Source organism: Oxyura jamaicensis, chromosome 5 (genome assembly GCF_011077185.1).
Source record: "Oxyura jamaicensis isolate SHBP4307 breed ruddy duck chromosome 5, BPBGC_Ojam_1.0, whole genome shotgun sequence".
Classification (NCBI taxonomy): domain Eukaryota; kingdom Metazoa; phylum Chordata; class Aves; order Anseriformes; family Anatidae; genus Oxyura; species Oxyura jamaicensis.
In genome coordinates, this window is record NC_048897.1 from 38263085 (window position 1) to 38324032 (window position 60948).

A 60948-nucleotide genomic window follows, 5' to 3' on the forward strand; every position below is an offset into this window, starting at 1 on the left:
TTGCAGGAGGAACTGGTGGTATAAGGTGGTGCTGTATGTGCTATACCTTAATTTTTACTTACAGGCTTGCAGTGTCCAGTGTATCTCACTGGGTGACAGGTTGTCCAGGCAGTGTGGCTTTTTTTGAAAACTGATCTGCATTCAAACAGATGAATGCTACCTTCCTTTTTTTTTATTGAAGTGGCTGTGAGCAGTTTTTTATCGTTCAAAGGTCTGAACAAAGTTAAAATGCTTCATGTACAGCAGGAGAGAGAAGACTAGTCTCAGAGACCCTGCATACTGAGACCATTCCTTAGTACTTCTACATGATCTTGGTTTATACTTTCCTTGTCTCTGATCATGCCTGTCTCTTCTGTAGTCCATATGTCAGCCAGCCATTTCATCTGTACATTGGTAAACTCATCTCTGCTCAATCCTGCTGGTAGGAGACAAGGATGCTGGATTCTTAGGAGTTAATCCTTCCTTTTCCAGACTTCACGTAGGATGTCTTCATTCCAGAGCTGTTTATAGGCTACTTGGATGCTTATCTTTCTAGGGACATAATCTTCTTTTTGGTATTTTGGGTTTCTGATTCATTATTTTTGTCCACAGCAATGATATCATAACCAAAGCAATGAAAGTTAACTAAAGACAAAGCTCTTTTTTTGTTGTTATTTTTGTTGTTGTTGTTGATTTTCTGGTTCAGTTGCAGTTTTACCCCTCGCTAATTCTTTTTTTTTTTTTTTTTTTTTTTTTTTTTTTTATCTATGGGAATGACTGCTGTCACTTACACTGTTGTAACTCACACTGAATGCTAGAGCTTGCTGCAGGTAGTATGCATGTGGTTGGCCACAGCTTGGGAATGTCACTTAAAATTTTCTGTATACATATAAACACAATGAGAAATTTTATACATGTTATTAGGTAAATCTCCATTTGGCATCATTAAGAAGTCAATGAAGATATCTCTCCTCCAGCTAAGGACTGATGTTTACCAGTTTTTTGCCTCTTTACTGACCTGGGGTGCCAGCTAGGGCTGGCAGCTCTTTCCGCTTGCTGTAGGAGTCCCAGGATCTCTGTAGAGCAGCTCCTTCTTTAGGAAGCAGATGGTTTTTCTGTCCCACTTCCCTACCTGGATGACATCAGATGTCTAAGTCCAAAGGAATCTTTTAAAATTATTAACTAGATGCAGGTTTGGGGATACTGATTTGAATAACAAATCTGTGTAATCTTGGCGTGCCTTCTACCTCTTTGTTTGTATTTCAAATAATCTACAGAATGAATTTATTGGGCGAAATTTTTCTTAAGAACAATGATTTATTATGCATACTGGAGAACTCTGGTGCTGGGCTTTTGAATTGCAATTGTATTATGCAGAGGCAGACAGGAAAAACTCCCACCACCATATGTTTTGAGGATTTTGACAAAACTAACTTTTGTAGCTATGATTTCACTTGTTGAATACAGAGCATTTGCAGCAAGTTGTGGATGAACAGTCTCCAGACTGAGGTTTCCGTCTTGAAAAACACATGTGCACGCACCACGAACAGAGACTTGAGGAAGTCAGTGTGATCCCTTGCAAACTACAGAGATAACTCAAGGAAAATTTTCTATGAACAAGGTATGAGTCATGACTCTGCAAAGGCTTGCATGTAGATTGATAGTTTGATAGTTTGAAAATGTGTAGAGTTGAGTGTCTGGGTTGGCCTTTGACAACTAGGGGTGGGGAATCATTCATGGAAACATATCAGTGTGTGGCCTGAAATACCAGAGAGAATCTTCAAGTGCCAAAGGTTGTCTCAGAAAATCTTGAAGTACCCAAAGATAGTTCCCACAGAGAAAGAGATAGTGCAGTCATACTACTATTTATTTACTAGAAACCATCTTTCAACTCTACTGTCAAAATAATACATATCTGTTTACATTTATACCACTGACACTGCGATTCAAGACTTGAAATAAAACTCGGCTAGATCCAGACCTGAGGTAAGGTGCTTAGCAATCACTGACTTCAGCACAGTCATGACCACATTGCACTCTCTCTGTCTGGGCCAATTGCTCCTTGGAAACAGGGAAAACCCCATCCAGAGTGTGACGATCCTAAGGATGTATTGAATAAATATGGCCTTATCAGGCTGTCAAGACAGCATGACGCAGACCCAATTTCAGGAGAAAAGTGATTCATCGGGACCTAAGAGAGCATCTGGTACCTTCAGAGTGGGAGGGGAGCGTTGTTTATTTTTAAATCCTCTTCATGAAACCGGGCTCTGGCAGCAGGCTGGGCAATCCTTTCAACCATCAGGCCAAGTGCTTTGCTGTAAGGGTGCCCGGTGACGTTGCAGAGAGAGGGGTACAGAAGCAGCGGGTGGGCCACCATGGTGCCTGCGTTTCTAGCAAAACACTCAAAGAACTTTTTGGTGGGTGCAGAGAAACATTGCAGGGAAATAAAGGGTTTGCCTTGGCTATGAGAAAAGCAAGAGAGGTCAGTCAGAGACAAAGAGAGACACGTAACCTACAAATGGTCTCCAAAAAGCAAAGTGAAAAATGTTAGGTAGTGCTAGAGAAGAGGTGGGGTGCACACAGCATGTGGTTGCAGTGCGTGACCATAATGAGATCACTTGTCCAGGACAAACTCAAAAGGGAGAGTGAGTGGTACTGGGACCCTGTAGGGAGTTGAAAGAGATTGAATATTTGGGGAGTTTTTGGTTGGTGAAGTGTTTTCTAAAGATCCTTTTTCTACCCAGCTACATTCCTCAGTTCTCACATCAAGGTTACTGCATCGTTACTCACTTAGCAGTGTAAGTGTGTCTGCCTGGTACCCAAACGCTCCCTCATGTGATTTCACTGATACTCCTTGAGTACACAGGGATCAGTTTGGCCAGTGGAAATCACTACAGGGATCTCAGAAGCTTGGACTAATAAAATCTGCAGTGGGTCAGATGTCCACACCTGATGGGCACACTTATAAACAACAGATGCACTCTGCACTGGAACAGGTGAGGAAAAGAACGGCAGGGTCAGAGACAGCCCCGCACAAGCACCTCTGGACCATTATACTCCCTACTGTACTGCCTCTTCATCACAGGTCGCCCTTCTGGGCAGGTTTTCTGCAGAAGGTCTAATGATAACCATCAGCTTCAATTTTCATGCATGGCACCTGCTTTTGGGTTGAGGTGGTCAGAATTGGTTCAAAGACCTAAAACAACAGAATGTGACTGGTTTAAATCACTTATGAGTGCTCCTGTCAGATGAAAACACACAACTTTCTTGTGTCACGTCACCTTAAAACTCTTTAACTTCCAAATGCAGACCAAATTACCACTAGTTTTAGCTTACGTCAATTCTTCTGGTATACAGAAACATCCACAGTGCTTTACACGCACATGGGGCAGAGCCTCAGTATACTTTTTATCCTTCCATTGAAAAGCAGCAGTCATGCAAATTAACACCAGCTGAGGGTTTTTCCATCCAGATTTATTTCAACAATGGTACCTTTCAGGCTTAAATAACATTAGGGCATACTTTTATTTCTTTTTTATTCTTGAAACAACTTTGTGCTATGGAATTTTCATGAGGTTATAATACAGCTACATGCTACAGAAAAGATTCAGTAGCAAATTTTGTGAATAAGCCAGATTGGAAAACTCGAATGACCACAGGCTGTATTGATCCTCTTGCTCTGCTGGTTCTAGATAGAGAGAAATGAATACATAAGTTGTGCTGATGTAAATACCACATTTCTGAGCCAATGAAAGCTGACTCTTGTAAAGGTTGGGCCAACAGAAGGCAAATATGGCTGCAGGCTCCCCAGCTGAAAATGACAGCCCTACAGGAGTGGCAATGAATGCTACCTCGGTGACAGTGGGTGACCAGGCACTCCCAGAAGCTTAGCTATTCACACCAAAATTATTGCTATCAGAGAAGCACAAGTTGAAAGGTGATTCTGTGGGATCCAGCAAACTCTTAAAATAATAAACTCTGAAATAATATTCTGTTGTCTGTATTAAAAAATAGCCAGTCCCCTAGAAATATTCAAAGACAAATATGCTAGGTAGGACCCATCCAACTCTACAGCACTGGATCATTTGTCTATTGCCATTCTTCTCCCCCTGGCACCTAGCCCAAATAGCATGAATCACTTGGCTCCTTTCTTGGAATATGTTCTCCCTCCCAGTCGCTGTGATCTGCATCAAGGATTTCTGTCATTTCTGCTCTTATTTACTTTTATTCCAATTATTGTGTTGGCAATAGGTGCTGTACAAACACGTACCGAGAGGCAATCCCTTTGCTGAGAACTGTGTTTACACAGATGTGATGGCCAAGAGGCAGGCGAGGAAGAAAGCCATCCCTCCCCAGCTCTGCCATGGCCCCGTCACCCTGAGCTGCTCGTACCCAGGCCCAGGTCAGTGCCCTCATCTGGTGTTGGCCAGAACACTGTGTGTTAACCATATGGTGACATGCCTCATGTTAGAAAATCCTCTAATGGGAATAAATACCCAGATAAAATCCCAGACCTGGAGCTGGGATTCTATCTATTTTTAGGGTGGCCCAGCCTCCAAGGAGAACATGTACGTATACAGCAGTTGCAAGCTTGCATTTTTAACTTTAATCCCATAAAAACCTTACATGCATATTCCTCTTTTATTTTTATTTTTTATTTTTTTATTTGGTGAGAATTGCAGTAATATATGAGCCTGTGATGGTCTATTGAAAACAGACCCTTGAATAGGAAACGGAGAGTTTAGATGTTATAAGCTGCTAGTAATTTATTATTCTGAGATTGGCATATATTTTGGCGAAGTTAAAGTTGGCTGGAGTGATAGTGAGTGATGAAAGATGTTATGGCGGTTGAAAAGTGGCTGAATTCCTTTGTTTCCAGACTTTTCACTTTTTTTTAAGCGCAGAATGTTTATATAGAAAGTGTAATATTGTTTTATGAGCATTTGCTGGACCCTGCTGAAACCAGGCATTCAAGCTTTACTCTTTTAACAAAGTGTTTTGTTATAGAATTCCTCTGTATTTTTTTTAAATGTTTCTAAATTAGGGTTAAACCAGCTTGGTATGTGGGGGCCATGGGAGAAGAGCCCAGAAGTGAGGAACTGTCTGATATCTAAGGGAGTGCACTTCATCTCCAGGAGGTGATGTGATGGCAGGAGAGAGGACTCCTCCACTGGGCAAAAAGAAGAGATAACAAAGTGGCACAATGCAGGAGAAGAAAGGCTTTTAAGCACTGGGAAAACCCTCAGCACACTGAGAGTTTAATGCCCCTAGTTTAAGATCCTGCCTGCCCCACGTCTGCTTTCTGAGCCACCAGAGCCCACTTGTTTCCCATGTATCTGTTCCTTCACCTGGGATCCATGCACAGCTTTAGCCCCTGGTTATAAAATAACATTCCTCCTTCTTGGGCATCTCTATTTTCCCCTCCAAGACGGTGGTGTATGATGAGCCTGGATACATTCATGAAGCACATTCCTTTTTCTGATATTCCTCTGCACATTTCCTTTACATTTATCTCCTCCAGGGTGGCTTCTCACAAAACTTCTTAGTTTCCTGCTCCTTGCTTGGCCTACTAAAGTCAGTCTCAAGCTGTTTTGTTTTTATAAAAAAGGACAGCCTGTGTACAGAGCTCTGAGCCACAGGACCCCAGGAAGTTGCATCAGTAAGGAGGAAATTTTATTAAGGAATGGAAGCTGCTAAAGCACTCTCAGTTTAGCATTTTGTTGTTGTGGGCCATTGCATCAGGGCTTCATTCGAGCTAAGTACCAGTAAAAAGAGCAGTCACTTCTACAGCTAGAGGAAAAACAACCCCAGGCTAACTTTTAAGCTTATTGGGAATAAGAGAGTCATTCTTCTGACATGCCATGCAGCCTGTGTTGTGATAACTTTCTGAGTCTGTATTCTCCCATTTAATACTCCCAGTTTAATGAAGACCTCACATAATGCTTCTACTCTGCTCCAGCCTATGCTCATTCTAATCTACATAACTCCCTTTCCCAAGTAGCATTAAGAACTCTTAGTCCTCAAAAAGACCAAGCAAAGGTTATCTTTCTTTTCCTAGCAAAGCTGGAGAGCAAATAAGCCAACAAGGAAAAAGTGGGGGAAAAAAGCAAAAGTGGTTGCTTCAGAGAAATTTAATAACAAAGTACAGGAACCCTTGTTCTTACAAAATAAAATACTGACCTGCTAATGGCTTCAACAAGCTGAGGATTATACCTCCAAACTATACAATTATTTTTTTTATTTTCAAACTCCTAAATATATATATATATATATATATATATATATATATATTTAGCTTAGCACTGTGAGGCCTCAGCTGGAATACTTTTCACAGTTTTGGGCACTGCACTTTGAGAAAGATGTGAACCAACTGGAGAGAATCCAGATGAGAGCAACAAGAATGATCAAAGGTCCAGAAAATGTGATGTATGAGGAAAGACCAAAAGAATTGGGTTTGTTTAGACTAGAGAGGAACAGTCTGAGGGGAGACATGACAACAGTCTTCAGACATGTTAAAGACTGTTGCATGGGGAAGATAAACTGTTCTCTGTTTCTACTGGAAGTAGGCTGAAAAGAATAGATTTAAATTACGACAGGGGGGATTCAGATTAGACTTTAGGAGAAACTTTCTATTGGTTACAGCAGTTATACCTGAGAAGACATTACCTAAGGAAAACTGTGGGATCCCATCACTCGAGGTCTGGGTACTCGGATACATGGGTCTGCTTTGTGGCAGAGGCATGAACGATACAACCATTCCAAGTCTTTTCCAGCTTGTTTTCCCCAATGTTAGGAATGTAGGAGAAAGACTCTGTGTGAACAGAACTTTTTTTTTTTTTTTTTTTTTTTTTTTTTTTTCTGTGAAAGAATTTGGATGCGTCTGAGCCAAGGGGTCTTTGAACAGGAGGTTGGCTGCAGCCTTAACTACAAAGTTAGTACTGTTACCTTATAGCCATTATAAACTGTTTGCAATTATTCCACTGAAAACCAGGTGAAAGTTCTAATTCTCACCTGCTCTGAAGCCCCTGGACACTATTCTGGCAATGGAGGCCTGGGGCAAAGAATCTGGCTGTAACTAAGCGTAACACCCTAAACATGGTAAAACGTGTCATCCAGTGATAGATTTCTATAAACTCTGTTATATAGAAAGATTTAATACAGAAAGGAACCCAAAGATGTGACACTGTTAGAAAGTAGAAGATTACATAGTACAACATGTATTTTGGATTGAATTTACAATGAATTTTAAGTATAAAATAGAATCAAAGAAAAACAGGTGAAAGTAAGACAAATGCAGAGTGAATTAAGACAAAGTGCCTGACTGATAATTTCAAAGATAACTGGGAATGTAAATTAGCACTTCTGAGATCCTTTGTTTCAATAGGTGACTTTTTGGGGGGGTGGGAGGAAGGTTCTACTTTTTTGTCTGCTTTCCATTTATAATGAAAAAAAAAAAAAAAAGGCGAGACTGCAAAAGCCAGCTTTTTCCTCAGTTTCTTTGGTGCTTTTTGCTAAAGCAGTCTTGGAGCTACAAAGGTTCACAGTCTTTGAAATGTAGACTCATAGCCTAGAAGTGTTTACAATGGAAAAATGAGTCCTTAAAATACATGACCACATAGAGAGTCGTATGAGATCTGCTGCCGATACACCTCCAGAGGACTGCATCCTGGTAGGGGCTGTGCATGAAGAGGCCTCCCTCCTCAGACAGGCATAGGTCGCTGGGTCTGTGGAAATACTGACTTGGTTTTGAGCTGCTATACGTACTGGCTTCTGAGGAGAGAGTTCTGCAGAGGAGGAACCGTGTCTTTTGTTTTAATGTTTACAGGGTACCAACTCAAGGGTTAGAACGAGTACTGTGATACGTATATCCTCAGCCGGATGACAGAGCTTCCCCTGAAGTTGATGACGGTGTTAACAGTGATCATTTCCAAGTCCAACTGAATAGTACGGGGCCCTTTCACAGGACGGGTCATCACCAGGGTAGCACTGATCGGTCCCGTTTGCTGTACACAAAACAAGAGGAAGCAGGTGAGATTTCAAAAATGGTTCGTGAAAGCTCTCATCTCAGGTGAGACCACGTTATGTCCACAGTCCTCGAGCAGCCAAAATAACACTATTTTCTGTTGTATTCTTAGAAGCTACTGCAATTCACAGGAGAGAGAGCTTCATTTCAGCGTTTGGCTCCATTTCAGCGTTTTGTATGAACTATCACCTTCTTCAGTTTTTAAAGCCTTTGGGAGCCCTGCACATAAAAGAAGCTATTGTGCATAGAAATTTGCTATTGTCTGAGTGGAAAAAGATGAAAACATGGATTTGGAGTATGTACAAATAATATCACATTTTTTTGGTCAGATATTATTTAATATTATTTAATATCCAAATCTATTATTACTTTGAAGCAGCAAGCCCCAAGAAGGGGTTATGTTACCAGAGCTTTGAGAACAGATGTTTCTCTATGAGTGGAACCAGGGTTGGTTGTACAACTGCATATGTTAACATTGCAAAACCTCACCCTCTGAAGAGAGCTTTAAATATGTGAAGGCACATCAGAAAATCTGTCCTTTAGTAAGTGGAAGCAGATCTTTGAAATATCTGGCCAAAACAGTGGATTATGAGAATTTAAAAGTTAGAGTTTCTGAGGTTATAGAAAATGTACCAAATGTAATTACCAAATGTAATTTGGTTTCCAACAGAAGCTTATGTACATAAAGTGGGACCTGTTTTACCATGAAAAGGAGCATTTATGTTGCCTTTGATAATAGAAGCCCAAGAAAATGGTGAGGAGGAGCTGGCCGGGCTGTTCAGGGCCAGGCTGTGGCCCTAGTACGGCAGCCCACCCAGCAGCACCCGGTGCTTCCCTGTGCCCCTTCCCTCTGCCTGCTTCTGCTGTTCTCAAAACACGGAATAGGCACCACCTGCTGGCTACAGACCTGACACAGGAACGTGTTGCCAGCGAAGGAAAAGGACAGCTTGTGCAAGCAAAGTTGTCTAGGTGATAAATGAATGGGTTTGTGATAAATAAATACAAGAAAAATAGCTGACTTGAGCAGTGAAGCTCATCAATAGAGCCTTAGCAAGTGCCAGGTCAGCCCAGACAAGGGGAGGTCAGTGGGATCAGTAGTGACTTTACAACAGGAAAGAACTTGTGAGATGCACATGCTCATTCCTGGACCACTTGTCATTTTGGGAATTCCGAAACATTTTTAATTTATTTATATATATATATTTTTAAAATCAATAATCTTACACTGAGGCTTGCCTAAGGAATACGTTTTGAGATCTATTGAAATCTGTCATGCAACCATTTTCTGTGAAGCACAGGAGCCATCAGTAGCCATCATCAAACATCACTTAAGGTGAATATCAAAGCCAGACCAGCACACTGGTCTTCATGTAAAAATGCCTCATACTGAAGGTTTGAATGGTATTCAGTAAAAGAAGAGTTCTGCTGTCAGAAAGAAATTCAGCTAACAAGATACTCCAGGTTTTCTCCCAGCCAGCGTCAGACTTACCCGCATGTAGAATTCCCTGCCCTCATTCCCTGATTTGATTTGGAAGATGTAATAGGCTCCAGGGTAGCGAGTTGTTGCTTGCATCTGAAAGATGTCAGAAGGCACTGACCGCCCAGACACAATATCCATGACTCTGTACAAGATGGTGAATGGCTGATCTCGGCAGCCAGGGTTTTCAGCTGGACACATGCAACGGCTAAAAGAGAGATAGAATTGTCATCAGTGGTTACAAATTCCTGTATTCCTTCATTCTTTACAGGCTAATACAGCTGCAAAGAACAATCAATCAATCAAGTTGTCAACCAGCTAAAAGAATCAATGAAAATGTAATGAATTTGCTTATTTTTAGTATTCTCTGTGCTATTCCAGTCTGCTTATATCCCTTCCTTCTTTTTCTTGTCTTCCAGGCTTTGCTAAAATACCTTGGCATCCTATGTCTCCTTAGATCACTTGAAAATCAGTGCAGGTGTAGAATAACTTGTACATGTTTATTCAGATAGTAATTTAAACTGAACTGTCCCCAGAATTAATTATTGGATCATATCACATATCACATAAATATTACATTAGCTCTTTAATAATCTTTTATACAGTACACAAAAACAAACAATGAGACATCCTGGGTCAAACCAATGCTCTAGCATCAAATGCAGAGCCCTAAGCAAGTCAAGCATATGACACTTCCACCCCAACAGCCTCCAATCACTTGTGACTCAGAACAGGTTGCCTAGGGAAGTGGTGGCATCACTGTTCCTGGGAGTGTTCAAGGAAATGTTGGACATGGTGCTTAGGGACATGGTTTAGTGGGCAACATTGGTGGTAGGGTGATGGTTGGACCAGATGATCGTGAAGGTCTCTTCCAACCTTAATGATTCTACGATTCTATGGTTCTATATTATTAACCCACAATGCATTTCTTATCCATCAACTTGTCCAGCTTCCCTTTGCACCCCCAGGAACATTTGACATCCATGGTACCGTGTGGCTCCACAGCCCCTGGCAAGCAGTGCAGAAACATCCCTCCTCCTCTCCTTGCACAGCCCCTTGCTGACTTTGCAGCCCTCAGCTCTTGGGAGCAGGCTGTCAATCCCTGCTCATACTCTTCGTGCAACTCAGGTTTTCATATCTGACCTGTTCGTGGCTGAAGAGTCCTAACTTAGTTGCTTGTCACAAGGAAGTTGTTTCATGCCTTTGATCATCTTTGTGGCTCTTTATGAACCTTTGTCCAGTTACATTACATTGCTCTTGAAAGGAGGGGATGGAACTGCACAGTCTTGAAGATATGGGTACACAGTGGCACATGTTCTAAGGATATCCCATACCTCAATTTCAGATTGTTTTTCTGACCTCTACTGAGTCTGGCAGACTATGCAACTACCTATAACAGTCCTGAAACTTCACTTTGGAGGGACTATGATCAGATCAGTGCTCTTCATTTACCTTGTAAAGTTGGCATTGTCTTTTTACTTTACATTCATCTACACTGAATTTCATCTGCCATTTTTGTTGCAGTCATTGTGGCTTCTGCAATTGTCTTCTTATCTTTCAACCTCTTATTCATCTGTGCCAGGGATTGCTCACTTACTTATGGGTGCTCAATTTCCATAGAAGCCTAAAGTAGGGTTCTTTTCAGAAGTCTTTGGAAACCCAAGCTGACTGTATCAGCCCATGTCCCTTAGCCATAAGCTGCTGAATTCTTCAGAGAACTCCAATAAAGCTGTGAGGCAGGATGTCCCTTTATAAAATCCATGTTAGGGAATTTACTGGATGGAAAATAGTTGCTTTCCCCACCTATTTTTTCTATAACCTTCACTACTGACACCAACTTCAGACAATTCCTCTGGCAAATCCTCCGTACAAAAGTTTCTGGCATTTCAAACACCCAATCCCTTCCATAGAGAACACAGATGCAAAGAATTTGCTTGTCTTTTATACTGACCACTTCTAGACATATGCTCCAAATTAAATGCAGTCACATGTAGACATGAGCCAAAGCCACCAAATACAAAGCTCAGAGATCAAGAGTTTTGGTGGAAGCTGTAAGTAAGTACTCCACAGTACACAGGGCTCTGAGGAACTTAGATACATAGACTTTAAAAATTTCAGCTTCTACTTTAAGATTCTACCACCTCTGAAGATAGGTAGAGCCAGAACTGGCAGAACAGAACTTGTCCATTCCTCAGCTGTCATAGTTCAAAAAGCAATGTAAAAACATGAATGCATTGTCATGAGAAGCAGTGGATTCTTCATCTCTTGCCTATCTATAAAATACATTAGGCTACCAAGTAATCCCAAGTAACTGGGTTTAGTGCAAACACTATGGATGAAATTCTATGGCCTGCAACACTTAGAGATCTAGCTGGAGATGAAACATTTTGAGCCTCAGGCAGGTACATAAAAAATGTGAAAGAATCAGGCAACTTTTAGAAATGTGCTGCCTCCCCCCCGATTTGTTTGCCCAAATAGTTCCATATTTAAACAGGAACGGTGCTAATAGCCCCATTCAGATATACCCAATTTCCAGACAATGCAAATCAGTCTGTGGACTTTTCAGCACATTTAGCCTTTAAGCAGCAGGAAACTACTTGGACCCTGCGATAACTAGCATCTAATGTTTTTAAAGTACTTCCTGAACATGAGCTAGTTAATATTTACAGGAAATACTCATATTAACAAACGGGCTGCATTTGAGCATATATGAAGTCAATTAGTAATGTACGTAAATGTCTCATTACATTACAAACCTTGCTGTTTTTTCTACTCACTGATAAGTGTTTTTCCAGTTTAACTTCCCACACATCTGAGTATCATATCATATCCCACCTGGTGACCTGCTAAGGAATTGCAATTTATTATTTGTATAAAGCTTACTAACGGTAAGCAGCAGCATGTATCTATAGCTCTTTAGGTACACTTCATGGTTGTGTTGCAAAAATGCAGCTTATTTGGTTCACCAGATGTGCTTCACACAGATAGAATTTGATTTTGTGGCTGTGGGTATGTTACTCACTTCTCGTTAATCTGGATGTAAGGATCCTCGCATCTTACTGGGTCTAAACATTTATATTCTCCTGGGATATTGAAACATGTTTGCTGTGGAGTGCAGGTGAAGTTTCTAGTTTCACATTCATTGATATCTAAAACACAAAAGAACAAGAGAAAGACAAGCAGGGAAGTATATGCAAGACACAGCTCTTCTATTATTATGTCCATCGTAATGCCCCCAAATTTGTAATGCTCTTACACCATGAGAAGTGGCTTTCTGATAACCAGCTCCTGTTTTACGACCAGTTTTTACTCCATTCATTTCTCATTACTGGAGTGATTCCATATGCTAAGTGCTGCAAAAATAAAAAAGAAATTGGCTGCTCAAGCTTTCTGACCTTACAGAATGTGAAAACTAAAGAGAGACGTGCTGCAGAGAGGAAAGCATCTGAGGGCTTTACTGTGTAGCTGTTTCTTAGGCAGTAAAGCCTTCCTTACACCAATTAACCTCAGTGGGACTACTTGTGTGATGATGTTCTCACCAGAATCACATAATTGGCCCCTACAAGTACGTCACTAATGCAATGCCAAGACCAAGCATCTCAGTCCTTGAAAACCTCTTGCCAGACACAGGACCTATTTTCTAGTCCCTCTGGGTGCTGGAATGTTCTTACCTTGGCAGCTTCTGCTATCATCAAGCAGATTATAGCCCGAAGGACAGATACAGTAGTAAGAACCAGGCCCATTCACACATTCGTGCTGGCAGAGGAACTCTGAGAAGCTGCATTCGTCCATGTCTGCAAAGGTAAAACACAGTTTAGAGCCTTTGGCTTCACAGTCAAAAGAGCAGTCCCGCAAGCAGGGGCCATCCAGACTACGTGCCTATCACCCCAGTTGGAGTCTGGCACCTTCCAACTCCTTCGAGCTCTGAGGCAGCCTGGCAAATACTGTTAAACAGGTTCTTAGATTCTTGGCTAAACCTTTTTTTTTTTTTCTTTTTTTTTTTTTTTTTTTTTTTTTTCCCTAGGGAAACCAAGGCCGCTGCTCAACACAATGCATGGCTCTTATATATTTACTTTTCTTTTTGAATACCTGTCACCAGTTGGCTGTGTTTTCAGTTCTGTTTTACGTCAGAGATAGCGGTACTCCAACAAGAAATCTGCAACTGTAATTTGTAAGTAGAGTCTTGGTGTTGCTTTTCTTTCCTTTTTTTTGTTTCCTTTTCTTTCTTTTTTTTTTATTTTTCTGGAGAGCAAACTTCCCTTTCCCAGGGCCACATGGGTCCCAGGAGAAGTCCTGCAGCCAGCCCTGGCTGTTTTATGTTTCTTAGCCTCTAGCCAGTTACTTGCAAGGCGTTCCAAGCAAGACTTCAGAGCTCATCCCAGCTTGGGTCAGACCTTCTGAAAGGCCCAGAGATCTCCCAGATACCCAGGAAGCTAAACAGGCTGTCCAACCTCTGATTAAAAGCAGAAAATGATCTCTTTTCCTCTTTTACTCATTAATTGATCAGTCATCATATTCTGCAGAACTGTGCTCAAGCGAGAAAGATGAACTTCTGAGCTGCACATGGAGGCATGGCTGACTGAGGAGAAAACACATGCAAAGGCGCTAGACTGAGGGAGGCTGCTGTTAATCATTTCCTCATTTCTCCGTTCAGGGGAAGAAAGAAACAAAAGCCAGAGTCCCAGCCAGGAACTCCCAAGTTCGTATTCCCAGCTCTGACACGTTGACTCTCTCAGGCAAATCACTTTTACTCCTCAGCCTGAATTTCCCTTTCTTTAAATCAGGCTTAGGCCATTTATACACTTCTGTTGTTTTGTACAGACGCACTTGAGAAAGTATTTGAAGTCCAAATATGCTTAAGTGGCTTTATGTCTGCAGCCACATAATCAACAGAGAGATGAAGGGAAATCTACACCTACACAGTCCTGTTAGTGTGTGGCTTACTCCAGTGAGTTCACTGAGAAAAGCACTCCATAAGGGGACTGGGATGTTGCCCACCCCCTCTAGGTCTCCCAGACCAGCCTTCCAGCACCATCAGATTCATGTAACCTGTGAGCAACTGCTGTCAAATGCTGGAGGTACATAAAGCCCCAAGGGTCCCACATTGCTACTGCTGAACCACACAGGGTAGACACATCCAAACCCTTCTGCAGTGCTTCTGGCTAGTGCATCTGCAGGGGCCATTCCCTTTGCAAGCCTCAGTGATGTCCAGTGTTTGCTTGTGAAGTGAAAGAAGCTCATTCAGAGGAATCTTACCCACTTCCAATAAGTGTTTGCTTGTGCAGAAGGGTCAAGAGTTGGTTTTCTGCCCTAAATCTGAGTGGTGGAAAATCCCTTTTGCAGGCTTAACTCTCAGCCACAAAAGAGGTTTAAGCATAACGTCTCCTGGCACCATTATGTACTGGCAATGTTTGTGTGGTATTGCACTCAACTTAGCTGATTCAGGCCCCCGGCTAGCTCAGGAGCACGTAAAAAGGCACAGAAGTCTAATTTAGAAGCAGAAATTATACTGGAAAGCAGAAATCTTAAGTTAGGTGTTGCAGCTCTACATGTTAAGACCCTTTGGAGATTTAGGTCTTTGCACTCTCCCTTATAATAAGGAGATTTGCATGGAAGAACAACTTCAGAAACACTAATCTATATACAGACTGCATATCACGTCTTCTCTTTCAGAAACAGTGTGTTACATCTGTTTACTGTAAATTAAAAAACAAGTATTTTCCAGTGTGTTTTTCCTTCCAAGAAATATTGGCTGGATTCTCTAATTTTATCAGGCTGTGGGAACATTAAGCACACAAATAAATTTTGCCTTCAATTAAAATAAAGCAATAAAATAAAAACGAAAACAAGAGAGGGAAAAGCAGAGTGATATAAGCACAGTTTCATCTATGAACTGAACATATCAGCTCTGCTAAGAAACCATATATTACTTCTGAAGTGCAGCCAGAACCATCCAGGGGAAAAGAGGGAATGTGTCAGGCAGAAGTGTGCAGTTGTAAGAGCAAGAGGAATACATGCCTTCTACTGGCAAATGGAAAAGTGCTTTATGCATGACTATTTCTTTAATCACAGAAGAATGTTCTAGGACTGTCCCTAGTTTACTTGCTTTAATAAGGCTCCCATTTATCACTAGAAAGCGTTTTTATATGTTTTGCTGTTATCTTGGAGCTTTTTAATATTTAGCTTTTTTCTTTAAAACTATTTGCAGCCATCCTCAATTGTGCTTTTCTGGGCATTTGCTGTGCAGTTTAACTGGAAGAATCAGATTAGCAGCTATCCTGCTGCTAACCAAAGACCAAAGCAGAAGACTTGTAAAAAAGCATGTACAAAACAATACTTTGGGAAAGGAAAGCCAAATAGAATTAAATAAACCAAACCCAATAAATAACTGAAGACAGTTACCACTGCAGTTAACTCCGTCAGCTTCCAGTTCATAGCCAGGTTCACAACGGCAGAGAAAAGAGCCATAGGTATTGACGCAGGACTGAGTGCAAGGGTTTTCGCCTGTGCATTCGTTCACATCTGCGGGAAACCAATGCTCATTGCATCAGTGACTTCTCCCCAAACTCTATTGTCAATTCATTACTGTAAAGCATTTGAAAGAGATTATCTATACAGTAAAAATGGTTTGTTCTGAAAAACATAACCAAATCAGTAATGTTTATTTGGATTCAAGATGATGCTTGGAAATAGCATGTTGGAAACACAACATGCATGGAAGTGAAGGTTTGGGGAATATCTTAATTCAAAAAAATAACATGGAAGATGGGGTGAAAATTTTATTACAAAGACTTCCTTCTTTATCCTGTAATTTTAAAATTAACTGATTTTTTCATAACAGACCTGATACAAAATGCAGCAGAATACACCTGAGGAATTAAATGAGGAATGGTCCTTATGGAAACCTTGGGCTATGACAAAGCCTTTGTTTTTGTTTTTGTTTCCCTTTTAGGATATTAGCAGCTTCTGGAAAGTCCTCACATCACTAGCACAGACCATTTCCCAGAGAATGTGGGAAGATGCTCTGCATTGCTGCTTAGCTAAGGAGAGGTTTCATGGAGAGGTTGTGTCAACTTGGATTCAGGTAGCACATCACATCAAAAGGTGGTCTGGTGCTCAGGACCCTCATGTGGAGCTTGGGAGCCTTGGATCTAATTTTTTCATGTGTCAGAGATTTCCCATCTCAAGTGGGTCACATAGCCTCAGATTTTAAAAATACTTCAGTGCCTAAATCTCAGTAATTTCAGTGAGTGTCTTTAGGGGGGGTTGGCCTTGTACATAGTTCTATGGATGCACTGCTCACGTCACACCTCTACCCCTCCTAGGTACTGTGGTGACAAACATATGTTCACATGGGAACTACAAAAATATCTCAGACAAACCTATCAACATTTCAAAAGCAACGTTGGGAAGGTTACTCGTATACTAAAAGTTGTAAGAGTGTTGCTGGGTTGAGACCAAAGATTTCAGTTATGGTACAGCATAAACAGTACCTTGGCATGATCTTCCGTCATCATTGAGGGTAAAGCCTGGGTTGCACGTGCAGGAGTAGGAACCGGGTACATTGGCACAGAGCTGCTGGCAGTAGCCATAGCGACATTCATCTATGTCTACAAATGAGAAAAAGTAGAGTGATCTGTGTTTTCACGTGCAGACACAAAAGCATCAAGCTCACTGAATCAATAATACCAGTAACAGAGAAGTGACCCAGCACAGTGGTTACAGACCTAACAGCCAAACCTGTAGGTGTTCAGATCCAATTAGTCAATCATGTCTCTGCTCAAAAGAATGCAGTAATGCATTTTTTCCACATCTGACATCTGTCAGCCGGTCCTATAAACCGATTGTCATTGATTAATCTTCAGCTCAATGCTACATCATCAGAGGGTCCAATCAGTCCCTGTAAACCTCAAAGCCTACGTGACAGCCAGCACAGCCAAACTCATAGCAAAGTTTCGTCAGAATCAAGAGGGAAATATCTTTTATCTCCACATATACCAAAGCTACTCACTAAAAATCATGAACTATTTATTCCTAAACACTGTTTGTTTGTTTGTTTTCCCCAGACTGGGCGTTCTCTAAAGACCTTTTTTCCAACAGTCGCATTCACATTTTATATGAATCTTTAACTGACATACTAAAATGTAAACAATAAATTTGCTGCCAAAATGAAATAGCAGTTTGGGCTGAAATGCAGCATTAGAAATACATGAAGTTGACTGTTACAAGCACAAACAAATGCTGTAAGTTATGTGTGATGGAAGTGCTAGAAGAATTTTGTTCCTGGCCTAGGAACTGGAGAAGTTGTCTTGTCCAAGGCTTTACACTTCCTTTGGTATAAACTGGCTTTTGATTTATGGAGATTTTTTTTTATGGCTACTCTGAAAACTTTGCAGCCTTCCAATAATGTTCTAAACATTGAGTTCCTGCTTAGGTTTTTCTTATGGGCAATTCAAATAAGATCACAGAGCACGTCTTACTCCTCATTCAATAACCATCCCTGCTGACCTCGAGTCATTGTAATGACCACAGATGACAAAGCAGGTACTGGAAGACAGTCTTTATATAAATGCTTTCTGTAAATACTGCCATGATGGAATGTTTTATTGAAGCAGTGCATTATTTTTTGCCAATTTGAAAACAGAACAGTGTATGGAAAAACTATAATAATGTAAAAGTCTGGGGATGAGTTGGAAAAATAACAATCCTGTCTGCCGTAAAAGTCATGCAAGAAGGGACAGTTTTGAATGTCCGTTCTGAAGACTCTCAGGAGGGTATGAAATAAGGGCATTCAATCAATGAAATGCTAAGCTAGGAAGATTACATCATTCAAATATGTGCTTCCTCAGAGTCCTGCTTCAAGGGAAGGATGCCTGCACTCATTTTCATTGATGCTGCAACTTCAATTAAGTTAACTAGAAATTGCTTGTACTCCAGACTGAAAGCCAGCTCCTACAGCTTTCAGCAATTTCGGAAAGCTGCAGTATCTGAATTAGATCTTCTGCAGTTTTCATACTGCTTTTAGCAGATCTGCTGAGTCTAATTCTACATTCCATTAAACCTGTTTTGCATGAGTTTAGCTTGAAGCATTTCTTCAGGTGTGAAGTGAAGTTTCTGCAGTAGGAAACCGAGTGTATAAATCTGCAGCCAGTTTGCTGTAAATAAAGTTTTCTGATTAAAGCATAAAGGCACAGCTTTTGGTGAAGTGACCCCTATGAGAGATTCCAACGCACAAGAACATCAAAATGACAGTCTTCTCCCTATGGTTCACATGTATACATATATATCTGTATGAATTCCAGCAGTTCATTATTTGTTAGCTAAATGCTTCCTGTTTTGGTGTTAAATATTAAGAATGTTTTGGGAAAATTAATTCTTGAGTGACTGGAACATTTACATGATGTGGTAATACCATAAAAACAACAATGTTGTGAATCTGTTGTATAAGTAGCTACATCCTGTAATTCAACTTTATGTTGTTGGCCTCAATGGGGCAGTTTTGCCATAGCAAGTCTGACAAAGGGATTCTGAAAATGTCAGAAGTTTTGGAAATACTCTCTATGTGTAAAATAACACAGACAATGGCACTAGGTTTCACCGTTACTAGCTTTTAAGTCTCAGTTCTTTCTTAATTGCAAGATAACCAAAAAGCCAGGGTCAGCTGTGGTATGTACACCAGCACTAGGCTTGGTACAAATCCTGCAGAAAGTGACAGTGGTTTTAAGTAAATTAATATCTTGTTTTGCTGGTGTATTACTTTAAATACATGCTTTGGTTTTTGCAGGACTGTTATCTCAAGAGTGCTACATTTTGAGAATAAGGACTTTTTCAAGGCTTCTTCTTGTGGGAGGTTCTTGTGGACACTGCTGTACTGGCTCCTCCTGTGTAAGCATTACTGGGATAATTACATTAGATAGAAGTGTAGCTTTTTGTAACCATGGTATACTAAGCGTACAAACACACACACAGAGAAAATGGCTCTAAAAACTCAATCCAGACCTCTGATTACATTAAATGGTCTTTTATTGCCTTATGCCAGCACAAATCCCTTCTCCAAGGCCAGTGGAAAGTATAGAAAACTGAGACTCTTTTGACACCAAAAATTATAGAGATTTTAAACAAAATTTGCTTCTAGCTCTTTGCATTGCCTTTTAATAATCCACCCCATGCTTACATAAAGTGGACAACACTGGGGTGTTATAGCTTATTCTAAATAGTATAAGCAGATACTCAAATCAGTTCAGCAAAACAGCCAAACAGCCACTTCAGTTTTCTGGTATATCCATCAAGCAGCAAAGTGCTTTAGATCAGTGTCCAAGCCCTGAAGGCTGCACACAGTCATTAAGTTTGGGCTGTAACTGGGAGAAGTAAATGGGTAACACGACAGTCAATGTAGAGCAGAATTCCCCTCCCTCTTCCCCTCCCTACCACATATGCCTGTGCAACCCCAGCCTGAGCTTAGCTCAGTGCATCCGCACCCATGAGCTGTTCCCCACCTCCAGTTCCCCTTTTCCACGTGATCACTAAGAGTTGTGAGGGAGTACAGAGGCTTCCAGGAGAAGAGGAATTACCAGAGATTAAGGAGTAGGGGACTTGGAGACTTCATATCCCAGGGGAACTACAAAAGGCTGACTGCCCAAAGTGGGTACAGCTATGCAGACCCCCATTTGGATGTGGATCAGCTCTGTCCCCACCAGCCACCCCATGCCTGCCAGGTGAGTTGCACAGCAGCTGCTTGCACTAGTTAGAAAAGCAGCCACAAAGCAGTCCTGCACTGGAATTGGTATCTGGGAGGAGAAATTTGGAAAACAGCTGGAGAAGCTCCAGAGCTAAATGGGCAGGGAAACCCCGTTCTCCTTCCAGCTGAGGTGTTGTGACAAGACAGTCCTGCTCTGGAGAGCTGGCAGGCACAAAGCACATGCCTGGGGGGAAAAAAATAAAGAGCAAATATAAAAAGAGCTGTTGTGTCCTGTCTCACTCAGAGAACTGTACCTAGCATCCACATCCACTTCATCATCCCATGGGCACATCAAGTCAGGGGAATGGGCTAGGGCACAGATGAGCTGGAAGGTTTTGCTGTGCTGTTTGTTGAGGGATGTTTTCTCAGAGAGGCTGAGCTAAAAGGATGAACAGGACATTGCTGAAAGGAAAATAAAAAGTCAAAACTGCTTGGAAGCTGCAGAAATGGCACCCATTTCAGAGTTACATTTTTTATTGCCTCAGACAAAAGGGTTGGTTGAATCTAGGGATCTATGGGTCTGTTTGAAATAGTATGGTATGAAATAGTTCTCTCTGCTGGTCTGGACTGTAACTGTGTGGAAAGGACATGCCTGTTTGGGAATAAATCTTTTTGTATGTGTCCTAACAATTGATCTTATATGAAAGGGAATCCTTCAGACTGGGAATATGAAAATCCCCTCTGTAACATGGATGCTGTCGTATGGCATTCACATCTACATTTTTGTTCCAGGAGGGAGTCTCTCTGCCAGCGTGCTGTTGCTACTTGTGAAGATGAAGGACATTAGTTTCTGTGTAGCCAAAGCTTTAACTCTGTACTTGACAAAGATGCTCAGTGAAGTTATTTCAGCTATTCAGAGGCACACAAACACAGATGCAGATATGCAATTCTTAAATGGCATGAGGTTTTTACCTAAGCACTGGCCTTCCAGCAGCCAGTAGCCTTCAGTGCAGGAACAGGTATATCCTCCTTCAGTGTTTATGCAGATCTGGGTGGGGTTACACTGGTGAGAATCTGAAGCGCACTCATCAATATCTGCAACACAGAAATAAGGCAATAACATGTTAGAAATGAGAACAAGAGGCTGCTTGAACTGTAACTATAACCTGAAGTAAAATTAATGAAAACAAATGTCTGAGGGCTGTGAGAACTGAGTGTGCTCATCAAATCTTTCCCTTTTGCAGATGACCCAGTGTGTCACAGAGTGCCTTGGGAAAGGGATGCTTTTCATTACTTCCACATTTTCGTTGTCACTGACCTGGGATTTCCATGCTACAGGACAGTGTTCAGCCCTACGGAATGGCTGCTGAAAGGGCTATGTAATCCAGCTGCAGAGTAAGAGATGAGCAGGGGGCTCAAGAGATGCACAAACACTGTCATGAGATTCAGGCATATACAAAATATTACTTCCTACCCCACCAACACAGAATATCTCACTGCAATTTTTCTGACAGAAGGTTAAGTCAATATCAACCTTTACCTGCCAAAAAAAAAAAAAAAGAAAGAAAGAAAAAAAAAAGTATATTTCCCTGGAATCAATTTCCTGAAAAGAAAACTATTTTTATATTTTTTAACCAACCTTATTGTTTTTAATGTCATTGGTTTTTTATTACAACCCCTTAGGGTGCTTTTGTTGTAGGCTTTCTTTTTTTTTTTTTTTTTTTTTTGCAAAGGAGGTGAATAACATTCCTACATTTATATAAGCCAGGATACTGGAACCTAACTGATTAAAATGCCTTCCAGAGTCATAAGTTCAATTTGAATCTCTCCTTGCTCAGTCTCTTCCCTGATGTTTCTGGCATTGGGCTTGCCTCTAGATGTCAGAAATGGAAACATCAGAAGATAAATTGTGTCTTTTTTTCAGCCAACTCAGATTTCTATGTTTTACTTATCGATACCTAAACTATTTTTTTATTCCAGCATACTGTGCATTGGCCTTTGCTGAAGTACTATGTCATCTGAGCAATGCTACTCCCTTGATCCTTCCCTGACTCTTATTAACCCAGACTTTGTAGGGTCATGATTAAAAGTATCTCACAAATGCACTGGCATGGAGCAGGTGGCAGAGGGCAGGAATTTTGTCTCAGTGAGCTGGAAAATCCTAGCAGTCATAGATTAACGGATCCAGTCTAGCACAGCGGCATACCTAACATGTTCTGATACATAAATAAATACATACATATCATATATATGGGGAGAGTCTAGAGTTCTTATCTTGCCAACATCTCTATCAGTAATTTATGGCAAGTCAAACCTGGTAAGAAAACAAGAGTGGCACAATTAGTGGTAATTAACTCTGTCGGAAATATGTTCCCACGTATTCGTTGGCTAGAGAAAAGGCTGGCAAAATGGTGGGGGAAGTAGGAAAGTGGTAAGATAAGAAGTCTAGACTATAAAGATACATCGATATGTTGTTCAGGTCATCTATTGCTTCTGAGATTGGGCTAAAAATTCTGGACCCCCCCTTTGTACAGCATATCACACATAATTGGTACTATTTGATCACAGATATGATCTAACCATAAATTTCGTAAGAATGACGTTAATGTTTTCTAAATGAAAAAAAAAAAATCCAATTTGTCATGTTTTCTTATTGTTTGAAGAGCAAAACCTTGGGATCTAGCCAACCCTTCTGTTTCTTGCCTACCCTGAGCTTAAAAAATAAAGAGATTTTCATTTTTCATGCCCACTGCTTTCCGTATTATTAATAGGTGAAGCCCAATGGAGACAAAAAGGGGGTCACGGTCTTACCACCAGGTATGGCAGCAATGCTGTTTGAAGACCACAAATCGTCCACTTGGCTGTGGTGCAGAGAAAGCAATGGGTGGCTGTGGGATCAATTTTGTTCTTAAGACATCTTTGTAGCAGTTGCATGAGTAACACTCACTCAGTGAAAGTAAGGCATCACTCCTCTTTTCTTTGCTATCTACCAAGCTGATTTCTCCCTCCTTGGAAATATTCAAAAGCCATCTGGACATATTCCTGGGCAAGTGGCTATAGGTGGCTATGCTTGAGCAAGGGGGTCAGACCAGGTGACCTCCTGAGGTCTCTTCCAACCTCAACCATCCCATGACTCTGTGATTTGATTCTTTGCTTACTCCCAGTCTTCACCTTTGGCAGTGGTAGTGGAGCCATTTCCATTTGAACACAAATTTGTGGATTTTCTGCTCCCCAAGCAAACCTAATCAGCTTGACATCCTCTATGCAGAACACCCTGACTCCCCTCATTTTGCACTGAATAATACCTCACTGATGTCATTAATGAAGTTTTATGCAACAGGTATAAACAGCATTACTGGTAGCATCAGGTATGTTTTTACCTGGGCCTGAGTGCATGTGCCTAATTCTATATTACATCTCCATCTTTCTTCTTAGATTGCTCTTTACTGTGATGCACAATTAAACTCTGACAGGCCCAGCCAATGCAATCAGGTCAATAATTTTTGGCAAGCAGCCCTCTCGGTTCAAACACAGAGTATAATCCCAGCCTGTGTGCCAGGAGTTATCTACATTACATGGGCTCATTAAGTGAAAGCCAATGTCTGCACACTGAGAAAAATGTCTTTGCAACAATTTGCTGACCATTCTCTTGAAGAATATCTGTTGAAGAGAATCTTGAAGAGAATACCTCTTGAAGGTATTCTCTTGAAGAATATCAGAGCTGGGAGACAGAGGGTGCCCATTTACAGAGTGTGACATACAGTGACAACTGCTGTGGTTAATAAAGTCAAAATTAGATGTTTGGTGGGAGAAAAAATAACTTATATCGACAGACATAAAACTTTGAGAGACTGCCTACATTTGATTCACTAGACTTAAGTGCCAGCGTTGAAACTATATCAAAACATTCTCAGTGTGTTTTTTGCAGAGTGGAAAATTGCAAATGGAAGCAACCTGACAGCTAGTTAATAATGTGCAAATCATTCCTTACTTTGGTTGCACAGTTTATTATTTCTGTCCCATTCAAACACAGATCCTAGATGTGTTCTTGCTCTGGAAATATACATCAGTAGAGTAAAACTGTGATTCTAAACGAACATGACACTAAGCTGTCAGTAAGTTCAAAGCAGATAAGACAAATACATAGAATAAAAAATTATAAGGACTATATAATACAATTGGTTATTGTATTCAGTTGTCTATGGGCACCTGTGGTCAAGAAGTCCCTGAGATACAGTTCTCTGGAGCCTGGAATAATGCCTCTCACCCAGCATAATTTGTGTTGCAGACTTCACCATTGACAGAAATCCCACAATGACTTATCTGAGTCCCAGAGTTAGGTATAATACTCTGAAGAGAAGAAGAGTTACTAAAGTGAAGTAAGCAAGCAAGAAACCCTAGAAACCTCACTGTCCCTCATTCAAGATGTTAAGAGATGGTGATATTTGATGATTTCAGCATCAATACTGTGAAAGCATCAGATGGTGCCAGCCATCACAGATATAGAAGGATAGTTTTCATAATATTGAACCTACTTTTAGTGCCTTTCATCTCCAAGATCCTTAGAAAACATTACCTGCAACCTAAGAGCCAGTTCATAGTTAGTCCATTTGTATTGGAAGCCTTCCAATCCTAGAACAAATTAAACTGTACTACAAAACCCTGCAATGTCCCTCTTAATGATACATATCAGCGCCCCTGGATTCTAACAGGGAAATTCAAGGCTAAGAAATTAAGGGCCTAGCCTGTGACCACTCAACAAGACAGAAACCAGAACAGGCCGCAGGTCTTTCTGACTTCTAGGCCTTTGTGTAGGCCCAGTACAACCTGCCCCTATTGTAAGAATTTCTCAGAAATTTCATGCAGCCTCTACATTGGCTGGTGAGAGCCAAAGTAGGAGATTAATTATCATTCTGGAAGTGTTACATTCTACCAGGAGACCACAGGGGCACTAAAGGCCCGTACAGCTAAACTCCTTTCTCCCATGCTTCTCCCAGCCTTACTGCCCTGCCCTAACGATGCACTGATTAACGATTCAGTAGCTTCCAGTAGCTACTGAAACAGGGAGACAACTACTGACACCATCAGCGGCAAAATGAACAAGTTATCTAGCTACTACACCTTTTCTTACCCTTACAGACAAGACTGGGACCGTTGCTGGAAATTACATATGAAAACAGGAGGATACCTAATTGGTTTGAATAAATCCAAATTTGCCCAAGTGAATAGTGACCCTGGGTGTCTTCTTAAAGGTTCCTGACTTTGACAGAGCAGCTGTTCAGCACTTGAAGCCACATTAGGGAACCAAGGCAGGGCAGGGTGGATCCCTCTGCAAAACTCCCCTTGCCTAGGAATGCTTGGCCAGCTCTGGTTGATTATCAAATTAGCAGTCATCTATAGTCTCTTATTCTCTCATTTGACCTTCTAGTTGTGTTGATATTACTGCTCCCACAGCTAGTTACAAGGGCAGAAGTCCAGACTGAAAATACAATTTGACCTGAAGTGGGAACAATACACATTGTTACCTCCTAATTGACTACTGAGAACAGCCGCATGGCCCCTCCACACCACTGCTCTCGGCCCCTAAAAGATACCACCTAGAAAGAACGCCAAGCACCATGGCTCAGAGCCACGAGATCTAAAGACCTTTGGTTTACTGACTGAATGGGAGAATAAGTAGGAGGGATCTCCACATACAGAATTAAGATCACAGAATTTTCTAGGTTGGAAGAGACCTCAAGATCATCAAGTCCAACCTCTGACCTAACACTAACAGTCCCCACTAAACCATATCCCTAAGCTCTACATCTAAACGTCTTTTAAAGACCTCCAGGGATGGTGACTCAACCACTTCCCTGGGCAGCCCGTTCCAATGTCTAACAACCCTTTCAGTAAAGAAGTTCTTCCTAACATCCAAACTAAACCTCCCCTGGCGCAGCTTAAGCCCATTCCCCCTCGTCCTGTCACCAGGCACGTGGGAGAACAGACCAACCCCCACCTCGCTACAGCCTCCCTTGAGGTACCTGCAGAGAACGATAAGGTCACCCCTGAGCCTCCTTTTCTCCAGGCTGAACAAGCCCAGCTCCCTCAGCCACTCCTCGTAAGACTTGTTCTCCAGGCCCCTCACCAGCTTCGTAGCCCTTCTCTGGACTTGCTCAAGCACCTCCATGTCCTTCTTGTAGTGAGGGGCCCAAAACTGAACACAGTACTCGAGGTGCGGCCTCACCAGTGCTGAGTACAGGGGGACGATCACCTCCCTGGCCCTGCTGGCCACACTGTTTCTTATACAGGCCAGGATGCTCTTGGCCTTCTTGGCCACCTGAGCACACTGCTGGCTCATATTCAGCCGACTATCAACCATCACTCCCAGGTCCTTCTCTGCCTGGCAGCTCTCCAACCACTCATCTCCCAGCCTGTAGCTCTGCTTGGGGTTGTTGTGCCCCAGGTGCAGGACCCGGCACTTGGCCTTGTTGAACTTCATGCAGTTGACCTCGGCCCATCGGTGCAGCCTATCCAGATCCTCCTGCAGAGCCTTCCTACCCTCGAGCAGATCGACACACGTACCTAACTTGGTGTCATCTGCAAACTTACTGAGGGTGCACTCAATGCCCTCATCCAGATCATCAATGAAGATATTGAAGAGGACCAGCCCCAGCACCGAGCCCTGGGGAACGCCACTAGTGACCGGCCTCCAACTGGATTTGACTCCATTCACCACGACTCTTTGGGCCCGGCTATCCAGCCAGTTTCTAACCCAACGAAGCGTGTGCCAGTCCAAGCCAAGAGCAGCCAGTTTCTTGAGGAGAATGCTGTGGGAAACGGTGTCAAAAGCCTTGCTGAAGTCAAGGTAGACCACATCCACAGCCTTTCCCTCATCCACCCAGCGCGTCACTTTGTCATAGAAGGAGATCAGGTTCGTCAAGCAGGACCTGCCCTTCATAAACCCATGCTGACTGGGCCTGATCGCCTGCTTGCTCTGCAAGTGCTGCGTGATGACTCTCAAGATAATCTGCTCCATGAGCTTCCCTGGCACTGAGGTCAAACTGACAGGCCTGTAGTTTCCCGGGTCAGTCCTCCGGCCCTTCTTGTAGATGGGCGTCACATTTGCTAGCCGCCAGTCAACTGGGACCTCCCCCGATAGCCAGGACTGTTGATAAATGATGGTAAGCGGCTTGGCCAGCACCTCTGCCAGTTCTCTCAGTACCCTTGGGTGGATCCCATCCGGCCCCATCGACTTGTGCACATCCAAGTGCAGTACCAGGTCACCAACCATTTCTTCATGGATAGTGAGGGCCACATCTCTCTCCCCATCCCCTTCCACCAGTTCAGGGTACTGGGTATCCAGAGAACAATCGGAATTGCCGTTAAAGACTGAGGCAAAGAAGGCATTAAGCACCTCCACCTTTTCCTTATCTCTTGTAACTAAGTTTCCCCCCGCATCCAGTAAAGGATGGAGATTCTCCTTAGTCCTCCTTTTCGTGTTGATGTATTTATAAAAACATTTTTTGTTATCTTTAATGGCAGTAGCCAGATTGAGCTCCAGATGAGCTTTGGCTTTTCTAATTTTGTCCCTGCACAGCCTCGCGATATCCTTATAGTCCTCCCTAGTGGCCTGCCCACTTTTCCAAAGATTATAAACCCTCTTTTTTCTTCTAAGCTCGAGCCACAATTCTCTGTTCAGCCAGGCTGGTCTTCTTCCCCGCCAGCTCGTCTTTGGGCACGTGGGGACAGACCGTTCCTGCGCCATTAAGATTTCCCTCTTGAAGAGCGCCCAGCCTTCCTGGACTCCTCTGCCCTTCAGAACCGCCTCCCAAGGGACTCTACTAACCAGTGTCCTCAGCAGCACAAAGTCAGCCCTCCGAAAGTCCAATACAGTGGTTTTACTGGTCCCCTTCCTGGCCTTGCCAAGAATAGAGAACTCCACCATTTCATGGTCACTCTGCCCAAGACAGCTCCCGACAATCACATCCTCCACCAATCCTTCTCTGTTTGTGAAGAGAAGGTCTAGCGGGGCGCCACCCCTGGTAGGCTCACTAACCAGCTGTGTCAGGAAGCTATCTTCCACGCTCTCCAGAAACCTCCTAGACTGCTTTCTCTGGGCTGTGTTGTGCTTCCAGGATATGTCAGGGAAGTTGAAGTCCCCCACGAGAACCAGCGCTGACGATTTCGCAACTTCTGCCAGCTGCCTGTAGAACTCCTCATCCGTCTCCTCATCCTGGTTCGGCGGTCTGTAACAGACCCCCACCAGGACGCTAGCCTTGTTGGCCCTGCCGATCCTAACCCAAAGGGACTCGACTTTGTCATGCCCAGCCTCGAGTTCTACAACATCGAAACACTCTCTAATATAGAGAGCCACTCCACCACCCTTTCTGTGCTGCCTGTCCCTTCTGAAGAGTTTATAGCCAGTCATTGCAGCACTCCAGTCATGAGAGTGGTCCCACCACGTCTCCGTGATGGCAACCAAGTCGTAGCCTGCCTGCTGCACGATGGCTTCCAGCTCCTCCTGTTTGTTACCCATGCTGCGTGCATTGGTGTAGATGCACTTCAGCTGGGCCATTGCCTTATCCCCCGGCCTTGCTATTGTTCCCCCTGGCACAGCTCCAACAATCCTTGCTTCAGCCCCATCCCCCTTCTCACCTAGTTTAAAGCCCTCTCAATGAGCCCTGCCAGCTCCTGGCCCAGGATCCGTTTTCCCCTAAAAGATAGGGACCTGTCTGCGGCCATCAGGCCGGGTGTCGAGTAACATTTGTCAGAAAGCCCTTGCTGTGAGATCCTGTGTCCAAACACTCCCTAATTAACCACATCCCTCTCCCTTAGCTCAGGGTGTCTGTCTGAACAATTTATGCCTGCGGTGGTTTGGTCTAGCAACCCTGGGGTGTGATGTTCTGTTTATTTGACATTTTGACAGAGGTGAGGTGGCTGGGGCATTGGGGTTTCCTTTGGGGATTAGAAGGGTGGAGAGAGTGGTTTCTTACATTTCTGGCTGACTGGCTGTCTTTTGTGGGATGTGATGTGCTGATGCTTTGTTTTTATTGGTACAGATTGTATTTTTAATGGATGGCAAGATGCCTAGTGACTGGATAGATATCATTTGCAATGTCAAAATAAATAAATGAACTAATTGTGTTTAGCATGCAAATTTCTAGCTTTGCAGTTTATCATCTGTAAAAGCTAGCAGCAATCTTCACAGATTCTTTAGAATTTAGTGGCATCACGGAACAATGAATGAAATATTTAATTCACTGCCTGTAAATGGATAAATAATTTAAAAGCCATGCATACACAAAAACAAGGCATCACATAGTCGGAAAGAAAACCTAGATATCAAAATGCAGGACACTACCACATCTCACCAGGGAGGCTAACACGCAGTGCTCTTTTATACTGCCTCCTGGCCACAAAGAGTACAGGACTGAGTCCACTCTTGTTTGTATCAATACTAATACAAGAAATCACAGCATAAGAAATAAAACAAAACACCAATCCATTGAATTAAAACCAGGCATATTCAATGTTGGTCATATGAAAGAGGCTAAAACCAGACCAGAAATTTCAAGAGAGAATCATATATGTGGAATCATAACCTGAGTGGCTACAAGATACCGAGGATCTGGTTTTGGTCCGCTGTTTTCCACATTTGGGATAAAATGCAGAGGATCACAAGTTGGTGGAGTTAACTAAAAAGGGAACAGAACTCATACAAAAGATAATTTGCTGGGTATGGTGGGCACATTTGAAAGTTCATTTCAAGGCACACAAATGCAGGGTCATATATCAACAGTAAAAATCGTTGGTCATGAAATTAAGTCTTGGGTCATGAATGATAATCATTTGAAAATGAACTTTTCCTGACACAGCATTGCTAAAAGGGCAAACATAAGCATGAGAACACTGAGTAGACACAGGAAATTGTTCTTACCACTGTATATTGCATTAGTAAAATAATTACAGAAATACATTTCTGGTGTCAGCACTTCAAATAGCAATATTGCAAAAAGATCAGGAAATCTCCAAAGAGCACTTCCAAGTCACGAAAGCTTGTCTCATAGCAAGATAATGCTCCATTTATTAATCTATTTAAGGAAAGGTTCATGGTATTTTGAAAGTGATCTCTAAACATCTGCATGGAAACAAAATTTGTAGCTGGAGACAGTTACTAAATCTAGCAAAAGACAACGGAGTGAAAAGTTTGGATGTTTAGTAGAAAATTTCAAAATAAAAACAAGGTACAAACTTTAGCAGTACTACTGATTTGGAAAACATAGTAGAGCATCACAATTACTGAAAATAAGGGTAGGAATTTATGAAGTTCTTCCAAGTTATTTCTCCTCTGTAAAGATTTAAATGTACCCACGTACAACTTTTCATTAAAAATTATTTGTAATTTTATTAATACATTGAATTTTGTGTGAGAGATATTACACATCTGATGTTTGTAGCAACTGCAGAAAAAAATGTTGATACCATTCTTATGCTGGAAGTTGTCAGACTACAGATGCTGGTCATGTCAACCAGCTTTCAGGACAGGCAGAACGATTACTTTGTTATGAAGCATGAGACACAACCAAGAGAAAGAATGCAAGCTATTACCAAGGGCAGTTGAATCAAAGAGGACTAAACTGCAGTTTAGAGGAAGTGGACATGCAGGAACTAGGAGTTTTTTTGGCAAGCTGAATGGGTTCAAGAAGTGGAAAGACAGCAGGAAAGAGAAGGTACTTAGGACATGTGGCTCTCTGGAAGATGAGGTTAAAAACTGTAAGCAAAGGCACCGTTTGCCTTTCTTGTGCTCAAAAAAAACAGGACTGTGTGTAAACAGGACTTCATGCATTAAATAATACAGTAGAAAATAAAGTCCTAACGATTTATTTCTAACTGAAACACCACCCTAAAAATTAGCTAATCGGTTCAGTTGCAATATCAGAGTTCTTCAGGGAAAGACTTTCTTGACAAAAAGCTACTTTAACAGAAAAAAAAAGTTAAATATGTTGATGAATTTCATTTTGGCCTTTATGAGCACATGGTTATCTACTACCTGACAGAGAACACGCATGTGGAAATCTTACAGCTTACTGAAGAAGCTCCACCTCAAGACGATTTGCACCTGCCACTACAGCAACAAGGGAGACGGCTGCCTTATCCATCCACCTGTGTTGAAAGGTGGTATTGGTGACTACACTCTGCCTCTCCATGAGTGTGGTCCATGCTCAGGGTGCTGAGACTGTTCCACTGCCTTTGTGACATTTCCTTTCCCTGCTGCCTGGCAAGGTGCTAACGCCCCGAGCAGGGAGCTCTCAGAGTGGACATGGACTTACCATCTCTGAGCTAGAACCACATTCTTGGAGACTTTGGTGATTAGAACAGAAACTTTGCTTGGACACTGTATTCAAGAGGCAAGCCAATGTGGACAGAAGATTTCCAAGACGATATGCTTTTGGCAATGTGCACTGCTTCACAGATGGACTGTTACATTTTGTTCTATTTGGAACATACTTAGCATGCATGACTTCCTTTCTTAAGTAATGAATTCTGATAATCATGCCACAGATTTCTGTGGGTCACAGTAGTAGCTGTGGCTGTGTTTCATTCTTGTGAGCAACCATTGACAAAAGCGGACATGTTTTTTCCATCACAATTATTTGAGAGCCACTAGCACCACAGGTTTCAGTGCAGTAAGGCTGAAGATTAATCCAACAATTGTGAGAGCACTGGTCTTGCAGAGTAAAAGGAGTTTGTGATGGAGCTTTTCTTCTTCCTTCCAACAGAAAGGGCCGTTTTGGGGGCCATGCTTCTTTATTTTATTCAGTTGGTATTTCAGTCCTGCTGTTGTACCAACACACCCCCAGGAGCTCACACCATCCTAGAGATACACATTTCTTGCAGAGAGGCTCAAGGCTGTGAGCTCATTCCAGAATCTCTGTCTGCTCAAACACCAGAGCTCATTCAGTCATTTATAACCCTCAGAGCTCCATTTTAAAATAATACAAAGATTGGATGTCTAATTTTTGTAGGAATAATTACAAGCCAGGACTAAACATCCGAGCTCAGTAACATAGGTATCAGTTCCAAAAGTCCTTGGAACAGAGCACTTTCCCCAAACTTCTCCCCCACTCCTTATTTGGACACTAAGAAATAAGTTCCTCAGTAGTAGATTTTTACTCAGTGAAATCACATGTTTTTTCAAGTTTCTTTTTTTTTTTTTTTTTCTTGAGGTAATTACATTTGATAAGAAAAGGGGAGAAATAACAATGCCACATTCCTAAAGTGCATACTGAAGCCAAACTCAAACTGCTGCTGTGTGGGGTCAGTGTTTTTTTCCAAGGACGACCGACCCTGTGGAGCCTGGACACAATCCCAAATCAACTCCCCAAACACCTGTTTAATTGCATAGTTCAGTGTCTGAGGACTGGCCATTGATTGCTGAATTAATTTCCTATGTGCATCCCACATGCATTATGTTATTGGTCAATCGGTAAACAAGGATTAAATTATTATTATTCTTTTCAAATAGATGGTCAGCCTGGAAGGGGATACTAATGTGAGCTATGAATCTGTACTGCTGCTCATTCTGCCTGGTCTGAAAATTGCTCAACATGTGTCACAGGTTCTAGATCTCCTGCCAGCTATCAGAGCGTTGCCGTAGCTAACACACTTTTAGCATTATTCAAAGATGATAAACAGCAGCTTAACTGTGAAAGGACTTTGTTCTCCGAGCACAGTTCTAGTTCTGCTTTTGTGACTGAGATTTATGGGATAGCAAAGTGTATAAGTGTACAGCAAGGGGACAGAAGGATTGCAGCCTCTTCCTCTTCTGCTCACAACAGTGCTGTGCATGGTTCATCGGCTCAGCATCAGCTTGCACAATCACAGCTCCTCACCCCCAGCAATTCCCAGGGCTCCCTGTTGGTATAAGATCACGTCTGGTTGCATGGACTGGTTCCCAGTGTTCCCTGAGTGCCTCCACAAAAATACACGGCCTGCATGTTAATTTTGGCATCAGAAATGAGACAAACGAGTACTTGCAATTAAGAGCTTTGCTTAAACATGGGAAGTCCGTGTATTTATTCTCTGTATTTACGATTTTTTGATTGAATCATAGAATCATTTAGGTTGGAAAAGACCTCTAAGATTGCCAAGTCCAACCGTACTGACCATTAGTTGCACAGAACACGTTATGTGGGAATCTCAGTTATTTCCCTCTGCACTTCTGCTACTCCAAGTAGCTGCGGTGCAGCAGAACAAGAGTGACCTGAGTATCCTGAGGAGCAGGGTAAAGAATTGCCGGCATTCCAGTGCTTACACCAAACCTGCTGCATTAGGAGGTACCAAGCAGCTGCTGCTCACATCACTGGTTTTGTCTTCACTGGGAGCAAATATTTTTCAGCTGAATAAATGGAATGTTAGTGGTGTATTATCCATTTCTCAAAGTGACCTGTTTCATACAATCATATGCTACACTGAGATCTGCTGGTATAGTGGTGAGAGGAGCCAATGAGCACGCATTGAGAACACTCCCAGCTGCTGGGAGATTATGTAAGTGACACTTTCTATTGCAATGGAAAAGAAAAAGGCGTGCAGTCAGAGCCAGCAAATGCACAGGCAACTGAGACTTTAAAACATACTTCTAGCAAAAAGTCCTTACAGGACTCCTTATGCTGCGTTGTTTCAAATAGTCTCATACAAAAGTCTCTAGAGAAGGCTAACAAAATTTCATGGCAGTTGAACAATTAACACTGAAAAGGGGAATTTTGCTATGGCTGAATTGTGTATTTTCTCTGCAATTCTATGAGATAATTTTTAAGGATCCTGTAAGAAGGATTATATTAAAACTATAGGAGTTTCAAGCAGTATTTATAAAGTCTTTAAACACCTCTGAAATCCTATTGGCTTCTCCTCCAATTCATTATTTCAAAGACTTTTCTGTAAGGGAACAAAACATGGGAGAACTAAAGAGAACTTCTATTCCTGCTTTCTCTCCCCAGGGAGCTTTGAGAAATCACTAGCACAAACAGTCCAGCCAGCTGGTTTAGCCAATTGGTGGTCAGTTTACATTTCCTCTAATAAGTGAACTTCTTGACCGTACATTTTAACTGAGTCATTAAGAGCTCCTTTTCCAAGTTTTTTGGCAGACTGAATAGGTCTGAGACTGTTAGTAGACCACAATAACCAGTAAAGAGGAGAACAGCCTCATTTTTAATACAGCAGAAGAAATCGATCCAAATGGATTCAGATATTAAAGCCACAATGAAAACAAAGGGATGCAAATATCCACCTGCAAGGTATAATGAAAACTCTTATTGGAAGGGTTATTTCTTCCATTAAAATGCAGCCTCTTCTGACATACCACATGTCAAAAGCTTTAACCACTGCTCAAATATGTTGTGCAGACAGCCGTGGAAGTGAAGTATTGTACACCTGAGAATGAAAGGGATCTCCTTTATGGGGAACAGGAATAGCAGTACGAGATTCATCACTAGCTGATTTGTCACAAAACTTCAGCAATCATCACCAGCATCTCCTTCAGGAATGGACTGGATTCAAAGCTCTTTGGCTTGGGGATACAAGAAGGCTCCTGCTGGAGGTGGCATGGCTGTAGATTGTCTTATGCCACTTAAACTACGTTAGTCAAAACACACACAATGAAGACTGCAGTGTCTTGTCTTCCCCCAGGAATCAAAGACCTTGTCCCCTGTCCCCTGAACCTAGCTGATAAAACTAGGGGAAATAACCCAGCCACACAACTGGTGCTTGAAGCACGTGCCTCTGGAGCAGTTTTGTCTTTGCTTTAGAGGCTCTGTAGAGCTGACCAGCTACACCTGACTCAAGTCACATCACTTCTCTGCCCAAACTCAGCCCCGAGCTCTGCAGGCAGGGTTAGAAGCTGTGCTCTCCTTGGGAGGGAGAGCTTCCCATCCCGGCCCATGGCAGTGTCCCTTGCCAGCTGCTCTGAGAGCCAGGGCAATTGATTGCAAAGGGAGTCTTATGCTTGGCACTGAGGAAGCGGAGGAGCTTATCAGAGGAGAAGACTGTTTTTGATATTTCATCTGAGTTTCAAATCTGTCCATGTGTCAGCACGCTTTGTAATAATCTCAAAAGCACCGCGAAGCCAAGGTAATTCTTGTATAAATGTTAGGGTCTTTGGGGCTCTTTCATACACAAAGACTGGGTAATGGACAAAAGCCAGCAGAGAAAAAAATCATTGAGAATTATCCTTTGCAAGTACTGGCTTCCAGGCTCAGACAGCTGTGTCCTCATTACTGTTAACAGCAAAGAGCTATGCATGTTAGGCAATATTCCCCTTTGAGTGTATACATAGCAAGCTATCTATTTATTTATTTCTGCAGTGGTGATCATTGGAAAATGCCTATAATCCCTGCTCAAATAACTGGTTTTAACTCAGATTTGGCATCGACTGTTTTATAATGATTGAGCCACATTTGCTTGGAATTCTTCCTTGCAATGTTCCAAAAATTGCTGCCGGCCAACCTTCCTGGATAAGGGAAAACTGTGTGGAGATGGGAGGTTTGGTTCATTCTAATCAGTGTGTGATGTGGATGTCTACTGGCAGTTCTCCTGCCCTCCTTACACTCAGTTCATGGCTCACTGGAAAATGAGGTGTTTCATCTCAAAGGGCTTTTTCCCTTCCTCTTTCTCTCTCTGTTTTAAAACCCACTCAGTCACGTTTAAAGCATAAAGACATAAAATTTTAACATTTGTGAAATCCTGAGATAAGAGCTCAAAGCAGATCTGCCCAGCTTTTAGAGGCAGAGGAAGTTGTGGTTTGTTTAATCCCAAGAACTTCAACTTGTGAGCAGGAACACAACAGGTTCTGGGTGGCTGTGAAACTCCCAGGCAGGTCAAGATGTAAAGCTAAAACTGCAGCAAATGAAATATCTAATAAAAATTACTTCACAGTTGCAGGAATCCTGGCCCTGACCTTCCAGTCACTAAATTAATCAAGATAAGGGCAGATGATCTTGCCCACAGAAGCTGTGGATGCCCCATCCCTGGAGGTGTTCAAGGCCAGGCTGGATGGGGCTCTGGGCCACCTGGTTTGGTGGGAGGTGTCCCTGCCCATGGCCGTGCATTGGAACTGCATCGGTTTGAGTTAAAACGGACCTTAAAGATGTTCTGTGATTCTATGACTCTTTACTGATTCTGCCATAAACCAGTTGCGTTGATCTGGATGGCCTTGACTGGATTTGTACTCGGTGAAACCAAGGATTCACTCCACTGAGAAGCTGATGTTCCCTTCTGATCATGGCTTGTATTTCACTATGCCAGCTTCCACCCAAGATCTCTCAGGACTTTAAAATCAATGCTAAAGCTCAAAGCCTGTGCTAAATCGATGTTACAACTCAAAGTTTATCAGAGTCTAAGGCAGAGATAAATTAAAGGCTAAATTCAATACCAGACACACTGCCCTGCACTTCAGGCACTGCATTTACAGAACCATTGTACAAGGCATGTCAGAGGTGACCTAAGGAAGGCATCTGGTCCCACACTCCTCTTAAAGTGGGAGCAACTCAGTCGGGTTGCTAAGGGCCTTCGCCAGCAGAGTTTTCAGTTTCTCCATGGGTACAACCTTTAGCCACAAGCCTTATGAGCCTCTGTTCCAGTGTCTGACCACCTTCACAGTGAAAATGTTTCCCCTTATATCTAAAAAGGATTTCCTGTCCATGCGCACCTCTGACATGGATCAGGCTTCATCTTCTCCCCAGACTCACATTAGATAGATGAAGGCAGCAAGCAGTAAGATGCTCTCACCAGTCAAGAGAAAACACTAAGCAAACAGACATGACTCCTCGTACCCTGAGCTATCTCACGGCTTCAGACAAGCATCTTCATTTAACTGAGGACAGCTCCACATTTTTTTTTACCAAAAAAAAATCTTTATCTGTAAAAATCCAAATTCTGCTGCAGAGTGAGATCAAAGTTTATTTTCTGCAAGCCTTTGTTTCCAGTAAATTCAAGAAAACAACTTCTGATTTAATCTGTCTTAACATAAACATATGTCTTAACGCAAACATTAACTTTGATGTTAGAAAGCTTGTACACAGCTCAGTTGTAAACCGTGTTATCAGTGTGATTCACATTGGCAATATTTTGTGCATCTCTGCTTAAATTACCAGAAACTGTTAAGGTGGAAGAACCTTTTCATTGGGTGCCATACAGCTACACCTAGAATACTTACTGCCCTACTCACACATACATATCTGAGTGAATTCCCCCCCCACCCCGAAGCCTCAAGGTAAGTCTCTTTGCACCAGAATTCAGAAATTTCCAGCAAGCGCTGAGGGCTGGACATGTGGCTGGCCATATTGCCAACATCACAGGAAGTCCCCGCAGCTCTCACAGGCCCTACAAAGAGCTCAGAGAGATGTATGCTCACTGAGCTTTCTCAAGCCAAAATGGTTCAATTCCAAGTGACCTGGACTGACAAAAAACAAAACAACACATGTTTTGTTCATATAATTTTTTAAAAAAGTAAATAAACAAAAAAGGTGATGTTCTCAACCAGAACATGTCTGTGGCTATTCCTGGAGCAAACTCCTCGTCTTACTCTTCAGAAGGCACATCCCAGTGAGTTTTCTGTCATGTGGACCTGCTCTAGTGAAAAGCTAAATCCTGATTTTTTAACCCTTACTGTACTACTAGCCTTCATTAGCCCCTTACTAGCACAAGAACTCTGGTCATACTTAGTCATACAAGAGGGCAGGCACATTTTAGAAGGCGCAATCTCCAGCACAGACCATGCTTAGCAAATCCTTAGCATGACTTGAGTTTTACCATTTGTGGTTTTCTTATCTCCAACCAAATACCGCAAACAGAGTTAATCCAGCATTCCAGGGCCCTCTCAGGTCAGAGGGAATGAGCTACCAATGGATCGTGTATTTCTGCAATGGTTTCATGTCTCAAGCTTCTATCAGGGAGCTTGAGACTTTAGCAGAGCAGTGTGTGATGGTATTTTGTATCTTGTGATGATATAATTCCCTCATCAGCTTCAGAATGCACATGACCGGCTAGGTCATTAATGGATGCAAAGCAAATTGTCAGCTGCTAATTAGTTACTGATGGTGTACAACACTTCAGTGCCATAACTCTTTGGGCTCAAATCTACTCACAGGTTTTGAAACTTGCTCGGAGAATATGGTGATAAAATTTTCACTTTTCCAGTTAAAATTTCAGGTTGGCAGAAAAGAACCTCAGGGTTCTGGCAAGCACCAGATCAAATAGGAGCAAGCAAAGACTTGCTGCAAAGACTAACAGTACTGTGAGCTGCATTAGGCAAAGAATTGCCAGCGAGTGGAGGGAGGTGAGCCTTCCCCTCTACTCAGTACTGGTGAGGCCACACCTGGATTGCTGGGACCAGTTCTGGGCTCCCCAGGACCTGGACATACTGGAGACAGTCCAGCGAAGGGCCACAAAGGTGGTGAAGGGACTGGAGCATCTCTCCTATAAAGAAAGGCTGAGAGAGCTGGGACTGTCCAGCCTGGAGAAGGCTCTGGGGTAACCTCACCGGTGTATATAAGCACAAAGTATAACCCTGTACAAGCCTATTATTGTTCTCTTACTCAGCTTTTCATCTACAACTAGTTAAACCTCTTGACAATGCTCAAGAGCCAAACCATAACATTGCAAGCATTGCAAGAAAAACAAACCCATGCTTATTTCACTGAGAATTTTGCCCCCAGATGCCGTTTACTAGCTGAATAACATAAAACAGATTTGCAAAGCCACACCTTCAAACAGGACTGCTTTAATAGGGAAGAACACCTCCTTCCTAAAGCTGGCAAACTGCCGTCTTTTGGGAAGGCTGTGTGAAACCCACCAACAGCTGTCAATATGGGCTGCTCCATCACAGAGTCAGCCCTGCTTTTGATTAAAATAATTCGAGTCTGCTTCTGGATTAAAGCTCAGATGCAATGCATAGTGATTCGCTGGCAGCCAGTGGTGTATATATTGCTGAATTCTGCCTTGGAAATGAATGAGAGATCCACGGCTGCCCCGGCCTATGCCTGGTTTGGGATTCCCCAGAGGGGCTGCAATAGCAGGAAACCAGCAGCGCTCCACAGCTTTGGGACCACACCTCCCCTCTCTGGCCCAGTTCCTGCTCCTGGAGTAAGGAGTGGCAGTCTGGCAATCCCACTTTGCACTGCTCCAAGATTCCTCCTTCTGAAAGGGGACCTCAGGCTGCTCCTCCGAGCTATCTCAGCTTTGCATTCCTCCACCATGGTGACAATAACTTATGTAATGGGTGGAGGCCCTTACCCATGCTAACAAACCTCACAGGGTTTGATAAAGCAGGCAGCTTTCTTCTGTACCCCCATGCACAGTGGAAGCTGGAAATGCAAAGGACTCAAAAACACAGCAACTTAAAGATACCCATTAACATGTATCCCACCCACACTGGTGCAAGAGAACTTTCTCTTTAACATTTTTTTCAGGCAATATTTAAACATTTCTGCTGATACGTTTAATCCCGTCCCATCCCTGTAACACACCTCACCTAGCGTGTTCCTGTATAACCTGACCCATCTGTGTATCCTAAAGGATTTTACTATGTTCAGTCTAAAGCAATTTCTCCTCATTTCAGCAAATTATGCCATGCTCAGGAATTACCATTCTTTTGTACTGCCCACCACAAACAACTTTTGCTTCTCTGACATTTGCATTTCCTATTGCTGCCATCTTACCCTCAGCTTTACAATATACTTAACTGCTTCAATCAAAGTCAGCCTCAGTAATGCTCCCCAATCTACTGCTCTGTACTGATATTTCCATAAACTTATCTACATTTATCTGGTAGTATTTATGCTTTATGTCAGTAGTTTGGATCCATTCTTAGAACCATATCAAAGGACTATTCCCTCTGTGTTTGGAGATGAGAAGCCTTGTAACACTGGGAAACTGCCCAGTGCTACACTGCTCTCAATATTACTGCCTCCCACCAGACAGCCCAGCATTAGATTATTATTTCACCTACTGCTGTGTTTCTAGTCCCTTAATTTCCTGACCACAGCCATAGCTTTTGTGGACTTCTGTGTATTACTGGGTGTTCAATGTCCCCATTTTGTGCCATCTATGGGTGTGTTGGGGTTGTACCACAAAACCAGCCTTTGATCCAACAAGCCATTACTGGCTCACCAGCTAATGATTCACTTGTTCAGGCTAGCTTGAAAGCAAGAACTTCATAAAACAAAACGTTAGAAATTGAAAGCTCAAAATATTAGGATAAAATAGCCTTAGATATATATATATATATATTTTTTTTTTTTTTTTTGGGGGGGGGGGGGGGCCCCACAAGAAAACAGTGTCAGATCAGACAGTAAAGCACTTACATTCATTTGGACCTGGCAAGCTTATGATGACCTTCTCTCCCCCTCCTCCTAGGCTCCCTCTGTTTAGCTGAATCAATTGTTGCACTTTCAGTACCTGAATGCCTCGTGAACACACATAGATTTATTCTCAATGTAGTGGCATGTTATCAATATAGAGATGGGCAATAGCACAACTAAGGAATTTTTCCAGAAGGAATTGTGCTTTTGTATACATAGATCGCAAGGTGCCCAGATGAAGACTTCATACCCACCCTACGTTTCAGAAAGTGCTGAATGCTTCTGCCTGAAAATCTGGACCCACCTCAGGTAAATGGTCAATGCTGAAAAGAATAGCAAGCTACAAGGTCAGAGGTTGTACCAGCAGGCTGCAGCAAAGGACTGTAGGCTAGAATAAAGGGCATTTATGAGTCAAACTTTCATCAAGGATGGAGGTCAGTGAGAGCAAGGGGCCTACCCAAGCCTTGAGAGCCCAGCTCTTCATTTCAGTTGTCCTGTGACCTGTACTACCACCCATCAACCGGACCATCTTTCTCCTTACACTGCAGCACAGCCTTCTACCACAGGGCACCTGCAACTGTAAATATGGCTGAGATGAACTAAAAACAGAGGAGGTTTTGCTGGTATCAAAACTGAAGAGGAACTCAGCCCTTCTCATTGTCCCCAGAGGACAGCACACCCCAGGCGTGAGGCAGAACACCGAGACTTCTCCCCTGAGCCAGGCCGGCAAAGTGCAACTCCCATTCACCTCCCGTTAGCTTTCCTTTCTTTGAGGAGTTCTCTCATGTCACTGAAGCCCTCAAACGGGAAGCCAGTCAGCTGGCAGATGGAGGGGTCAGAACACGTTAAACTGCACACAACATCAGGCAGCTCTCACATTTCTGCGTGGCAGCTCTGCCATGTGTCCAGCATCCTGGGGACAAGACAAAAGAGCAATGCCAGCACATTACCTCCGTCTATAGAGTCTGGCAAAGCATACCACCCGTCTGGCTGATTTCTACAGCTAAAGGAGCCAATACATATTTGCTATATATTTTGGCTTTACATCTTGATTGTGACATAAAACCATGGCCAATTTCAGGCTGGAACCAAGTGAAAAGAAACAAAGCTGACCCAAGAACTATAAGGGAGAGGCCAAGAAAAATGGTGATTTGTAAGCCATTGAGAACGCTGCCATCTCTAGGCATTGTGGGTGCTGCTAACACGTGCAACGATTAATGTGGGCCTGAGCAGAGTTCTGGTGCTATTAACAGGACCAAAAATAAATAAGCCTTCCAGTTAAAGAAAGACACTCTGTTGTGTAAGGACACAGTGAGCTCTGCATGCCATGCCAAAGGGAGGGAGAGAAGGAGGCATTCCTCCAAGCAGCGTCCCCGAGCCTCCCGGCAGACCGCTAGGGATGGGCCGTCATCCACAGCCATCATCCACAGCCAGAACAGACTCTGCAGGGAAATGAGAGGGGAACAAGCCACAATGAGGAAGGGTACTTGTGAAGTCTGTCAGTCTTCCAGCACCATCAAGTGACTTGATTTTCCTTAAGCCCTGTAGCTGTCTGGTTGGCAGGTCTGCCTCGCGTGACAGCTATCCACAAAGGAAAGCTCTCGTTCAATCTGCTCCAGAGCAGACAGAGCTAATCAGTACATGGTGGCTTTAACTGATCTGGCACTGCTGAAATCCCTGGAAGTAAGACATAATAAAGGCAAAGCAGCCACAAAGCCCCACGTATCAAACCGCTTTTAGCAGTTAGTCTAAGGAATCATTCAGAGATTAACAGCAGGGGTCAGAGCCCTGCCCTGGCCAGCACATGCCTGGGGATATGGCAGGCTGGGCACGAGTACTGCTCCTCTGAAATGAGTCACGTATAGCCTCCTGCCAACTGGCTCTTGCTGACAGCTGAAGGCTATGTATTGTCTGGCTCAGAGCCCAGTGACCAGTAACCCCCAATTCAGAGACACCAAGCTTTACTGAGGCCATCAAACCAACCACAACTCAGTGAACAGGCTAAACCCCTTTCTCTTGGACACTCTTTTCCCCTCCAGTCTTCACAGCACAAGGGAGATGGGATTCCTGGGTTCTTTCCACCTTGTACACCGAAGATATTACCCAACCCCAAGGCAAAGAGAAAGCTGAAGCACATCGTGACAGAGAGCACAGTCTACAGGAATGTCAACCTTCCTGAGCCTGGACTGCTGCCTGTTCGTCTAACACACCATGGACACTGTCCTTTCTGTGCCCATGCCCCCTTTCTGCATACAAACCAGGTACATTTTGCAATGTGACCTTTTCTCGTTCTGTTGTCTCCATCCATATATTACTGTGCTTCCCTCCCAGCCTCACTACAGAAAAAACAGTAAGCTTTTTATCACCCCCTAATAATAAGCAGGTAAAGACATCCACAGACAGGAACAGCTGAGTTCAAGCTGAAGTTGGAAGCAAATTCAAATGCTTCTGGCTGCCACGGTTTTTAAGGTGACCAGCTCTCTGCTCTTCTCCCACAATGTCGAAGAAACCCTCATCATGGTATCAGGAATCTGGCAGGAGGAAAACATGGTAGCAGACTCCCTGTCCATAAGCCGATTCAGCACCTTAGGCTCAGACAGATTAAACTAAACGTAATGAATTCGCTGCAAGAACTTCTGCTCCAAGATCCTAAGATCTTGAAAGTCAATGGGGGCCGCAACCACAGGGCTGAGAGGAGTTTTGGTCTCCACTTGACTATGCAGCTATTTAACCAGTCTGACTGCAGATCAGCTGGGACTATACCATAGCCATGCTTATTATTTTATTTTCCCTTCTCACATCATTGCACACTAATACAGCCAGCGATGCCTGAAAGGCACTGACGTGCAGACCGGTAAGACTTGCATTTACTGTTACATTTTGCCATACCCAGGAGCCTGCTTTTTTCACTCCACATAGAGATGCCTGTTTTCTTAATAACATGCCAGCTTTCTTGGCTTGCATTTTATATTTCTTGGTTCAGTTTTAGCCATTTCTGTGTGAGTAGTAGAAGCTTCACAAATAAACGAAGCACTCGTCTGTGCTTTAACCACCAGACCATGCTCCTCCTACAGTGCACTTAGAAAGGAATGACAGAAGGAATAATCCAAGCCACGGAAGGCTCAGTTTACCCAGCTACAGACACGTACAGCAACCTTCTTTATCAAGCCAATCCCTCTACCACAAATACATTTCCTTCAGTGAAAAGCAGCATTTGCACCCTCATTCTCCTTTGTAAATTCTGCTGGGGTAGGATACGCTTGGTGGAGGTGAGGTCAAGGAATGTAGGAACGACCCTGCTGATGGACAATGCTGTAGGGACTGGCTGAGCCTTACCTTTCCTCAGTCCCAGCCCCTCCTCTGTGGTGGTGCAATGGTTTCCTGAAGGAGGAAGGAGCTCTGAGTGGTTTCAGATGTACCTTTTCATCCATGAATATTTTATGGTCAACTCACAATTACCTTTAGGCAGACTGGTGGGCTTGTGAATAGATCAAGCCATCAGATCAGAAGCGCTGAGGCTCTGGACCCAAAAGAATTATAACTGTACTTGTCTGGAGCCAAATGATGTAGGTTTATCCAGTGGAACAGGGCTACGTTAAGTACGCCTATACGATGTTAATATCATAGATGTTCATGCAGAGTACATATATCCATCAGTCCCCTGGCATGTGGTCTGTCTTAGAGCACACAGTTTGTATTCTCCACATCCTTATTTTACCTGGCTTGTCTTTTCTTGTCATTACCTGAGATGATCAAGGGACAACCATCAAGAATTTTGCTAGAACTTGAAATGATCACAGAATAAGTAGATGGTGACTGAAAAACAACAGGATCAAATAACCACTGAAAGCTTTTGTAGCACAGGTACTTTTGAAGTAAAAGGAGTTCTGAGGAAGTTCTGGCAGTTCTCCTCTTCTCTGGTCAGAAATATAGACAAAAAAGCCCCTTGATATCACACCAGTTTGGTGCAGTAGGGAAGTAAGTACTAGGGAAGTAAGTTCCCCATGCCTGATTTGGAGCTTCACTGTTGCCACATTATTAAACTGGGCCTTTTTTTTTCTCTTGATTATTTTTTTTTAATGATAGCAGTCAGAAATCTACCTCAGCAGCTATCATCCACTCCTGAAATGATTCTTGTACAACACTGAAAAAGATTTCTTTCTGTTTAAACAGCATGAGCCAGAGTCCCAAAATACACAGCCTGTTTGTCTATGTTGAGTTGGGAACCAAGTGCAAAATCCTCCAGCCCTCGCTACCAACTACAGCTCCTTCTTGAGAGGCAACAGTGGCTGTTACAGTGGCAGCACGAGGTCCAAATTTATATTTCCCCATAAAAAAAGCTGTCAAGAAAACCACCTTAGGAGTAAAGGCAACATATCATGACCCTTAATTCAATCAGGAGATGTCATCAATTCTATATCCTTTCAAGAGGCTGCCCTGAACCTACTGCAGAACCTGTTCTCATGCAATTGTTTTGTTTCCAGTTAATTTGGACGTGATGGCAGTGCTGTCTAACAGCAACCACATACAGCCTCCATGAACTGGCCCTCTGAAACAGCAAGAGATTGTCTCAGATCAAGAAGTAAAGGGGAGGGGACAGAGCTGAGCCAACTGGGGTTAAAAAAGACAATGGCAGGAGCAGATTCCATTTGTTTTCTCCTTCATATAGCGCCTCCCAGGGCACAGTCTCTGTGCTGCACTTCCCTCCTTTTCTTCCTCCTGCTTCTAATAGGACAGAGTTCACTGCAGAAAAGGTTGCTATTAAAAGACAGCCTGGCCTAGTGGCTAAGGCACAGCTCTGGGCTCTATCCCTGGCACAGCCACGGTTCTGCCACAAGATCTGGGCACCTCATTTCACTTTCTTGTATCTTCATTTCCCTCTCCTCTCCCCAGATGTACACATCTGGTTCCTTTATTTCGCTTGAAACTCATCTAGGCTGTTCTTCATGAGGTTGAGTAGAGGTCAGGTCAGTACAATTGCAGGCTTGGATGTGGGTTTTAGGTATGCTAGCAATATAAATGATAATGATCTAAAACCCATCTGTGCAAAGGTAATGCTTTGAAGGAAGGAGTTTCACTCCATGAATGAAGGGCTGGGGATCTGTAGGTGTGGAATGTTGGGAGTCCTGGCAGCCACTGAGAATTGAGGAAAGGTAAAGCAATGACTGCTGCACAGAGGAGACCTTGAAGAACAATTCTGACGTGCTTGGAAAGAGCATCTTTCCATTTCTGCCCGTTTTTGTGCTTCTTCTTTTTAGCCTTTGTTTCAAAAACAAAGATTTTTTAAAAAACGTTACCTCCTCCACTGGACTCCTCCCTTCTTTCCATCTCTAGGTCACACTCATCTTGCCTTACACTTACACCCTTCCTAACTTGTAGTTCTCTGTCTTTGCAGTCTGATTGCTTGCTTGAATTCCTCCATTCAGCCCTCTTAAGATGCCTTCCCACCCGTATCATCTCCTCATAGCGTGCATCTATATTAACAGGATAAAAAGAAAAATAAGAGTCCACCCATTACAGTTCTCTCCACAATGCCCAGAAGGATCTGTGCTTGAGGCATGTTTTAAAAATCATTGTAAATCAGGAAACAGCAAGGTGGAGTGAAGGGAAATTGGAAAGAATTCTCGACTTACGAATGTATAATGCAAGACCATGGGCCCTTGCTCCACTTTAATCTTGCCAACAGTTACGAGACCAAGTGCCACGAACAAAAAGTCATTATTATGACTAAACATCCAGTATTTATAGAGAAGCAGCATTAGAAGACAAACAGTTCGAGCAGTGCTCTTAGGCTAGTTGTTCATCGTTTTTTCCTGAATTTGGTCTTTTATTCCAGCATTAATTGTGGCTGTAAATCATTCCCAACCTGCTTTGGAATGAATTTACACATGCTTGCACTTGAAAGCACAGCACATTTATACATACAAGCCATAAGGCATTCAGCAACTCCAGGGGTAAAAATACCCATCCATCCATCAGGACTCAAGCCCACAGAAGATTTAAAAACAAAATTATTATTAAAGTATTTCTCTGCCTGCTGCCAGAAGTGGCTACAGCTGCTTCTGCACCCCGTGGAGGACATTGGAGCGGGCAAAGTGGTCACTGACGGGTGTTGTTGGGACACCTCACTGCGTCAGGTAGCTGTGCCAGGAAAGGTTTTGTTTCACAAGGGACAAGACCTGGAGATCCTGAAAAGATCTCCAGAAAAGATTCTTAGTAAGGCTGAGCAGTGAAGGTGATGGGGAAAGAACGTGGACACCTAACCCCTGTGACCATCCAGGTCAAAAAGGTAAAAGCCAAAAAAGGTGGAAAGGGAGAAAAATTGCTTGTACTTCTTTTTTTTTTTTTTTTTTTTTGCTATGTTGCAATATATCAGCCCCCAAGAGGGGAATGTTATTTGAAACACCTGGGGTGCACATTCTTCTGAGAGCCAGGGACATGGAGGCTTGGCAGGCAAGCCAGCTGCCAGGCTGGGACAGAGTGACCCTATCACAACCTTCCCCTGTTTCTGTCAGCTCTAGCAATGAGGAGGTTAAAAAAAAAAAAAAAAAAAAGGAAAGAAAAAAGAAAAAGATCTTGTTAAGTCTTATACTGCTTCCAGATCAAATTTTTATCCTGTTTCGCTTTGGAAGTCTCTTGAACAAGCTCAGTGTTTCAAAGCTGAGGCTGCAAATCTCCCAGGGCAGGTTCCTGTGTTTAATAAACTGTTTTGACTGGAATTCAAAGAGAAAGTAAAGATTTCTGTTGGCCTACCCATAGAAAATGTGGCCCAGACCTGTAACCCCATATCTGACCAGACAAAAAAAAAAAAAAAAAAAAAAGGATATTTCTCAGAAACATTGGCATGAGAATAGCTCTGCTTCCCCTGAAGTCAATAGAAAAAAGTCTCATCATCTTTAATGGAAATACCTGTGACTAATTTTTTATTTGGAAAGAAGGTGCTGGAAGGAGATGCCAGAACCCCAGCATGACAAACCTGTAAGATATATAGAGGTTCAGCTACTGGGCAGAAGAGCTTCCAGTTTACTCTTTTCAACCATTCCACCACAAAATTAACCCTTTAAGTGCTTCATACCCTAAGAGCATGCTGAATGCTGACAAGGGAAGCACACAGCAACCGAAATACCACTAACACAAGCAATGCTTATAATTTGCTTAGTGTAAGAAGGAGCTGTGACTTGTGTGATTCAGGCTTTCTTGTATGATCTGGGTGAAATTTCGGTGCTGCCTGGGGACCCTCTCAAGGTCCCCGGTGCCTCACCTCCACAGCCTTCGTGCACGAGGCTGCACGTTGACCCCACTAACTGCACCAGAAGTCCTGGAAATGGGACGAGACCTTTCTACTGCCACTGCAGTGAGACATGCAGTGCTTCACACCATTCTCTTGGTGCCTATACTTTTCATCCTAGGGCACACAGACACAAAAATAAATAGTGCATCAAGACAGTGAACGTCTCCTGGGATTTCACTAAATGAAAAATGAAATCTAAGCTTAGCAGAGACCCTTTCAATCTGACAGGTCTTGTTTTCTTTAAGTTTCATTTTTCTTCCTCTAACACAAGCATGACCTACCATTCGCCCAAATTCAAACCTGATGTAGACTTTCAAAAACTGTTTCCAGCTAACCGTGATACTCAAATAGCAGGCTGTCTTTTCCCATCTATTCATGTTAATGTCTCTATTCACCAAACTTTCCCTCACAATTAAATTCCCATATCTGAAAGTTAAAGTGACAGAAGCGAACAGCCCTGATTTAAGAATTAGTCCTCACATTTCTGCCAGCACAAATGGAAACAGACATAGCCTTTACAGGCTGGAAGTTCTACTGTAAAAGTTTCCAAAATCCACCTGTTTTGATTTGTATGGTTTGTGTGCAACAGGCCAGACAGTAAATATAGGGGTTTCATTTCCCCTTTGATTTCGGCACTTCTTTTCTATTAACTGTCCCATTTCCTGATTCACCTACATCAACGTTAGCAAAATGAAAACACTCCTACAAATCAATACATAACGTAAGATGATCTATTTGCTAACACCAGAAGGACTAGCTGCAATTTTTAAAGGATTGGATAGCACACATGGTTATTTTTACAGCAAGCTCAACAGTTATCGCAGGATTTCAAAGTTCTTTGTAAGAAAAATTAAAAAGGTGTTTATTTATTAAATTTTACAGTATATATTACTACTAGTGCTAGCTAGGAAGTGCATTTCTGCTGTCTTGGAACATAATGAGAGCAATAATTCCAATATAGAAAAAATGTGCCCAAAAGAATCTGAATTTAAATCTGCACTTCTACATCTCCAGTGACACATCATGGTCTCCTTACATAGGGAAGCAAATGAAGTACATCATCGGAAACCAAGTCTTGCCAGAAATTCCAGACAAGATGTCAAAATCTGCCCAAAAGACGAGTCAGTTACAGCTTGTGTTATTCTGCAGCAGCATTCAAATAGAAATATTCTGAGTTAAATGCAATTCCTTAGTTTACAGACGGACAAAATTCCCTACTGAAAGTGCGCATCGCCTGTGACTTGGGCTTTTTTACTTGTCAGAGAACAATTATTTTTAAAACAACAACACCAAGTGTCACCGAAACTTTTATACAAGTTAGCTACATACAATAACAAATAGAAAACTAACTTTATCATTAGGACAACTGAGACACAGAAGTAGTGACTACAGACAAACTTTGTGGTAGACCTGTGAGCTACATCTCCAGCATTTATCCTGAGCAGTCACCAGTGATTGGTTTGATTCTGATCTCTTGTAGCTAAGTTTGGCATCAAAATGAATATCCTGGCCAGTGGAATTTCCTTTGATTCAGAACTTTTCTCTCCACTCCTTTGTAACATGACATCATCAAAAGCAAGCAAACCAAAGGGATTTATTCCAAATCTCCCTTAAATTTGCATAACACAGAACCAGCTTAGATACAAGGTAAACCTGGTATAAAATGGAGCAAGTGAAATCAAAATCTAGCCAAAAGTTGCAATAGAAAAACTACCAACACAAGAACACAGAGTTATTTGTTTTATTCTTATTATTATTATTGGAGACTGAGGAACACCAAGATTCTAAGAAAATGTCAAAGGTTTGCTGGGGAAGCAATTCTTTCTCTCTGTGTTTGTGCAGTGCTTAGAACAAGAGATTTCCAGTCTCAGCTGAAGAAGTCTGTAGTCATTAAAGCAATGGTAGTAGTACTAAGAGTACTACGTAGTAGTACTAAGAGTTGTGTTATACCCTCTAGATAAGATGTGCTCCAAAGGCATCACAGTCTAAGTGAAGAACACAAAGCATGGGAGAAAACAATTCTTATTTTTTATACTATCTACAGCTGAAAGACCTAGGTCCAGAAATCTGGACAGGGTCACATACAACCAAGAAATGAATCAGTATTTCCTCAGTCCCAGCCTCATACTCTGAATGCAGGCTATGTTCTCTCTCAAGGACAGAATCATAAGCGTAAAAGGCATACTTTTGATTAACTAACAAATCACCTACCATCAGATGGCTTTTTACGTCACAAAAAGTTTACTTCTCTCATGGAAGCAGATTTCCTGATTACATAATCAGACTAAAGCATGTCTTAGCTTGCACTGAGTTATGACTATATGGAATGTACAGCTCACACCCTTTAAAATAAGGTTCAGTGTCTTGGGTTCAGTGACACAAGAATAACCAAAGGACAATTGCAGGACAATTGTTTCTTCAATGTCCAACAAGCTTTAATAGAAATAGAATGCAGAATAAAGATTTCTCCTACTTACCAGCACATTGGTTGTTTTCATCCAACTGGTACCCAAATCGACAGATCAGAGGTCTTGTAACAGTAGGGTAGTTAGGAACTGGGCCTGGTGCTGGGGGCGGTGGATAAATATTTGAGTAAGGATTCAGATATGGTGATCGATACACTGGGTTTGTTCGGGGTACACATAAATAGCCACCGTTCTGGTTGACACACACCATATCTCCTCTACAGGCCTCAGGAATAGTCCGACATTCATCAATATCTGGAAGGAAATTGCAAAAGTTAAATGAGTGACTGCTCCTTAGCGTGAGCTATCCAAAAAACAGTTAACATTTTTTTTTTCTCAAGGCTTTACTAAAAATTTGATACTCTCTTTGAACGGAAGAGCTAATCTGTCTTTGTGGAGCCTTGCTTTGAAGTTAGATTGCACTAAATCAGGAAACATTCCATATATTCCATATATCCTGTGTTCTACTTGTTTTAATTCAGCATTAAAGGGAGAGGGGAAAGCCTGCTTTGTTATTCTATAAATGTTCAGTTTAAACACTGATTTACACATGGCTACAGCATGCTACCGCCTATTCCTGCTAGTGGGTCTGTCCAAACCACAACATGCAGATCAGGATTTCAAACACTGGCGGTTTGGTTTGCCCAGCTGTGAAACTTGGATCCTGATTTGGAACTCCCAAGCTCCCTCCCACAGAAAAAGTTAGGGATGTTGAGATCTGGGGACGTGGTTCAGGCCTCTTCCTTGTTCCAATTGAGATTGTTGTTGAATCAAATTTAGACAGATACAAGTGGTTTACCCAAACTGAACAGTTGTTTGGTTCTCAGAGCACAGAAGCATTCGGCTCCCATGACAGAGCATGCAGCCTGCTGCTGATTTTCGCCCTTGTTGTCTGAGAGACTTTAATTCATGCAGAAGATGCTGCCCTGGAGACTGAGAGCCTCCCTTCACATTAATTTATGAAAAGATGCTATAGGGTAAAGGGCATGTTTCCCTACACCTGCCCCAGTGATTGTCCTGGCACTTCAGCACGGAGCAGTAACAGACTTTATCTGGGGCCTCCAGGGGGAGAACACTGAGTTTGGAGGAGAAAGAGAAGGAGGCTGTACAACTCTTGTTATCTGGCAACTAGACTAAGCTCCCAAACTCATCTCAGTGCATCACAGGCATTTGAGAAGCACCAATAGCCAGTTAGTATCCCAATGTCACAGACCGATATATGATTAGGCTATGTAAATGCACATGCACGTGTTTATATATATATACACATATTTATGCACACACACACACATTTATCACACAGCAAGGACTTTTCAGCTAAAACATACCAACAGCAGCACAAAGTTAACAAAGTCAGCGTTTCTGAACTCCAATTTATATTCATTGATGTAATTAAAATCCTACCTAAGCATTGCCCAGAGGCACGGTCCAGGTCAAACCCATTAGTGCATTGTTGCTGAAATGAGAAAACAAAGGACACTCAGTGACTGTGAAATGAGAGGGTTGCGAGTCAAATGCTCACCTGGGTTATTACACTTAGCAAAACTGTTCAGCACTACACCAAAATGTTCAGTATACCAGAATAAAGTCCCTTCCCCAAAGGACAGGCAGCAAGGAGCAAACCTGAGACTTCCACCACCTGACAGCCCCTTAACTCAGAAGGCCATTCCCACAGGTGGTGATGGTTATAGGCTGTTACTCTCTGCTGGGATAGCCAACACCTGATGTGCTACACACTCCATACCAGGAGGTAACACAGAAGCTGCATTCTTCTATTTTGGGAAAGGGGGGGATCAGTTCAAAGGTACTAGCTAACTTCTCTAACATGCTTTGAAACTCCACATGTAGACAGTTCAGTACATAGCTCGCAAGAAGCTAGCCAGCTGACCTGAAGCCATAGTTAAAACACAAACTTAAAAAAGTAAGACTTTTAGTTCACACAAAACATGTAGATTTTTAGAGGATAGATCTGTACACAACATGTGTTCATTGCATACAAAGTAACAGGAAACCTTGTTCCTTCCTATCCTATGCTGCTCGTCTTTATCAGGGCTGGAACCTGGAGGCTTCACCATGTAATCCATGTTCCTCAGCATTTCTAACATTCTAAGTACTGGTGACTTTTGTCAAAACCCATTAAAATGATTCCCTGCTCTCCCTAGTTTTTGACAGGGCCTTCAGGTGTGTGGCAGTGGGCCACGCAGCCAACACAAGTGGATCCTTCCAGTAAGTGGGTTATGGTAAGGCAGGTGAGCAAGAGACATCCAGAAAACAGGAAGCACTGAAGGAACCAGAGGGCACGGGGTTGGAGTGTATTCAGGATTCCTCCTTTTTTTGTTGTTAAATGCTAAAGACACTCATTTTGGACTCTGTGGAAGAAATCAATGGAAAACCTTAAAGCACTTTGCATATGTTTGGAGAAGTAGTAAATTGTAGCTCGGAGACAAGGTGTGAGATAGATTAGTCAATGGAAGTGGGCCATTGCAGAAGATGGGCGGGGACATGAAACAAAATATATGGCAAAATACTGTCGGAACTGCACCTGCCGTTTGCATGCCCAAATACACAGAACCACTACTAATAGTGTCAAACGTGGGAAGGAATTCTGCCTTCATTTATTTTGGCATTACAAGACATTTTGGTATCATGGTGGGAAGGTCAAGATATTCTGACAAGTGAACGTATAATCAACCTCATGTTTTAGAGAACTTACATACCCAACCTTTTCCTATTTTCTTCTTAGAAAATAGGTTAGTTGGAAAAGTTAGATTAGTTTTTAACAAAATTATTTTTTCCACAGTAAACCATGATTCAGAAACACTGAGACTACTGTAGAAGTGGTTTCAACAACTTTCTTAAACTTTATTCTAGAAGTTTCCAATACTGAAAGGACCAGTTTCAATATCTTCAGAAAGAATTTGTTGCTATCATTTTGGTTTCAAGTTGTTTATTTACTTGGACTTCAAAATTAATTTATGGTACAAGATGTTTCTATTAAAAAAACATTGGAAATAATATTTTTTAAATTATAAAAACAAACCCTTAAAGACATCTCAAAAATTCTCGGGGGGGGCATGAAAAGCATTTCCCATCCAGATCCAATTTTCACAAAAATATCAGTAAGCACGCCACATGCAGGAAATTTTCAACCTAACAGAAGAAAAACACAACTACTTTTCAAAGTTTTTGGCAAAGGTATTTAGAAACACAGCTCTGGACATTGAGCATAGCTGGATTATCAACTAGGAATCCAAGCTTAACATGCCTTTGGGAACTATTTTTCCTAATTTAAAGTCCACTTAGAGCCCAAGAACACAAAGAACTAATGCTTCTGCTATTTCAAGAACTGGACTGCTCTACTTCCATCCACCCTCAAAAGCCCTGCATCTTGAACAAAAATGGGTTTGGGCACAAATTAAAGCGAAGCCCTAGCTAGGATGCAGTTATTCAGGCTCGCAGTCCAAAAACAGTCTTCAGACAAGATTCTGCCAGACTGCTATGCACAGAACATGCCTGTTTACATGACTAAGTTTTCCAAATATTGGTGTTCCCCATCACAGAATGGAACTGTTCCTGCTCTTGTGGTATGACTTTTCTTATATCTTTTTTCAGACACATTCAGTTCAGAAGCAGAATCAGGTTTTTAGTGAGGTCCAGGTTTCTGCAGGGATATTTTGCTGAGCTGGCAAGGATGAGTCAAAAAGCTAAGTCCATGTTCAACTCCAGAATCCTGCTGGCTCCAAGTCCTCCCCTCTAAACCCTTAGACCACACAGCTTCCTTTTCATGTAAACCCCAGACCACAGAGCTTCCTATTCACCTGCTAGCCAGTTAAGTCTCATGCCATATAGTGCTTCAGTATAAAACAGTACCGAGATCTTTGTGCACCTCTCACCTGTGCTCTTCCAGGGTTCGAAAGGCAGATGGCCAGTGTGAAAGCAGTCAGTATCCTGTAATGTGCACAGAAAATAGGCTGAAAACCTTCTGATATCCAGGCTTGTTATACAGGATTAAATACACACAGACATGTTAATCTCTAGTGACACTTCAGTGCATTCCAGAGTTTTGTCAATGTGAATTTGACCTCTGGAGAGAGAGCAATACAATTGTGGGCCAGATTCAGATCTCAGAGCCATTAATTTTGCTATGGTTTTATGAAATTTGGACCAGAATTGATTTGTACATAACTGTTTGCTAGTATTTTCTTTTAATGCCACTCCACACAATAGCTGCTTAATGAACAAATGCATAATATTCAGTAAAGCATTTCTGCCTCTCTCTGACACCTTTCTTTTGACAATATCCAAGTCCTTCATGCACCCTGTGCACATTTTACAGATGGGTAAACCAGTACATGGCCCCTGCCTAAGCTTGTAGTGCAACACATTGGCAGGACTGCAGGCTTGTCATGCAGGAGGTCCTGAATCCACGCCAGTTGCGCTAGCTGCTAAACCGCACTTCATCCCCAGGAGACTATATCTGAGATTAATCCATTTTCTTAGGGCCAGATTCTGTCCCTTTCCTCAGTCTTCAGTACTACATTGCTCTGCAAGTAGACACCCTGTGCCAGGTCATCAGCTACTAGAAGCTGCTATCTTCAATGGAGCCTTCCCCAGTCATCTTAGCATCTAGGGGGACTTGCTGGGTATCTTCACTGTAACTGAGAGAAGAGGGCTGTCGCTAACAGAGCCCTGTGGCTACATAGGGGACTCTTCACCTGGAGCATGAAAGTTCTGGTCAACCACCCCCCCACCCCCAAGTATCTACTAACTGACAGGAAACCAGGAAAGAACAGCAAGAAAAATATTTTTTTTTATGCACTACGGATTTCAGTGTTTTGCTTCTGCCTTATAGAAAATTTCTTCTCAATACTATTAAACCCCCACCTTGCTTAGCTCGGATTCTAGTTCTGAATGGCAATTGTATACGTTTCCCACAAAACCAGCACAGGAAGCGCAGGATATTTTAGGTAGTCTCAGTTCTGCTCTCCACTAAGCTGCCAACTTTCTCTCTTAGAGCTGTCTCCGATTTCCAATGCAAGCTGAGCCACAGAACAGGACCTACAAATGCATCAGACAAAACCATGCACAAGCAGAGACCGACACATTTGGACACATTTGCTTGAAATGTGGAAACAGGCACAAGCTCTGAAAAGTAAACACAAACCCTAAAATGGTTGTTCGTAGTGCTGCGGAGACAGATCGTGCTTGTTGGCAGCTTGTGAGTGACAAGGAAAAGCAAATTCTACACAGACTTTTCCTTAAGAGTCGGATGCAAAGCATTCAAAGTGCAGCGTTATCCATTTAGGCTTGCACTTCACCTATTGATTCTTTAAATCTTGTTGAAGACGTTTTAAAGCAGGCACTGGGTATAAAGTCTGCATACTCCCTTTGTGCATAGCAAGAGCAGCACTAGAAGGAAATACAACAGGTTATAGCTGCGTGTTAACATACGTAGCAACACGGGTGCACTTCACACTGTTGCAGAGCAATCCACACTAACAAAATCTGCCATAAAATCAGTCAGACAGAACTCATACTTTTCTAGGCAGTCTTTAGTTTCCGCTGTTACAAGATGATATACTCTTCCCTCCTGGGGTGGGGGTGACCTTATTGCCTCATATGTGTTCTGCCTGCAGCCACCATCACAGTTTGCCCGTTATTTGAGATCTCAAATCTGCTCAAGAATTATTAGCAGACATACGGCACAGCCTATCAACGCTTTATTCAGCTGGTCACAGTAGCTCATCCAGCAGGCAGAGTATTTTAATCTAGTAATTAATTTCTGCAAGAGTAACTAATTATCTTCAAATCAATCACTGCAGCCAGGGGGCTTGTTTGCTATTGCAATTCAACACTCCCACCGATGTTGGGGTTCTTAAAGTGGAGGATATAAGCACAGATTAAGAAGAAAATCGTCAGAGACAGCACAGCTTTAATAACAGACAGATTGCCTTTCCCCACCTCTGACCATCGAGATCCCGTCTCTTTGCAAATGGCTTTAGCAAGTGGATTGGCATACTGAATCCTTGCCACAGATATTTTCCACAAGTAGGTTTCCCTTCGGTAAGTAAAGAAGTTTCATGCATAGCACTTACCTTTTTAATCCTTGCATGTCCAAAACCGTTGGGGAAAGGTGGAAAAAAACCAGAGCCTGTGCTGATGAATAACTAGAAAGTGTTTCCAAACATTACCCTCTGCTAGCACTTCAGTTCCTCAGTCATTTATAGTCCAAAGAATGAAATAGCAAGTAATGGAGAAGATCGGGAGCAGTCTGTACCTCCTCAGACACTGGAGAGAATACAGAGAAAGCACCTGGTTTTGCTTAGTTCTCTTCTGTAATTCAGCATTAAACCAATTGGAGGAGGAATGTTAAAAATGAACACTTCATTTTCTAAGTATGTTAAACAATGCAAATGGGGGCCTCAGCCTGGGACAGCTGGTTTAGATTACAAAGCTCACCAACTGGCTAGACTCCTCACAACAATCTCGAGGAGCCTGCCAGGATAAAACACTAACAGCTTGAAGGAAAGCCTCTCCCGCTGCAAACTTCACAGTTAAATGTGCCTCAGAGCAGAGAGCACCGTTATTGGACAGAAACTCTTATCAAGGGACCGGAGAAGGGAAGGGATTGTTTTCCTTGTTCTGAGAACAAAAAAGTCAGGCTTTTTTGAGGCCCTCTAGCCGGTGTCTCGGACGATGAATATGCAACACTCGCTGCTTCATGCCAATGGCATAGCGATGAAAGTTCTGACCCTCTGGGAGGTGAATAACTTGAATTCATAACCATCACAGCTACAGGAACTATATTGCTTAGGGATTACTTGAAAACAGGAATAAACAAATTAAACATTCAAACAAAAGCAAATGGTCTGTCTACAAACACTAGCCCTTTTTAAGTTGACCCCATGCTTAAAGGAGCTTGTGAAATGAAATTTCTCAGGAAAGACGATTCCTGCAGATCTCCAGTTATGACTGAAGAGGAAGGAAATAAAGTACTTTTTCAGGTGTTTTGCAACTTTGCCACAGGCAGATCTTTAGCAGATCAAGCAGAACACTTGTGAGATGTGAGCAATCAGATGCTGCAAAGATTATGCTAGATCCACAGATGAACACTGAAATTAAATGCAGACATAGACATGAAATGAATACTTACAGTTTTTGTAGAGGCTTCCATCTGAGGAAACCCTTTATTCCCAAGGAACATGAAACGTCCAACAAGATAAGATCTATCACACATCTCCCTGTTATGGACTGAGAAACCAAGAAACAGAGTTGTTAAAACAGATAGTCATAAAACTGGCTTCTAAGTGTGGATAAACAGCTTTACATACAAAAATACAGCTTCTTCATGGCTGCTGAGCACCCACAAGTCACATTGCTGCCAATGGAAATCACAAGAGCTCTGCATCTCACTACGTAATTGTAATTGCCCAAGTGATTTTTCAAAAATTACAGCGCCAGAAGCTTATTGCCATTTTGACAGCTTGTCTCTTGGTGACTTCCTTACACCACTTGCATTGCACGGAAAGTTAAACATTCTCCTAGAGTGTCAATACATTAACAAATAAACAATAATTAATTTATTTTGAACAGACTTCCCAAAAGCTTACCAAAAACCCACAGAAGATACTTCTGAAGAATCTAGCTGGGCACATGGAGAGTAAAGTTTTGTCACAGATCAGAAACCAACAGAAGTTGGAAAAAAAGGACTGGGCAAGTTTTCCTTGTGGTAAAGGTTAACAGTTAGTCATGCCACTGTTCCATCTTAGGTCTAGTGTTGCTCAACACACTCAATGATCTGGAGAGCTAGCAAGCCTAAAAGTAGCAGCACTTTCTGTATTTTGTCTGTATGAAGATCTACTGAAACTATTAGAAACAGCTCTACAGTAAAGCAGATGTCCTGAGGATCCATACTTCTGAATGAAGGTCTTGTTTCTTACACTTATTGATGCTTCACTTCCTGATCCACTGATTTTTTCTCACCTTACATGGCAAAATCATAGTATGCATGCCAGAATGCCTGTATGGGTGCAGCACAAATCTGCTCCCAAAGAAGTGCCTCAGACTAAAGATTCCTGATTCATCAGCCAAATGGAAGAGGTGCTCCAGTGCTGGAGAGAGGAGGTGAATCCGGAGTTGATCACCTAAGTGGCTCCCTTAAGAATGTTTTGCTTTTTTTCTGTCTCCATCAGACAGCTGGAGTGGATAAAACTGAGTATAAAAAGCATATGAAACCACAACTTGGGCTAGTTCACAGTGTGGTGGGTTTTATTTGTATATTTTTTCCTAAATAAAAGGATTTAATATTATGGCTAAGTAAAATTCTTGCAGTACCTTTCAGTAACTACGATCAGCCACAAAATAATGAGGTGTAGCCTCACCCTTCTCACATCTCCCTTTGATATGAAAATTTGCAGAAAGGGAGACTTTGTGGTACACAACCTCTTTTGTTCACCCCGTAAATGGATGGACTATTCAATGTATCTTTCAACACCATCTACTGATGTCTGGAGATTGATCAAAGTGTTCCTGGAGACTGCCAAATAAGCAAGCTTTTGATATTGTCATGTGCCAATATAATACACAACAGGCAACAATTCTCACCCTGCTGCCATCTGAACAGCACTAAGCACATGCAAAACTTGGTCTCAAACCTGGGTTCAGTCTGAAAGGATTTGGGCTTGTTTCTTCCAGCTCCTAGCACAGAATGCCAACTGCAAACTCTTGGTGTTTGGGGAGGGTTTTCTCTCCTTTGCCACAGACAGACTACCTTATGCTATCCGCTGAGGTCGGCTTCACTCAGTGGCTGACTTCTAAATGCTATCTCATAACACGAGCAGCTCAATAACCTGTTCCAGATGGCTCTGTCCAGAAGCTCAAAAGCACATTTCCCAACATATTTTCCTTTCCTAGCCAAACATAACATAATAATAATTAACAATGAAAATTAACATAATGCATAACTTTGAAAACATCACTGGTGCTAACTAAAACCTACTGGCAATTCAGAGTCTTTAAGATGTCTTGTCATGTAGTGCTGATCTGCTGGTTACGCTACTGTCTTTAGGAAGGAGAAAACATAAAAGCTGCTGTTATGCTGCTATTTCTTTGGGTTCAGTTGTCTCAGTATGGTAAAGCTACCACCTGTGAGAGTTATCCACAGAAAAATGAGCCAATACAGTATCCCTTCCTTCCCTCTGCATGGGGATTTCATCTGTCTGTCTGAAGCACGCATTCTTTTGGGTTGACAACACTGTATGATGCAGTATTGCTGCTGACGATGGCACTGCTCCCCAGGGAAAAAAAAGAAGAGTGCTAAACATGGACTGGTACCTGACTGAACTTTATTACTTTAAAAACACTTTAATCATCCCATGAAATGAGGAATAGTAGGGTCTAGCAGGTGCATGCCAAAACCCAAACAGCTTAAAACAATGCCCAATGACCTGCATCATCTACAAGACAAAACTATTTCAGGTGTATTACCTTTAGTGAGATCAAGTTTGATGTTCATGATCACCTGTTTACCTGTACTTTTTTCTAAGCAGGACTCTTTCCCTAGGCAAGAAAAAAAAAAAGGCAATCAAAGCTTTTGATAACTGTCCCAGGAAAAATACAGGGTCTTTCACAGCAATTTTAATGCATGTGATGTGACAACCATCAGCAGGTCCCTCAGTATTGTCATTTGCAACAGCATACAACGTTCATTCTTTTTCTTGCCTCTTTTTTTTTTAATATATCCTTGAGTGACCTTCATTTATGCTTTAAAAACTGTATTTCTGTTAATATATATATAAAATCATCCTGTACCTAAGGACAAAATATCTCTTTGAGAACTGACAGCTTCCCCTTGAGCTGTTGGTATTGGAGAGTGCAATGCCCAGGCCGATGTCCCGGGCATCAGGACATGGCTACCTCTTCACTTTTAAATCTCATGCTAAAGCATAGCTCTGGGAACTGCAGTTCACATTTTGCCCGAAACTAGGCAGACATTTCAGTTTATCATTTATTTTATAAGATTGGCATGTACATAATATAGATTGTAATCTTTTCTCTTCTGCATTTTTATCAAACATTCTAGACAGCATGGTTGAAAACAATGCTCTTTAATCTTGTGACGTTTACCAGCCCCCTTCTGAAGCAAGCATTAATCCTTTACGATCAGTTTCAGCCTAGAATGACCTCCCATAAATAAGGACATAAAACTGTTAATACCTCTGGACCAATTCTAAAGTTTATTTCCCTATTTGAGCAAGCCAACATTCAGTCTTTGCAAGTGTCTGCAATATGTAAGCCACCCGTCTCCAACTATGACCAGACAATTAGAAATACATACTAAAACCTCGCTTAGAAATATTCAGGACAAATTTGTTTTATATTTTAGTGTCTGAAGACTGAACCATTTTTTCTCAGGTTCTTTACTAACTCACGCACCACGCTGTACATACTGGGTCTGTCCGTTCACCACAGCATCAGGGTGCAAGTTAGAGCAGCAGACTTGAGACAGCAGCTCTCCACTCCACATGACCTGGAAGCATTCTCTGCCTGCTGGGACACGTGTGCTGGTAAAGGATCAGTTTAAATCTGCTCCGTCCTCTCCCAGGTGCATTATTTCCATCACATGCGATGTACATATATTTTGTTTCCCTCAGATTTAGCTGAGGATTTTTTCTCCTTTTTTAATTTTTCTTTTAGTCTG

General features: G+C 42.3%; 1 protein-coding gene across 3 annotated transcripts; it reads right to left on the minus strand.

Annotated features, from left to right (window-relative positions):
* Positions 1 to 3432: 3432 nt before the first annotated feature.
* On the minus strand, positions 3433 to 56814 carry FBLN5 (fibulin 5). 3 transcript variants are annotated; one of them, XM_035327979.1, is made up of 11 exons: positions 56345 to 56814; positions 54143 to 54197; positions 51654 to 51705; positions 50262 to 50504; positions 21130 to 21252; positions 16973 to 17089; positions 15882 to 16001; positions 13151 to 13273; positions 12502 to 12628; positions 9492 to 9687; positions 3433 to 7982 (listed from the first exon to the last, which is right to left on the minus strand). In XM_035327979.1, exons 1-11 carry the CDS (start codon positions 56359 to 56361, stop codon positions 7821 to 7823), a joined length of 1335 nt encoding a protein of 444 aa, XP_035183870.1. In that variant the 5' UTR covers positions 56362 to 56814; the 3' UTR covers positions 3433 to 7820. The 3 variants fall into 3 exon arrangements, with proteins under 3 accessions (XP_035183870.1, XP_035183871.1, XP_035183872.1); XM_035327980.1 differs by lacking the exons at positions 54143 to 54197; positions 56345 to 56814 and adding an exon at positions 51772 to 51868; XM_035327981.1 differs by lacking the exons at positions 51654 to 51705; positions 54143 to 54197; positions 56345 to 56814 and adding an exon at positions 51772 to 51887.
* Between the last annotated feature and the right edge of the window lie 4134 nt (positions 56815 to 60948).

What these genes read in the sequence shown, in the direction of transcription:
- FBLN5 (XM_035327979.1), bottom strand. An exon ending in TGCCTCTGGGCAATGCTTAG is followed by an intron (nt 50,505 to 51,653) that starts GTAGGATTTTAA and finishes ATTTCCTTCCAG; the next exon opens with ATATTGATGAATGTCGGACT. An exon ending in GCAGGGAATTCTACATGCGG is followed by an intron (nt 7,983 to 9,491) that starts GTAAGTCTGACG and finishes TTTTGTGTACAG; the next exon opens with CAAACGGGACCGATCAGTGC.